Below are 72,089 nucleotides of genomic sequence, written 5' to 3' on the forward strand. Positions count from 1 at the left end.
CTTTCCTCTGAAAGCTTAGAATCTAAGCTTTCCCGCGAACCTAGAACCGACTTGCTACTCCTTATACTTTTGCCGCAATCACGATTCACGCACTCGCAATTTTTTCCGCGATTTGCGATTTGGCCTGATTTCTTTACCTGTAAAAAGATAGCAGCTTTTTGCTTTCCTCTGCTAAAAATGTGTTTGCCTCTTAATAACCATCCCTGAATCATTGCTAAAGTGAGCCTGAGCTCATCCCAAGTATCTCTCACTCACCCTGAACCTCCTAAAGGGAATTAAAAGCATTTTCAGCATATTTCTCACTTCATTGCCACCACATTCAAAGCACTTGGGCCTGTGTTTTAAAACTCATACCGGTTTTCTATAAGCTTGCTGGGGTGGGTGTTAATTTCTTGGGGCTTGAGATAAGGCCATGCCCGACCTGGGTGCGAGGGGTAACCTGGCTTATGTAGATGATGTCCTCATCAAAAGTTCATCTGTGGAGGAACACATAACGGAGATCCGTTATGTTCTGACACAGTTGAGAGCCGCCGGAGCAAAACTTTCCTTTCAGAAAGCACAGTGGTGTAGAACCCGTGTTAATTTCTTTGGGCATGAGATTACTCCTCAGGGTCTCTGTCCCCAAGAAAAGAAAGTGGAAGCACTCCTTGGACTGACTAATTACAGCAGAAAGTGTGCTGGTCCGACCCCTTTTTCCTCTCGTGGGCCACTCCAAACTGCAAACATCTGAAGCTGTTCACCCAGGCTGGACCAATCTCCTTCATCTCCAATGGGCCACTTCCAATGGAGCATGCGCTCTCCATCTCTGTCGTCGAGTCTGGCCGGTCCCCACCATCCATCTCCAAAACGTGTCCTCTGTGGACTTCTCTCAACACACAGCACGCCGGTGCTGGACTGGCCATCTTTATCTCTGCTCGTACACTTCCAATGGAGTGCTCACTCTTCTTAAGAGCTTCACTGGCCATCTCAATGCCCGGATCACTGGGAGAATGTCAGCACCAGGAACAAAAAGCTTGCTCCGACCCTCTGGTTGTGGGCGTTCAGATCTTGTTGGGGCAGTGTTCACCTCTTGCTGCACCCCCATCAGCAACTCCTGACCTTCACTGTCCCATCCTCGCCGCCAGTCAAATAACGGATGACTACTTGTAAGGTAAGCACTGTCATGCTTTAATGTCCATCGGTCTGCTACTCACTCCAGCTTCGCAGGTATACAGATTGGAAGGTAGGAACACAAGACAAGAACATAAGTATGGTGAACACTGGTCCCCCACACCCATCCAGTCAGCTACACTCATCAACTGCCCCAACAGTAACATTCAGAACCCGAGCACACTAACATTCTACACACTAGAACCTATGATGTCACCCACTGCACCCAGACACATTACCACACTGTACCAATGGACAATACATGGTTTATGCTGCAACAAATCAATTTTCCTTCCTACCGTGCTATGCAGACAGCATAACTTGGAACATGAGATCCATTAACTCTTAACATGAAATCCACGCCCCTCCAAATGTCCAGCAACTTCACAATGACTGGGACAGACACTGTTGAGGCATATTAACCAAATTCCCTCTAAAAAGAAAATCATTTCGCGTGATCACTTGCCACAACCATTAATGTGGTTGGACCTCAGGGTTACGGAAACTAAATCCAACCGATTTGGGGTTTGATAGGTCCCTAATACAAGGGTCACATGTTAGGATAGTTTATAATATTTTGGGAAAGTTGCAAAGAGCAAAATTGATTGATTCCTCCAGTCTATTTCCTCATTGCGTGAGTGAACGCTACCCGTCCCCTCCAACTAGACCTAATAATACCCCTCATTTGTACACTTGAGACCCTCTCTTGTACATTGCTCTGTTTCTTGTGAACTGTGTTTGCTCTCTGTACATATTTACAATTATATACTGTCAGCGTTAGTCCGTGAAGAATGTGTAGTCGGTGGGGGCTAAAGTCAGTTTACCAACATTAATCTGATCTGTAGTTAATGAGGATGAGGCAAAGGTCAAGGTTTAATGGGGTATTTGAAGCCTTATAATTTGCAAAGCCTGATCTGTAGCAAAGAGATCTTCTGTAAGGAGATACCTGCTACTCACTTATCTAAGAGAGCGTTCACATGTGGCTGAGTCGGAAGTGAGGCACTAAAAATGGTTGAAAAGAAAGGTAGGTACCAGGATATTTAGAAGGAAATAATGATCATGGCTTAGGCATTCGTAGACAAGGATGCTATTTTGGAAAATGCATTCCATTGGAACAGGGCTATTGCAAAGGGCGCTGGATATTCACATCTCAGAGATTCATTGTGCTATGCTTCTCAAAGATCCATAAAGCGAGAATGAGTCTTAGATTTCGAGGCATAGATAGGTTTTTGCCAATTCTTTTTTGTTAAATCTGTTTTTACTGATTTTATGACACATTCAAAAAACACAGAAGCATACACAATATGCAAGTTTCTAGGAACACATTATAATGATACAATCAACAATTTATCAGTTGTACTATAAGGAAAAGAAGGAAAAGGGAAAGAAAAGAGGAGAAGAAAAGGAAGAAGAAGAAAAAAGGTGTGGAAGGCTGAAGGGTCAGACATACAGCTCATTAAAGGTGTCCTGAACGTCAGAGTGTTTGTCTTTCTTCTTTTTAATCTGAAAGGACCCCTTCTCTCTGCTGGATAAAATTGATAAATCATGCAACCAGTCATCAACAGTAGGCTTGAGATCACTCTTCCAAAATTTTAAGATGAGTTTTTTGGCCACTTAAAGGACCCTATAAACCCAAAAGGCATGACAACAGGCACTTTGAATTGTGCCAATTCCGTATGCTAGAGTATGTCCAGATCAAAGGCCTTGATAAAATGATCCTTTCTATTAAGGTTAGTTGTTCACCGGTCCACGTGCCATACTAAGTGTCTTCATTAAAAGGTTTCCCTCTTTACAACAGTAGGATCTCCACTTTCTCGGCATGTGTCAAGTATTGCGCTCATCTATGAAAGACGACCTGCAGTCTACCCAGCCTCTTTCACTTGATCTCTCTGTTGGGTGCCTCAGAGAAGATCTTTACAAAGGTAATCTTGGATCGCTTGACATCCCTTGTTCAAGTAAATATAACCCTTCGGTAAACCAGATGAGTACATACCAAGTGTTTTCATTCTAAGCCAGTGTTGAAGGCCAGGCCTGAGGGTCAAAGAAAAGCTCTTCTGCTGCTTTGTTGTCGACTGGTCAGTATTTCATATGGTGTAAGGTGCTCCCATCTAAGTTGGCATCAATAAGCATACAACTAGGATTGCTATCACTCGGAGCTGCCCTTAATTCATCGATCTGGGGTTGGTTTTGGAAGAGGGAATAAAAACTCAGCATCTGAACATCTCGAATTCACTGAAACAAGGCTGTGCCAAAGTCCCACACCGATTCCACCTCTATTTGAAGGACCTACCCTGGCATTTAATACAGGAAAAATATTTGCTAACAAGAATTATAGATATCCCACTTTTATTTCTTGCACCCCGATGATAACATCATCCATTATCAGTCTAGGGTGGGCCTACAGTGGAAGCTGCCTGGGAAAGATTGGAAATCAATATGCCTAGGGTCAAAATAATATCTCTGTCACAAAGACACAGATCAAAGTATATAAATGGATCTGCCTTGAAACAGGGGAGCTCTTTTGTGCCTACCTAGGAGTTTACTTTATATGCTGATATTCTTATCATCTGTCCATGTTTATTCATTCCAAGCCACTATGTTCTATCAAATGTTGATTGCGTGCATCATATGGCAGGCACTGTCATAAAATCCCAAGGTACTCACATCATAGGTCATGTATTCCTACATATGCCAGGCACTTGCCTCATATGGCATATAATGCTATTAAAAGCCATGTACGCACATCCCAGTATTGCTATCAAATGTCAGTTACCCACATCATCTGCCAGTTATTGCCACAAAATATCAATGGACTCGCATACATTGAAAGGCATTGGCTTCAAATGCTAGACCCCCACATCGTATGCCGGATATCACCATCAAACACCAGGGACTCACATGCACAATGTGTTGCCATGAAATATGCAGCTATTGTCATCTTTTACATGCATGTTTTACATGAAATAACACATATTTATAGTACTTCTTTTGCTTTTGGATGACGTGTATAGCACCTCAGATAAACAGGCCACTTTCACGTATGTAAGGAAGGATGGATAAAGAGGAGGGGTAGAGAAGAAGACAAGTGTGGGGTATGTGGAGGGATGCGAGCGATTAACAGAGCTATAACCATTCTCAGCAATATGAGTTGCATTCCAGATTACATTAAGCAATTTCACAAAATAACTGCAATCAAATGGGATGAAATCCATTAGGGTAATGAGGGTTTTTCCGAATGTTTTAGTGTCAAAATGTTTTTAAAAGAAATGGCTAGGTTCTAAGTGTTTTTTCTGAATTTTTGATATGAAGGAGGAATGTGACCCAGTGTTTATTGCTTCATTATTCATAGCAAATACCCACGAGGTAACGCTCTGCTCCTGTTACTGTGAAGTCATGGCATGTGCTGGTTCGGTACTTAAGAACACTGGGCACCAGATGAAAAGCACAAGGTTTCTCTTAAGCACTTTTGGATGTGAGCTTTATCTGGGGGGGGGGGGGGGGGTTAGATAGTAAGAAAGGAGTGGAAGGAGCACAAGGCTGTCCAGTGAAGCCTGCTATGGGCTCCCAAGAAGTATAGTACCAAATGTCGCCAAGTATTTGAGAGCCTGTCTACTAAGAAGGAACACGGTTTAAATAGCCTGTGCTGTGGGAAGGTGTCCGCCCAAGGGGGTTTACAATCACATGTTAGCCCACCATGCCTTACAAGAGTAGAAATAACTATTTTCATATTAGTGTGTGTAGAGAGGCACGGCTTCACCTCACTGATGAAGCCAAATAAGGCTGAAACATGTATATGAGGTTGCTGTTGGTACCCCTATTGAGAAGAGAGTTGCCTTGCATGTTGGTTCTGCACAGCCTAGGAGAGGGGACCAGAAAGACAGGAAAATTGATATTTCTTCTCTGTGAAAGGTACAGTGAGCTAAAACTTGGTTGTTGAACCTCCTGAGTGGTAACCATACATAGAACAGGGTATTTGGCTTTGTTCCTTCCCGGTATAGGGGCTCCACATTTTTGCACAAAAATAGTACCTACTGTTGCCAGAACGCTTTAAGAACACATGCCACGTTGTCTTCAATACTTTAATGGTTGCCAGATAATAGGAATTGTAACGCTATATCGGGAGACCACCCTCAACATATGGAATTCCTTCCCCCCAATCAAAATGGCTCACAATAGATCATTTATTTGTTTGGATTTGATAAGCCCTATCTATATGTGCCAGAAATGAGCCAAGAACCGAGCTGGGGCATAGACAGAATATATACTTATTTTAAATGTATGTTGAATGAATCTTTAATGTTTACACACGCCACCTTCTCTGTGGTGCAAAACAAAGTATCAACACACAAAGGTAAATATTACTGGATTAAAATATTAGATTGAAAACAAAGCACAGTTTTGATTTTAAAATAAGTCATACATTACTCATGCAGTCCTTTGTTCGATTTCCTGTGCACTTAAAATTGTTAGCAGTTTCGGAATCACACAGATTTACATGTGGCAAATAGAACCCTGTTTCATTTTCACCCAAAATCAATGCAAAGTCGTTTTGCTTTGTTAGGGACAATTCTCAGAAATGTGCTTATTCCCTTCACCTTAGAGACGCCCAGCAACTTTGCTGGATTTTGAGGACTTTTTTCCTGGAGAGAGTGTGAGCCCTTTTCCCCACTCTCTCATGTATTTTGATGGGTTTTACTCTTGTGTTCTTTGATTATGGAGTTTTAGATAACTCAAACGCATCATCCTTTCATTGTTGTGTCACACAACGCCTTTAGTGCAGTGGTACAGGGATGTCCTTTGGACTTCCCAAGGTTTAAATACCTTCTCTGGGATGAACTACTGTTCCCCGGAGAATGTAATTGACTTTACTAGTCTTTTTAAATTCATAGACCCAGCACACACTATCTTCCTATAGAGTGCTTAGTATCCCCTGCGTCTAAGCACTCTTGTAGCTGTCAAAAGCTACCGTTTCCTATTGAAATGGCTGGTGGCAGTGGTTTTATAACAAACTACCATGATTTTTCCCCACCACGAACACCGGTAGCTAAAAATCGGGTCTGCCATCTTTTTTCGCTGTTTCTTTGTGGACAGGTCCTTCTGGTGTTTAACTCTGCGCGCCAAACCAGGTTTGGTCCCTTTGTTCGTGAGCCTTTGGCGGGCTTCAAGACTGAAGTCTGCCCTTGGTGTCTGAGTGTCTGGGGTGGGCAGGAAGTGAGGGAGGTGCCCAAAACTCCCTGTGCTCGGTCTCCTTGGAGACCCAAATGCACTCTGGTGTGATTGGCTGGCTGACTGTCCGGCAAGGATAGCCACCCTGCTGGGTGAGTGGCAGCTAGGCTGGAATGAATGGGGGAAAACTGTTTAAAAGGCGAGTCTCCAGGACTGGAAGGCAGAGTCGACCACTGGAACGAAAGAACCGAAGACGAGCTGGAAGAGGACAGCTGCTGCAACCACTGGACCATTGGTTTGCCCGATGAAGCCCTGCTGCAAATCCGAATTGCCAGAACTCCATTTGACAGAGAAGCTCCTTCAAGGACGGCTTCTTCCTTTGAGTTGGTGGGACCAATCAGCTCAGAAGACACCTGGATACCATTCTCAATGCTGCTTAAGGTTTAGCCAGGGAGAGGGAAACCAGTTTGTGTCTTGAAGCAACGGCTACTTGAACCGAAGTGACTCCATTTGTTTGCTCCGACGAAGATCCCGTGCAGTGCAGGAGTCCTCACTCTTGTCCCCACGACTGAGGCTGAGGAACAGCGTTATCTGCAGGAACTGCCAGGAACCAACATCTTCAGCTGCATCTTTTTGCTTCACATTAAGGTACTGTGCCATCCGGTTGAGGGAACCTAACTCTTGCGCTGAAGGTTTGTGAAACTTTCCCAACTTGCAAGCCTAATCAGCTTGTGACCCGGCATATCATTCTTTTTTGTCTAAACTACTTCTGAGAACTTTTACAAAGACTTCTCCATTTGTTACCAGAACTGATCTGTCCTATCCAAGAACACTAGACTATTGACTCTGGCCTGGCCTATTGAATTGAACTGACCCTGAACCTTTGCATTGCCTAACAGAAGTGTTTTCTAATCCATTGTACAAACGTATATCTTTCTATTCCCATTGAAAGTAATTGAAGTGCCATTTGGCTCCTTTTTTTTTCAGGCGAGCACAAACTGTCCCTACAACTTAGAGTTTGTTACTGTAGTGTATTGGTATTTCATATTATGTTGATTTCTACTAGTGAATGTTTTCTAAATGATTGTGTAAATAAATGTATAAGTATTTTTTTACCAAGAAACCTTGAGTGTAAGTGTCTACTTGAACCACTGTGATTGTGATACTTCTGTGTAACTTCAACTACTGCTCACATTCCCTCTTGGGATAAGCCTGGCTGCTCAGCTCGCTACCAAAAAGTGTGTGGTAAAGACTTATACCAAAGGTTGGTTTTTGCTTACACCTGTAGTCCTAATTGTATGTGGTGTTCCCAGAGGGTACTGCCTGCAATTCTGCCTAACATGCTATCAGGGCCACTTACTCTCAGGAGAGAGTTTATGTTGTCCAATGGAAATTCCACTAGTTTCACTTTGCAAAGCACTTCTCCCCAGCACCCAAAACCCAGGCATCAATTACATGCAGCACCCCTCTGTTTAAATGGCAAGTCTAGGGAGGGGGGACAGTGTAGCAATTTCGTTTTAGGCCAAGGGCACACCTTTGTTTAAATACAATGTTTAAGGAGTGGTGACAATTGGGATTTCCTTTTTGGGACAAAAACACCCTTTTGTTTTAAAGGCAAGGTTTGGGAATGGTGACAATTATACATTTCGTTTTTGTGGCTAGGACACTTTTCGGTTTTAAAGGCAAGGTCTGGGAATGGTGACCGCTGGGAATTTCATTTTGTGGCTAGGACACCCCTGTTAATTAGAGAAATCTGAGGTAGACAGGAAAAATAAAGGCACCCAGATGGGTGGAAGTTTCAAACTCTTCCAAGCTCCCCCTGCATCAATCGATTTGGGAGTTAATTAAATTAATATACCGTCCAATATGCTAAAGGTCTGCACAATTTTCCCCCCAGCCCGCTATGAAGGGAAGATATTAAGGCAGGCAGATTCCCCCATACACTCGATTTCAAATATAATCAATTATACTTACATTGGACCTCTGTTTTGGTGCTGAAAGGGAAGACATCCACACTCCCATGGAGAAACAGCTTGGGTGTGGTCACAGGTTGCAGTGAAAGATAGTCCCAGTATCCATCCCTCCGGTGGCTTACCTTATGAATCAGGGCCCAGTCAGCTGTTGGCGTCCTCAGTTTCCCTCTCCCATGCAAAGTTTAAGGCCTCTCAACTGTAGGCCTCTCCAGCCAAGTACGGTCAGGCAGCTGTCTCAGTATACCCCCCAGGTGGATTAAGAGCAGTTCTCCTTCAAGATGTTTAGCAGCTCTACTTTTTCTCCTACTCTGTCTTCCATTGGACCTCTGCAGTTCTCTCCCACTCCCACGGTTCAACCCCTTCCTGCGGATAGGCTAGGGGAATTCTATGATTGAATGAAATGAAGAGGTACACACCTTCTATCATTTACAAAGTCCCTACATGGCAAAAGTTTTGATTTACCAATCAATGGCATGATATATGTTCCCCTCACCGTGACGCATAGGTGGAGCTTACTTTCATTTCAGCATGTTATTTCATTAGCGCGCTATGGTCTTTTGCCCTTTTTGCAAAAACGAACATAGTTGGGAATATGAAACTTCTTAATCAGATATCCAATTTAACCAGCCAGTAGCTCCCTAAGCTTTAGATTTTGAATATTTTTGGGCAGCTAGAAAACACCTTTGATGTTGTCCCAGGGTTATAAAAAATCAGATTCAGATACAAATGACATCAGCACCATTGCCTTGACACCAGTATAATGCTGGAGGTAAATCCTCCACTTTTTCTCAGACATTCAGTGGAATTACCACTCAGTTATTCCACCAGTGGCAATTCCACCAACATTAAATGTGGACTAACACTGATCTACCACCATTTGCAATCCTGTGGTAAACCCACGAAACCAAGTGGCGGGAACGGTATCTGATATTGGCAGTAATTCAGCAGAATCACCCCAGAATTACTGTGAAACTCGGAATGAGGCCTATTGCAATATTTCTTTCCAATTGTGTGTCATTGCAATGTTGGAAGGCAGATAAATACGTCGTCCATAGCTTCTGCCCCGCCCCCAATCCAACACCGCTCAGGTGAGAAGCGTTACTTACTCAGACAACCATACCACCCTTATCCCATACAGGTACAGCAAGACATAGAGACAATCAAAGCTGAATATTGCAAAAGCAGTCAAGCCTACATTGTAACATCAACAGGCGCTGTAAGGAACGCATGGTGGCAATAGTAAGACAGACACAAGTGACCGCAGTTCAAGGGTGTTTATTGAACTCTCACAAGGGTGTCATAAACACCTATCTAAATCTAAATATGAAGATGGGAGCAAGAGATGACCATCTAATAATAAAGAAGGCAGTCCTGGTGGAGTTTTATCAACATAAAAGGGACTATACTAAAAACCCCATTGTGAATCCTTCCTACTAATTTACAAATAATGTGGGGGGAAGTTCATGAAAATGAAAGAAGTGTTCACAAAATGATAAGACAGGATAATTGGGCTGTTGGCTTCCCTTTTCCACATTTTCAGCATGGGACAAGGCAGTTCACTCAAGCAAAGCACACACTCTGGCTTCTGTGGCACGAGGATACAGTTCTATTTTCCAAATTTAGGACCTCCTGTTTCCAAGTCTCTCTATTTCTTGAAAGCCTCTTGACTCAGAGGGCGTGGTGTACACAAAACAACATATACATGTTCTTTTCCTTTTCAAACATTCAATTTGGGTGTTCACTCTAGATCCCCCTCAGCTGGTTTCAGATCCTTTTCAAAACAAAAAGTTCAATGTTGAATCTCCCTCTTCCTGGCTCAGATCCCTTTCAAACTATCTTCAGATAACTCTTTCTCGGGTGACTCGTGGATCACCCCGGATCCCCCCAGCTGGGCTCATATCCCTTTCTTTCATTCAATTAGTCTCCCTCAGCTGGGCTCGGACCAATTGTGTTGTACTTTAAACTATCGAAGACATTCAAATGTGAACAGGATTTGGCAAGACCCGTTGCATGATCACCTCAATATCAGTATTCCTTTTTCTCACACTCAGTATCAGTTGGATACCTAACAGAGACCGTCAAATGAGTGTCCACGTGGCACCGGACCACTCTGTGTATGGTATCTTTTCTCCCAAAGTTCAATTATAAAGTTCAACTATTCCTTTCGGTTCCCAGTTATCGCTGCATCACTCTTTGCAGACGCCTCACACACTGTTCTCTTTGCCGCTTGCAACCTAGGTTCAAAATGCAAGCTGGTTTGGTATCAGTCTCTCTGACTCACCAGCTGTGCTATCTTTTCTGATGGCACTTTATTGTAGGAGCCAAGGGCAGTACCACCGCAGCAATCACTCCTCCCCGCTCTGGTTATCGATGCGGGAGAGCCCCGGGTACCTCAGAAACACTGTGCAGGTTTGATCAGCCTTTGTTCCTGGTCTTCGATTTCTTACTATTCAAAGCTCATGAAAGTAACAGTCTTTAAAGGTCACTCCTTATGACACTCTCTGGTCTCGCCGTATTTCTCCTTGTACTAAACTGCCATCTTGGAACTGCTGTTTGTTTGTGTGGTTTGCCTCGCTCAGAGTGTGCTTTTGTGCTCAGCCTTTAATCCCTGTGGGGAAGTGTGATTGAAGTCAGGTGTGTGTAATGAGCTGCAGTTGCCTGACTTTGCCTGTTCATGGTGTTGGGACATATCAGGTACATGGCTCTGGTGTTAGTCCATTGTTGCTCACAGTGAATTTTCTGTGAGAAAGTGTTTGTGTCAGAAAAAAGGGCAGGGGTTAGATGGGGAAAAGATGTTATTGGGAAGGGGATACAGCGTCTCACACTCCGGCGTCCTAATTCCACTCTCCAAAGATCCCTCATCCAGGTGATACTCCTGAACTTTCACACCCCCAGAAACTGGGTCCAAAAGTGATGGCCATGTCCAGGCCAACTGGATGACAGATCCCCGGGGACTAGCGGGTGAGACACCTTCTGGTTTCTTACAGCTCCCGCACTAGACACGAAGTAGATATGCACTCCACACGAAGAACATGTACACTAGGTCAAATGTGCAGTTATAAATAAAAAATATTAACATAGCAACCACAAGACATGAAGAACACTAACATAACCAATATATAAGCTGAATGCAACATGAATGACATATGAGAATAGCTCTTTCATTTAGAAATACCAGTGTAACAGGGTAAGGATTTCAGAGAACTCAAAAGGCTGAATCCGCAGAAATACAGAGCTGTGCAGAGCTCAGGTAGTAGTTAGCAGTTAGTGCCAAGGTGAAAAGGAGATAGCTTCCATGGGAATGGCGGATGATAGTGATTCCCAGGACATAAGCAGGATACTACTCAATTAATTCAAGCTTAAAAGAGCACAACTGACCTTTGTTAGTCGACAATGAGCCAAAAGACCCCATGGAGAATAACTCAAGAGTATCCCTAGAGGCAACAGAAAACATGGCTAACACATTAATAATAGTGAAAATCTCAGAAAATAGAAGGTAATTACACTTCATACTTGGTCCTTTAGCAGGTGACCTGTAATTGGAAAACACTGGCTATTCATGTGATACCAGCAGAAGATAGGACACCTGTGGTTCTCCCTAAAAGCACACAGACCCAAGGTTGAGAACATAGAGATTTCCCGAGCTCATGGTCTAAGGAATGAGGGATGGTAATTTCTTTAATGAATAGAAGACCGTTCATGGGCCTCCCTCCCCCTACTACCTGTCTGGCACATATCTTGATGACCTGTTAAAATGTCCAAGGTTGGTTAGAAAGAAGCCAACCAATCAAATCCCATAGTGTAATGCCACCCACCATGTAGTATGCCAGCCAATTTGTTTTCTTAGAAGTGATGTATTTTTACTTTTATCAATATTGGGATGGTCTCAGGAGGAACCATCAGATATCATTTACCCAAATAATTGGTAACCCTTATGTGATCCATATGTAGCCACATCCCTTAACCAATTCCCATTCCCAGTAGGTTTTATTAAATTGTGATGATGTATGTCATGAGATATGGCACATTAGAGGACCTTAAAGTGTTGTTGTTAATTTGGTGAGAGAGAATGGACCAGGAGATTGGGAATGGCAAGAAAAAATATTTACATGAAACAATTTCAATTTATTTCAGATACAAAACCATCAATGTATAGCATCAAATCAGCACAAAATTCAACATATTCACTTTTCTAATAAAATACACCTCCTATTAAATTCTCTCCCACACTCATGCACTCAATCATTCCTACTCAATTTATATTTCTCAGTTTCAACAAGGGTTTCCACACATGAAGCCCAATAGTACATATTGTTCACAATATATTTATACACCCCTTTCGTGTAATGATGTGTCAATCTATAATACAATAGATCAGGTTTTAGTCGACACATGTTTCACTTGGCTGTGTGGGCTACAAACTTGGGCCCTTTCTTATCCCAACCTTCATCAGGATGGAAGCTGAGTACAAGGTTACGTCCACTTCGTGATACAAGGAGTAGGAAACATCATCTCTAAAATCAATGAAAAGCAATTGCAGCCTACGACCACCATGTTGGGTTTTTGCTATTTTTATTTCTTCAACATTAGCACAATCAATGTGTGCATATAACTTTTTTAATTGTCGTATAAATTGCACTGACCTCCACTTTTTATCTTGGAGGGACTCCAAAATGGTGGACTAAATCCCAAATGCTCAGGCGTATGGAAATCTTCCCTTCTCAGCCTGTAGGGAGAAACAGGAGGATGAGGACTGAATGTCGACAATCCTATTTATTCCTCTCTTATCCGCTGTACCTGAGTACTCCCCCTCTGTAAATGCACTACTCACTGTAATGCACACCTGAAGTGCTCTATGATTTTCAGTAATCAGTTGCTTGAGGCGACCTAGAGCCAATCACCAAATCATCTCTCACGGCACTATATCTGTGGGAGTATCATGCCGGCACTCGTTTCCTCTTGTGCGTTATCTTAATCTGCATACACCTTAAATACAAAGATATCAGGCTTGCCCTACATGATGGACATCATGCAGCATATTAATACAATCCACACATTAGCTGATATAAAGAAACATGCCTCAGACAATTGCAGTGTTCCATTTACCTAGTCTCCTCCAGCTTATTAGTTGGAGACAGACGTGCCTGTGGTCAGACAACCACGATGTTCACAGTTGCACACAAACTCAGGGTGCCTAAAAGTAAAACTTTCATATGCGGCCCGCTCAGCTCTAACACAAATGCCAGTTACAGCCAATTTTATGGTCTGCATTTCCTCCCCAATAGAGCAGCACGCAGCTGTCCCTCAATTCCTTACCACAAAGCATCCTCACACGCTGCAGTGCAATCCTGTAAAGGGCATCTCGCTTTCTGCCCTTTCGACGTGGTGCTGTAGTCCAACACTATAGTCATAAAAATGGGACTAGGGTCTCTTCTGTGTAAATCAATCCTCCTCTCTCCCACGGAAATTGCATTGTATGCCAATATCTGACAATGATATCTTGACAGGCTCTGCATCTGGGAGCCATATTCCAATGACATAAATGGTAATAATGATCCATTGATTTTAAAATTTGTCAGAATTGAAACAAGGCGCCAGTCTCAGGAGCTGATGGGACATGTAATCCCTCATCATATCTCCACATCAGACAAAAAATGACTCGACGCAGCAACCCATCTCTAGAACCCTATTCCAATGACATCAATTGGAAAAATAATCCAATATTTTAAAAATTTGTCCGAATTGCAACAAAGCGCCAGTCCCAGGTGCTGATGGGACATGTAGCCTCTCATCATGTTTCCACATCAGACAAAAAATAACTTGACACAGCAACCCATCTCTAGACGCTAATGGGTAAATAGATGTCATAAATCCATCAGATTAAAAAAATAGGTCCAATATAGTCCCTGGGGTGCTCTCCTCCTACAGGTCTTTAGTAAACGGAGTGACCACCATGTGATTGGTGACTGGCTAATCATGTGGATGTCGCCCACATGGGGGTCCTCATGCCAGGTCCCCATTACTCATATGGGACCACCACATACATCTATAATGGATTCATCTGGGGTATATCAACAAGCCCAAAGATGGAGGGAACCCATTACACTTGAGTCTACTGTATCCCCTTTACTTGCTGTTAATCAGATTGTTCCATTCAACCACGACATTCAAACCATGTCGTACTGTGACCAATGAATAGAGCCATTGCTGCTCAATTCTGTGAAGGATCATAGCCATGTCACCTCCCCGGGCCTGTGGTCCTAAAATCTGTAGTACGAACCACCTCACATCTTTGTCTGTGTGTCCTAATTTCGTGAAGTGTTCCACCAGAGGTTTATCTGCTATTTTATTTCTGATACATGATCTATGTTCAGATATCCTCGGCTGTATTTGCCTAGTGGTCTTGTCTACATAGATAAGGTTACATGGGCACAGTATCACGTAGATGGCATTTTTTGTAAGGCAATTTGAGTGTCGTTTCAATTGCCACTCGATGTGTCCATGTTTCAACTGGTGTCTGGTTTCTGTATATGGGCCTGCAGCACAATTGCCGTATTTATAGTGTCCTGTCAATGGGGGCACCCCACATTGCTTAAGGACTGTCTGAACTCTATCGATATCCTTAAACATGTGTACAAGTCTTTGTTTTAGATTTTAGCTTGAACGCAAACATTGGTTTGCAGGATAGATTCCCTAGTTGTCTCACAAGGTGTGTCTCACAAGGTGTCTCACAAGGTGCCAGTTCTTGTTGATAATCTTTTTTATCTGGTTACTAATAGGGTAAAACGTGGTTACGGAAATCAGTCTGTCATTGATAGGTTTCTCATGCGGGGTAAGACAGACATCCCTGTGAGTGTTGGCAGCTCTTTTGAGATGGTCCATCACCATTTTTGGGGGGTAACCCCTCTCGATCAATCTATCTTTCAATTGGTCGGCATGTAGATCAAAGTCTTGTTTTTCTGTGCAGTTGCGACTGATCCTTAAGAATTGGCCATATGGGAGGTTCTGTTTTATGCCTGCCGGATGGAAACTTGAAAAATGAAGCAGTGCATTTCTGTCTGTTGGTTTCCTATATAAAGTTGTGGTCAACCTGTCTCCTGATTTTTGGATGATAAGGTCTAGGAAACTCACTGTTCACTGGTTTCACTTGGGGAGGGGATATTCACCCCTCTCTCCCCCTCTTCTGGGTGCTGACCCTTGTTCCTATCGATATCAGGGCCTCAGTGGTTGTGTCTCCTGGTTCCGTGAGCCTGATGGGTTCCCAAATAACAAAACAACAAATAAACTCACATTTCCATTTAGGTGTATTTCTGGAGAACTTCTTGGGTGATGGCTTCACCCCTGGAGCTCCCTCAATTGGGCTTGAATCCCTCTCGACTTCTGGCCTCCCTCCACCAGGTTCACTGTGGCTTTCAACAATCTTCCTCTATCATTCTCATACAAAGTCTTTTGAACAGTTTGCTGTAAACCTCCCTTCTTTGGGTTCACTTGCTCAGGGTGGTACTGGCTCATCCCTGGGTTCACTTTTGTGAACACACTGTTTTTTGGGGCTTTAGACTTGCCCCCTTCTCGTCAGCATCCATTTTTTGGGTTCACTCTTACCAACTTCACATTCACATTTTAATGTTCATGGGGTTCACTTCCCTTGCTTTCTCACAAGAAGGGATTCACTTCTCTTACTTTCTCTGCAGTTAATAAGGTCAAAGGCTTTTGACTGTACAGGGACTTTGCTTGACCACCTGTATTACCACTTTGACCTAAGTTGACGGCTCTCCTATGACTTTCTGGTATGTGTAGTTTCACTCAGACAGGGATCGACCAGAGACTTGCGGGTTAACACCCACATGCCGCCAGTTCCCTCTGCAGCTGGTCTCCCCTCAACACCTTTACAGTTCATTGACTTAGATCAACTTGCCACTTTGCATCTTTCACTCATCTGAGCCCGGTTCTAATTGGCTCTCCCCTCAAATCACCGACTGTGTGAACCGCTGGGCTTTCCTTGTAACTGGCGTCAAGGCCGATACCACGGAAGCAGGAGTCTCATTCGCTCCCGCGCATCAGTGTTGACATACTCTGTGTACCATTGACATGTGTTGCTGCACACTTGGGCTATTGTCCTCGGTCTTAGGCTTCGCTCTGCAGAGGTTTTGTGGGTCTGCGCCGAAAAGGACAAGGTTATGTCTCTCCTTGTCAGCCTCTCAATATTCACTGCCTTTCTCCTCCTCTTGAACTACTGGGCCTCGGTAGATGCCTTGTCGTGCTGTCTGCCTTGCTCGTACTGTGCTCTCTTGCTCCACCTTTTATCCCTGTGGGGAAAGTAAAAGGCCATCAAGTGTGTGTGATTCTGATTAATTGCCTGACTCTGCCTGGCCCTTTCATTGGGACATGTCAGGTAAATAGCTTTATGAATCGGTCTCCTTTCGTGGGGCAAAAAGATGTTTGGGTCGGAAAGGGGGGTTAAACTGTCAGATTGTTCTATGGGTAGGATGGTTTGTGAGCCAAATGGGAATAGTGTGGATCATGAAATAAGCAAGAGGGATTGTGGGAACAGTAGTATTTTGCCTGAGCAGGTTGGGAGTGCGGAAAATAATAATCAGAGGGATGGGACAGGAAATAACTAGGAGTATTCGGGTAGGGCATAGGGAAATAGGGAGTCTGAGAGGTATAATCTTTGGGTGAAAGCAGGTTGGAGATTTTAGGGGATTGGCTCTGGACAATGTGGTCTTTTGAACTGGAAACAGAGAGATTTAATGGGAGGAGACAAGCAAGAGGTGTTGTGTCCTAGAAAAGCCTTAGAGATTTTGCTCTCCTCTCCTTTCCCTCGGTAAAATACCACATCTCCTTTGGGTTGTTAATCGGAGTACAACCTTGGGTTTCCCCATCCTGGTCAGCCTTTCTACTTCTCTCACCCCTATAGTTGGGATCTGAGCGGATCAGCCCTTCATTGGCCACCTGAATAAGGGGTTCGCAAGGTTTGTTATGTGAGATACCCTCATGTATTTCACACTACTTCGTCAGTGAAGTTGGCTTCGAGTAATTCCCATACCTTTGCCATACCAGCAACGTCTGGGCCCACTCAACATGTGATAGCAGAGGATAGGGTTGGCTAAGAGTCATTGGAAGTGTCAGGAAAGTCCCTGCTGTGTCCGGCGAAGGCTATGGAGGCAACCTCTGGAGAATGAGAAAACATGCAGCAGAGGAGGGTCGACCGGAGCCCCCTTGGAGAAAGCCCTGTACGGTCCCCTCAGGCCACATGTAGGACATGGAGAGTTGCAGGCTGATAGGGGAGACCCGATGTAATTAGGACATTGGCACAGCAAAACCACCTCATGTTGTAAGATAAATAAGGCTTTGTAGATGTGGATTTCTGTGTATTTGTGGATATAGAGTGGTGAAGCGAGTGTGGTGGGGCTGCGCTGAGCATGAGTGGCATTGCGGGGCCACTTAGAAGGCTTGAAAGGTAGCGAGGTGGGGCTGCTAGAAGGTAGAGTAGCATTTTGTGGTACTGGTCAGAACGATTGGATGACAGAGGAGGCGTGGCCTTTGAGAAAGCCACAGGAAGTATTAAATTTTTGGAAACGCATTATGGGGAAGGAGCTTGAAAAGGAGAAAAGGGTAAATGAGAATTAAAGTAAGGTTTGGTGATTATTGTTAAGTTGTGTGTAAAAGTATTAAAATGCGGGATACCCCAATAATGAATCTATGTAAGGCATTACCCCATTACAAGGACAAAATCCTTAAGTCCCACACCGAGTGGGTTTGGGATACGGCAGGCAAGATGTTTATGCCCTGGCCACAAGAAGGCACTCATTTGAAGACAGTACTGCAAAACATCTTTACCTACTTACATGCCGCACATAAGGGAATACAGTTAAAGAAAAGGTTAGGTATACTGGAATTATGAACAATTTATTCAGAAGACATAGTAGAATCAAATGCCAAGGAATGGATGCTTAATCAGCATGATGAAGGATGCACGCTACCCACAGCTACTCCTCCTCCTCCTCAGCCCCAGAGCAAAGAACAGTCTTCCATCACATTGCATGTATTAAAAGCAGCATCAGGATATACTAACCCCACATATGTGCCTACAGCCTATAGCAACAAAGACATTGTAAGCAGAGAAAACATAAATAAACAACGGCCAGTGTCCGCACATGTACAGTATGACGAGTGCCACGAGTTACAAGCCATGCTCACAGAAGCAGAGGAAGAGGTTCAGAAAGAGAGAGGCAGGCATAAACATTATTTGGAGACAGCCATAGTATCAAATGAATGGATGGGAGGACAAATAATGCTCAAGCTGGAAGGAAAGTTCATTGACAAATCCAAGAATAGGCAAAGGAAGTTAGAGACAGGCAAGAGAAACATGAAGAGAAAAGAATGGAGAAAGCAAGGGACAGGGAGAAAGAATGAGAGGCAGGAAGAGAGAAGGAAAGGAGACTTGAGGAACAACAGGGAAGAGAAAGAGAAAAACAGGAAGGGAGAGAAAGCAAGATGCAGAAAGAAGCAGGGAGAGGCCCCAAAAGGAAGTGGATGAGATTATTACGGGACATACCATCTCAGACCAGAGAAGAGAAAGGAGATGGGAAGAAAAGGAAGAAACAAAGAAAAGAGAGAAGCAGCAAGATGAAGACAGAGAACGAGAAAGGAGCTTAGAGAAACGATGCAAGGAAGTTGATGCCATTATCTGCAAGCATACAAGGTTAGCTCAGGAGGAAGAAGGCATTTTGAGAAGAAGAAATTACAATTTAGACAGGAACCGAAAGGAGGATATAGGGGCAATAGAAAGGTGGAGAATGCAACAATCAGAGGAAGACAGGAATATCATGATGAGCAGAATGTACAGCACTGATCACCCTAATAGATTAGATTTTGAGGACAGGGAAGATGCAGAAAGTGAAGACACGACATCTGAAGATGAAGAAGAGGAAGAAAGTGAGGGGGAGTGGCATGAGCCCCATCCACATGTACCCAGTTAGGGAGAGGGATAGCAGGGCTGAAATGGAGGAGCAGGCAATAAGGCCTAAACCAGTTGAGTGTCCTTGGTGACCCCAAGGGTGCTCAGACAATTTAGAAGGGAGGACACCATATGTAACTAGAGAAACGTACACAGATGGAGCAGAATTAGCATGACACATGTGGTGACAAAGACAAGAGGTGCAGCTGCGCGGGGACAGGGCACAGGGCTGAGCCAATTCCCCCTGCTAGGTAAGTGGGGGAGAACTAGCAAAATACATACCATGGCCACAGACAGACAGAAATAACTTAATTAATAAACTGCCATCACTCACAGCAGGGGCAGGAAAATGGATCTATGAATTAGAGGGAATGACAGCTGGAATGATTCTAGCAGTAGAAGACATACAATGTTTGTTTGCTGCCATTTTGGGTGAACAATCGGAAGACAATTGGCAAATTGGCTTGGTATCCTGCAATGACCGTTCAAAATACACAACATGATGGGACACCTTTTAACAATTGCAGAGCAGAGGTTTGGAGGGTGTTGGGAATATAGTATCCAGACACATCAGACATGGGGCTATTATGACACAGAAAATGGGGGTAGAGGAAGACCCTATGGACATTCAAGAGAAGTGGAGATTAGAGACACAGGAACAATGGGACAAAAATATCACCATCTTTTACTACATTTTGAGTTGGGGATAGCCCAAAGAAGTGTAGAGGCAAATAAAGAAAATGGTGGTTATAGAGGCAAAACCGTGGCCAGAGACACAGTAAATAGTGTTCATCACTGTGAATTAAAACAAGAGAAAGCTCCCTGCTGTGTCGAAGAAAGTTGACATAAGGAATATAGAAAAAGCAAATCCTAGGCAAAGGAAATGATCGAAACTGAGGCCATGTTAACAAACCTGAGGGAGAAAACAATGCTGTTGTTACACCTCGCCCTTGGCCGTGCCACGTTTCCCGGGTTCTGCCTCGTTGCTCTCGTATGAGCAAGAACAATTGGGGAAATCCAGGTAACACCAAAATAAGGGACAGGAAAGTGATCGCCCTTCATAAAGGGTTACGGCGCCGGCATGCGCCCTTCTTATCGCGCTGGCAGCTGCCATGGCAAATTTCTACACGAACTACAGTATCCAGAAAACCTGTTACGTTGTAGTTCTCGGCGTTGAGAGGGGAGCCTCATTTTCAAACGATACGCCCCTTGTTGTTATTTATTCCACAGCGGCATACAGAACGCTGCTTCTGTTTAAAGTTACAACCGGCATACTTTCCGAAGTGCTCTCCCTGTGTCTTGAATTGTGAAGCCCTTGTTTTTCCCGTGTACCGACCCTGCCTGCACACAGACTCCTTCTTCTGAATCCTCGATTGAACTGTTTTCTGACCACCCATGTACCAGACCCCTTGCCTGCTTCCGGAACTTTTGGACACTGATTCTGCTGTGCTTCGTGACCGCCTGTGTACCAGACCCCTGCCTGCTTCCTGGACTCTGAGATAGTAACTACTCCGGTAAGAAAGACTCTAATTGGAATCCCATCTTCTGTGGAATTCGACTTCATTCCTAAGTGCGTCTTTTGAACGCTTTGCTGTGGTGCACCATCCCGAAACCAGTGCGACCCTCGTTCCGTTCGGGGATAGCTACCTTACTAACCTCCCTATTTTTTATTTTATACTTTCGTTGTTTCCCAGGACTCTTTACGTCAATCCTATTCCCATCACGGGTAAAGTATAGTTTTTCTTGGTTTTTCCATACTGCAGAATTATACATTATCCACATACTAAGGCCTCTCTACTTTATAGGTTACTCCGGTTCCTTTGGCTTAAGGGGAGATTAAACCAGGTACTACTAAAGGGGAATAGTCTTGGGAAAAAACCAGTTTCATTATTGGCAGATTGTTTAACTTGTTATCCTTTCCTTTACAGCCTGGGTTTTGAGACGGTCTGTTCTCCCCGCTTTTTTGATCGATCGGTCCCCTTGTCTGTACAGTTCAGCAGGTGGTCATATCGGTTTAAAGAGTTCATTCCCTCACAGAGAGGAGGCTTGGGTGGAGGCTCCAACCCTAGCTCCTTCAAGCAACTCCCCAGCAATAGAGGTCCGGCCTGTTTACGTACTCTCCATTCCGGTGAGTAACAGAAACAGAAGCCATGGAAGAAGTTGATCCTTTAAACACCTTGGTTCGCTTGGTATCTGAACTTCGTTCTGATATGACAGCCGCACATAGTGCTACCCATCAAAGGATCGACACTTTGCAGAGTTTTCCAAGCCCCCACACCCTGGGGGTGGATACGTCTGCTGCTACGGCATCAGGTTCAACCGGGCCCATACCCTCTGCCTCTGGCTTTACGACTACCCCGGTGCTTATGGCTTCTCAATTCCCACTGGCCCCCCAGAACGATTCTCTGGGGATCCTAAACATTATCGCACGTTTATCAACCAGTGCAAATTACATTTTCTCTGTCGGCCCACTGCTTTCCCTAATTCTACAACGAAGGCAGCCTTTGTTCTCTCTCATCTTGGGGGTACCGCAGCCGCTTGGGCTAATCCGTTACTGGAATCTAATAGTTACGTCCTTTATGACTGTGATGCTCTCATCACGGCCATGAAAAGAGTATTTGACACCCGCTATAAATCCCAGGCTACTGACCTGGCGTTCCTCAATCTGCGTCAAGGCACATCCTCTTTGTTTACATACCTTACTAAATTCAATCAGTTGGCAGCTGAAACTGATTGGCGGAGGAGAAAAAATCAGCCGTGTTTTACAAAGGGTTGTCAGATGAGTTAAAGGACGTTTTGGCCACAGTACCAGTGGTTCCAACCACTTTTGGTGAACTGTTAGACTTGGTATTACAAATAGATGCTAGAAGAACCGAAAGAAGGGGTGAACGCAAGTCACCAGCCCCTGTTACTCTGCAGGTGGAACAGTCTTCTCCTTCTACTTCGCTTCCAGAACCTATGCAGATCGGGGCAGTAAGAGGTCCTTTGACTTCTGCACAACGGGATTATCGCAGAACGCATAATTTATGCATGTATTGCGGATCTGCTGAACACCTCTTGAAGGATTGCCCTAAGAGACTTGTCAAAAAGCCGGGAAACGCCAGAACCCGGCGATAGACAGGGTCCCTACGCTGGGGGTGCTTTCCTTGGACTCTCATGGTGCTGTTTCTGTTCCTGTTAGCCTTCCTGTGGTATTTACCACTGAAGATAGTACCTTTTCTTCATTGGCGATCATTGATTCCGGGGCCACCGGGAATTATATAGATTACGATTACGCCACAAGTAAGAACGTTTCGGTTGTCTCTAAAGCCCAACCCGAGGCTGTTCACGCTGTGGACGGTACATCCTTGGTCTCTGGCCTAGTCACACAAAATACCTCCTTAATTCATATGCAAACCAGGGAAGGACATGCTGAGTCGATCTCCTTCGATCTCATTAAAGCCCCTCAATTCCAGGTCATCTTGGGCATCTCTTGGTTGCAACATCATAATCCAGCCATCGACTGGACAAGAAAAACGGTGCAGTTTCCTTCCACTGAGTGTAACGAAAAGTGTTTCCTAGACACTAGTGTGTCCTCTGAGTCTTCTTGTCAAGCCTTGGTAGCATCTATGTCCATGATTGGAGCCATCACTAAATCTCCCGAACCGAAATCCCTCCTGAATACAAGTCTTTCTGTGATGTGTTTGACAAGGGAGGGGCAGACCAATTGCCACCTCATAGGCCTTACGACTGCCCAATCGATTTACTGCCAGGTGCTAAGGTCCCGGCGGGTAGGGTCTATTCCCTTACGGTTCCAGAAGATAAGGTATTAAAGGAGTATATTGACAAGGCATTGGCCACTGGGTTCATTAGACCTTCCAGGTCCCCTGCGGCTTCTCCGCTCTTTTTTGTTCCAAAAAAGGGGGGCGACCTCCGCCCCTGTATTGATTATCGGGCATTAAACGCGGTGACGGTAAAAAATCAATATCCCCTCCCGCTCATTTCAGTGCTCTTAGACCAGCTCGGTTCTTCTGTAGTCTTTACTAAGCTGGATCTTAGGGGTGCATATAATCTTGTTCGAATCCGAAAAGGGGACGAGTGGAAGACCGCATTCAAAACACGCTACGGACTGTATGAATATTTGGTGATGCCGTTTGGTCTCTGTAATGCCCCGGCCACCTTCCAGGCATTCATGAATGATATTTTCCATGACTGTTTGGATCAGTTTGTTGTAGTATATTTGGACGATATCCTCATATATTCACCCTCCAGCGAGGAGCACACGAGGCACGTGCAAATTGTCTTGCAACGGTTGAGGGAAAACCACCTATTTGTCAAAGCTGAAAAATGTGTCTTCAACTCCACTGAAGTGGAGTTTCTTGGTTACGATCTGACTAGTAGGGGTATAAGAATGAGTCGCTCTAAAGTTAGGGCTGTCTTGGATTGGCCCGTTCCTACATCGATTAAAGCCTTGCAATCCTTTTTGGGGTTCTCGAACTTCTATAGGCGCTTCATCCGTTCTTTTTCTTCTATATCAGCGCCGTTGACGGCTTTGCCCAGCTCTAAGAAATCCTATCAATGGAACCAGGAGGCACAAAGAGCCTTTGACACCCTTAAGGCAGCCTTCACTTCCGCCCCAGTGTTACAGCACCCTAATCCGTTACTCCCATTTTTGGTGGAGACCGACGCCTCTGGCTCGGCTATTGGGGCGGTTCTAGCTCAAAAGTGTCCAGATTCAGGGGAAGCCCAGCCGATTGCATTCTTCTCAAGAAAATTGACGCCCTATGAGCGCAACTATCCAATCACAGAAAGGGAACTCCTAGCCATAAAAGACGCTTTTTCCGAATGACGGCACCATCTTTTGGGGGCTCGACATCAGGTCACAGTTTTTTTGGATCATCGGAACCTTTTGGCATTTAAATCAATGAAATGTCTTACTGCACGACAGGCTCGTTGGCATCTTTTCTTTTCCCAGTTTTATTTCACAATCACATATCGACCGGCCCGATTGAATACCTGTGCAGATGCTTTGTCACGCATTGCCTTCCATTCTGACAACAAAACCTCTGACAAACCGCTCTTGTTACCTGGTAACGTTGTTTGTGCCTGCACTCCTCAACCTAGCCTGCGGACTTTGATTTCGGATTGGGTCTCCGCGCATAAAGATGAATGTGAGACTCTCAATCTTGATGTGGTTCAAGGCCTACCCTACATCCAAGGACGCTTGTTTGTGCCTCCAGGACAGGCACGATTACGTGCTCTAGCCTGGTCTCATGATTCCCTATGTGCGGCTCATCCGGGTCAGCAAAAGACGCTGGAGGCATTACGCCGTTGGTCCTGGTGGCCTACCATGTCAAGGGATGTGATTGACTATCTGGCATCCTGTTCTGTATGTTCCCAATGCAAGGTCTCCCGTTCTAAACCTGTGGGTCTGTTACGCCCTCTCCCTGTGCCTCACAAACCATGGTACATGGTTTCCATGGACTTTATTGTGGATCTACCTCCTGTGAAAGATCTTGACACTATCTGGGTAGTAATTGATTATTTCACCAAGATGGCGTTGTTCATTCCCTGTACAGGTCTGCCTTCTGCCCCTGTTTTGGCTTCCCTTTTTCTCCAGAACGTTTTTCGGTTCTTTGGATTGCCTGCCATTCTGGTTTCGGATCGTGGCTCTCAATTTACATCACGTTTCTGGAGGGCTTTGACTGCTTCATTGGGTATTGACGATCGGTTCAGTTCTGCTTATCATCCTCAGACGGACTGGCAAACCGAAAGGGTAAATGCCACCCTTGAACAATTTCTCCGGTGTCTCTGCATCCTGGTTGACGATGCTTCCCTCTTCTGAATTCGCTTACAATAATTCCATGCATACCGCCTCAGGGGTTTCCCCGTTTTTTGCCCTATATGGTTGCCATCCACGATCATTACCGTTTGATCCTACGCTTCCCATTGATAACCCGGCGGCTCGGGACTGTGTAAGGGAATTGGTGACAATCCTATTTCCATCAGGGGTAAAGTATAGTTTTTCTTGGTTTTTCCATACTGCAGAATTATACATTAGCCACATACTAAGGCCTCTCTACTTTATAGGTTACTCCGGTTCCTTTGGCTTAAGGGGAGATTAAACCAGGTACTACTAAAGGGGAATAGACTTGGGAAAAAACCAGTTTCATTATTGGCAGATTGTTTAACTTGTTATCCTTTCCTTTACAGCCTGGGTTTTGAGACGGTCTGTTCTCCCCGCTTTTTTGATCGATCGGTCCCCTTGTCTGTACAGTTCAGCAGGTGGTCATATCGGTTTAAAGAGTTCATTCCCTCACAGAGAGGAGGCTTGGGTGGAGGCTCCAACCCTAGCTCCTTCAAGCAACTCCCCAGCAATAGAGGTCCGGCCTGTTTACGTACTCTCCATTCCGGTGAGTAACAGCTGTAAATAAAGCACAGAAAATGCAGCCAGGGAACAAAGGAAATTTTGCAGGGAGGGGAGAATGTAACTATTACCCACAGGGATGAGGGGGTGCACTTCAAGGTGGAGGATTTGGGATTCCAGTTCAGCAAGGAAGAGGATTTAATGGAGAGCCATAACAATTCAGAAGAGAGCATCAACAGTGTTTGGCATGTGAGAAAATGGGGCATATTTCACATCAATGCAGAGGCAGGGTACGGAAGCAACAGAACTTGCAGCAGGCAGACTCAAGAGAGGGGCCAGCGTATCCCCCACCATGCAGTTCAGAGCCACCAATGTATTATGCCCAAGCTCACATGCAGGATCAGGCACAAGCACCACAAATTCAGCAAACACAGAAGGGAATGCAACTCCAAACACAGTAAGCTCCAATGCAGACCCTGTAGGCACTGATACTAACACAGCAAGCACACTGCAGACACAGGCACCTACACAGAAAAACACAATGACATCATGGACGGCAAACGTATTAACACAGGCATCTACACCTAGGATACGGGGGGTGAAAGTAGTGGGAGGGAACCCTTTTACATGCACAGGACTGAATATGTACCCATAATATGACAGCCCACATGAGAACTTGATATGTCCCATCCTATCTGTTACGCAAATCCCACAAGAAGATCCATGGATCAGAGTGGCCATAGGTGACAAAAGGTTTTCCTTCCATAGTAGATATGGGAGCTACATGGTATTGTGTCAGAGTGGGAAAGTTCCCAATGTTAGGTATATCCTTGGGCACACAGGGTTTTTCTGGGGTGATGACCAAGGTTCCTTCTACAAATAGCTAACCCGTTACGATTGGAGAACATGACTTAGCCATGCCATTGTTATATTCCCACCAGACACCTGTAGATATATTAGGGAGAGATTTGATGAGTAAATTAAACATGACAATATCATTTACTGTCAAAGGGATAATATATTCCCCTCCAGGTATTCAGAAATAAGGTTTGTATAACTCGCACCACCTCACAGACACGGCTCCACATCCATACACTCTAGAATGTAGCTATGGCTATGCAAATCCTGTATAGCATCTCGCATAGCCATTCACACTGATACCTGTACCTCAACACCTCTGCATTAAAGCGACAACCTGTTAAATCAATTTGGTCTAGCTGGGCACACATCAAATCTCCTGCACTAGCACTCTATCCTTATTCACCGACAGCACCCACCCATGTGCCTGACCTCAGGGCGACTTACTTGGGCGCAGCCAACCCTCCTAAATCCTAACCCGGCAGAATTCACATATGCATCCTAAACTTAACTCTTAGAATCTCCCTTACATTGATATCGGTCCCCGCGAGCGTTCCGACCACAAACCGTATTGAGGCCATACAAATGGGGAAAGGGCACTATATAAATGATGATTACAATTACAAGTGTTTCTAAAAACATTTGATTTATTATGTATTTATTTATTGGACATTTGTATGACATGTATAAAGCAGAAAGTGTTTCCTGGCACCACAAAACAAAAGGGAAGGAGGGACAGAGGAGGATAAACATCAAAAAGGGGTCCTACTAGGCCTTGTGACATTTGGATCGTGCAAGTGCAGCAAATAAAGTGAAGGGGGGTGGAGGAGGCCCGTGGGCTGAGGCAGGGGAAGTGCTAGGGAGCCAATGGAGGGAAAATGCGCAGGGGGACAGGGGAAGGGTAAAGTGCGAGGAACAAGTGGAGTAGACTCAATGGACTAGTCAGGGAAAGGAGCCCGAAGGCAGTGCTAGTAATGGGGTTCTGTGGAAGACTGGTGGGAGGGGGGGCCTGACCCCAGTAAAACTCTGAAGGGACCTGTTAGCCAGTCACAGCAGCAGGGTTGGTTTCAGCAGGGGAGGGGGAGAGGGAAGGAGGAGGAGAAGAGGAACGTCTTGATGAGCTTCTGGAACTTAAAGAGATCCGGCTCAAATCTTAGAGGGGCAGGTGGCCATTGCAGAGGGAGGCTTCTGTCAAGGAAAGAGATCTACCCCCTCTCTCTGCTTGGAGAAACATTTGAAATGCAGAGAGTTAGAGCTGGAGGACCGAAGGACTCAAGCAGGGAGGTATTTGTGGAGGGAGAGTTGAATATAGTGTGGTCGCAGTCCCCGGAAAGCCTTATGGATGATGTAGAGGGCCTTGAATTTGATACTTTCAGCCACCAGGGAGCGAGTGGAGAGATTTTAGGGCTTTAGAGATGTGATCCCTGGGCTTGAGGACAAGGATACGTCTTGTAGTCCTATTCTGGATTAGCTGAAGAGGACAGAGGGCGGAAAGAGGCAGATTGAGGAATAGGCTGTTGTAGTAGTCCAGCCTGGAGAGAACCAGAGCTCTGAAGACATTGAGTTTCTGGGGGAAAGGGAGAATGCTTATGAGGAGGTAGAGCTGAAAGTGGGCCTTTTTGACAAGGTCTGTAATATGAGGTAAGAAGGAGAGAGAGAAGTCAAAGATGACTCCCAGGTTTTTTGCCTCACAAGAGAGTGAGGGGAGGGGGCCCAAGGAGGCTGGCCAGAGATTAGGGGGGGAAGTAAGGGGCAGGTGTTCCATTTATGGTCAGAAGGCAGGGCGGGGGGTGCCACTCATCCCAAAAGTGTTCCTTTTTGGGGAACACATACTGCTAGCATGGTTTAAGAATCCAGCATAAAATATTGAGGTTAGCAGCAGAATTTATATTTTGCCCAGTGGTACCTACAGACGGCGAGGAAGGGCAGATACTTGCTCGTGAACTAGAAATAGCTATAGTAAGGGAAGACAGTGTGATTTTGTATGGGGCATATGGTGATGGAATACATTGGTGCACAGTGATAGTGCTTGTTGAGGCACACAGGTTGACTTATTTGACAGATGAAAAGTTGTTTGCAGACAAAGACTCAGATGATGAAGTAAAGTTCAACATTTGTCTTACATAATAGCTGTGAGGTGTGAACAGGGAGATTCCCCAGAGAATGACATTAGTGAAGAAGGTCCCATCCTGTTTACAGGAAGATTTGGCGTATGTAACAAGCTCACTATGGACCAGTAGTCCACATGATGTTGGGCTATTAAAAGGGGTAGGGGCAGTACAAATTAAACTGAAGATAGGGGCTATTTTACCACAAGACAGTAGCCCATGTCAAAGGAAGCTGACAAGGGTGTCTATGAAACCATCACCGCCTTAGTGCAACAGGGGTCTCCAGGTGAGGGAAAGCGATAGAGAACTTTGATATGCTGTAAGTAGTTCAGCTCAGAAAAACCGGTCACTGTGTGCTGTGTTTATTTTTAGTTGATATGGGTCAGGTGGTGTTCGTTGTGTATGCATGTGCGTGGGATGATTTGTATGTAATTGGTTTAGTTTGCTGTAGTGTGTTGTGTTTAGTTGGGTGCTGCTGAGTGTGTACATTTTGTGGTGGTTTCAGGTTTCTGCTGCAGTAGAGATATGTGTGTTATGTTTCATGTTTGAAAGTGACTATACAGGATATTGGAAAGTTTTTAGTAGGGTTAGTTAGTGATGTTAGTAGTCTGTGCCCTTCTAAGTGTTAAAATAGGCCCAAATACCAATAAAAATACAAACTCAATAACAGAGCAACTCCAAGTGCACGAAGAAACCCAGCTCATTCGAATACAAACAGCTGCTGGGAGAACGTACAAAAGACAATCTCAAAATGGCGTTAGGAACAACAAGGAAATTGTCATAACTGATCTAATTTGTTAGGAATTATAATAAAAACATCTACTCTCTAACGTGATTTGTTGATAAAGACCAGAACACATAGTTATCTGTTAGCAAACCTTGCACAGATGATACATTTCAATCTATTGTGAGGTAGGTGAGGGGCACTAGAATTAGCTGATCGCTACGCTTGATCTTTAGTTAAAGATAAATAGCCTGCTGCTGGTGATAGGGTTCCCATGAGAAAGTGCCCTTCTTTCTCTATGCAGTTTGCTTGAAAGAGAGAGAGTTTGGGCCCTGTTCAACTGAGCGCTGGGTTTCTGAATAAATCAGTTTGTGGATATTTATGAAATAAATTGATTATTCCATTTATTTCATAAATACCTACAAACTGATGTAATAAATTGATTAATCAATTTATATCATTAATATCTGCAATCTGATGTAATCAGCAAACCAGCGCTCAGGTGAACAGGCCCCAGACTCTCTCTCTCTTGCATACATTTCAATCTGTCTTGCTATTGGTTGGCACTCTACTACAATAGTTGATAGGAGAACATAATGTGATTGTCCAGTTGTTTGGTCCTCAGACATTGGACACTTGTATGTGGTGCCTAGGTACATGGTGGGGAAGGAGAAGTAGGTGAACCCCTATGATCTAGTTGAAGTAATACTCCCATTTTGTTCCCAGGCTTGAGGCTCATCTACCATCCTGTTCATCGCCTTGGGCATGGGGTCTCGGTGTCTGGACATACTAGGGAATTGGCAAGCGCACTGTCAAATTGGGCAAGGAATAAATTACCATTGTTTAATCACGTGGAGAGGTACAGCTGTGCTAAAATCATTTCAACCATTTGTTGGGATTTCCTACTGTTCTGCGTGTGTTATGCTCCCCTTCGATGACCATTTGAAATGCTGTGTGTTTATTCACCATGGGATCAATAGGCAGGGTGGCTACCTGCACCTGGTATTCAAAGATGTGCGTATTTCTCACTGCTACCAAATGAAACTAATTAACCGTATAATTGTCTGCTGTGTGCTCTGGGAAACATTATCTGGTGCAATTTCAGCTTCTCAAGCAAACCTCCCTTCAGCGCACTGACCTTGGTGCTGGACTACTGTCTGAGCTTCGTTAGGCCCTGAAAATCAGTGTTAAGCAATTTTATGTCTAAATGCAGTATTTCAGAATTGAGGCCTTGCAGATTTTGGTCAAAATAAGACCAGCAGTTCTGTTCCTTCTTTGTTATGTTAGTGTTCTTTGTGTCTGGTGTATATTCTTCGTGTCTATTGCATGTGTACCCTATCTGGGAATTCTGGACCCTCCTACATCTACAGGTGTAACCTACCTCATGCCCTACTTGTATCACACAACATTTCTACTCTTAATGATAGCTACATGATACTTAGTGTTCCACTGGCAGCTCACTGACCATTTCTTAGTTTGCATCTTCATTCATGATTGAGAACTCTCATCTCCATTACCACACTCCCACTCTGGTCAATGTATTGACCACACGTCCATTTGCCTCCATATTCTCCCATCCATATTTGGGTATCCATATTTTCCACCCCCCACCACCCAAGCTGCCTCCTTGTTCTACATGTTCCTCTGGCCCACATGTCATGAAGCAACAATCCCCATCTTCTTCTCAATCGGCCCAGTGCTGAGTTTAATTCTCAGGGTCAAAAGGGGGCTAAAAGACAGTGCCGGAGGGACATATTGGTCTATGGATTCAATGCATTTGACATGGCTCATCTGTTTGGGTGTGTAAATGTACCACATTGTCTTTTCCCAATATCACTGTCATCATGTGTTGCTCTACATCCATACCAGTCTTTCTGCACTGTGATAATAATATTATTTGCAAGATGCAGAGACCTGTTAATACCAATACCAGGACTGCTAGTAATAGTTTGAATGTGGTACTTAGCCAGGAAGTCACCCATGAGAACATAGCTGCAAACCAGTCCTCATCTTCAGCTCCACTAGTTTCTTGGACCATTTTTGCATGACAATATTGCAGAGACCTTATTTTTCCATCAAACTCCCATTCTGCTCATCATGTGAAGGTATGAATGTGCAGCAACTTGAGCCAATTATTGTGCACACTACTCCCTCCATAGCAGTGATGAGGTCATGGACATACCTGTTCTGGAGAGTCATTAATCTGATAGCTCTTAGCTTCTCTTTAATTGCATTGAGCCCCTTCCTGTGGCATTAATGGCTTGCAGTAAGTGCTATCTACAACCACTTTCCATTTGCTGCTGCTTGCAAGCCAGGCACGAGGAGCGGTGAAGAACATAGATGCCCTGCTAAATAGCCCACGTTCGGATGGAATCTAGTGCATCGTCAGATTCCTTTGAAATTTAATTCTCTCTCAGGGGTGTGGCCTGCAGCCCACAAAATGGCAGCTTAACTGCAGAGCTCATAATCCCTGGAACACCCCCGACACATTTACCCCATCAAATCCTTCCATGATGCCAGCAAAAGGAGCTTATGACCCCTGGAATGCCTGGTGAGCAAGGTGGTGCTGTCTGTGGGGCTTGAGGAGGGCTAACTCATCCCGAACAAAAAGCAGCAAAGACGTGTGTGGGCCGTGGCACAGAAAATGGTGGCCAGCTTGAGCATGAGAGCAGAGCGAGCGGTGGAGCTCCAAAAGATCTAGTGCGGTGCCGGTACAGACTGTTGGAGCTCTGGCGGCAGCTGGGGGAGCCGCTGTGATGCCATCCCGATAGTCATGCTGAGAGGCGCCTGGTGCAGAGGACATATGAGCAGGTGGTGGGAAGAGGCTGCAACAGTGCAGCAGAGATACCCGGGAGAGCAGGAGCTGAGCACCGCGTGTGGTGGCTGAATCGCTGCTCCACACCTGCCTGAGGGAAGGAGTGAGGAAGACCTGCCCCCCCAGCGAGAAAGGAGAGGTAGTAGCGGTGGGGCTGGGCTCCCCACCGAGCACTCCATAGACGTGGAGGAGAAGAAATCCAGTATCTGTCCGCTTACTGCTGTGCGGCCCACTTTGATCGTGGGGAAGAGAGTAGTGGTGCATGGAGAGGGAGCGGGGATACAGCATTACCAGTATTTCTCTCATGGTGCAGAGATGCTATGTGGGAGGCTGGTCTGGACGGGAGAGAATATGGGACGAAGAGGAGACTTTGGCCCCACCAGGAAAGGCAACATTGGCAGTGAACTCTGCAGTTAATTGGAGGACAAAACACACAATGGCCCAATTTAAACTGGGGCAAAGCAACAGAAACGTGCAAACACCATCAGGTCCTGAGGACCTCTCTGTCTGGATAGGGGCACGGCCCAGCATCGTGGTACATGCACGCACAAAAAGGGAGAAGGAAGGGGCAAGCTTGCTGCATGAAAGGGCAGCAGAACTTCTCATGTGAAGAGCAGCAGCAGGTGCTGCGGAGGAATGGCAGTTGGAAGGTAGGAAGACACCTGTGAGGTGTTCCATATGAGGTACGCTGCCGGTGTGAAAGGACTGCATTGAAGTGTGGTGAGGCTGGAAGCACTAACAATGGAGTGACAGAAGGTAGCGTGGGAGAGGTGGTGGACTGCGCTCCTGGTGGGCCAGGGGCACTGTCAGCCAAGTGAATTCACCTTGGCCGCTTCATCCCAAGGGGAGAGACATCTATGGAAGGCATTGCTTATCACAGCCCTTCTACCGGAATTGCCATTGGGGAGAGTGGAGGGGGGGCTCCTCCTGCAGTGCCTGAGCACTTTGGGCGAGCTAAACTGGAGTCATTGAACCCTTGAGGTCAGAGCTATGATAAGGGAGACCTTCGGGGCCCCTGAAGAAAGAAAAGACGATGGCTAATCCGGTGACAGAGCAAAAAGGGACTGCCTCGAGGAACTTTAAAGCCCTAATGCAACTGTCAGAAACACCAAGACGTTGCCAGCAGCAAACAATAGCGCAGATGCACTCACCCCCTAACCAGCACCTCCAGGAAGAGGAGGATCCGCCTATAAAATGATCGAACCTTCAGCGATGCTAACGGAGCTAAAAAAGGACATCAAAGAGAGCGCCTCAGACCTGGCCAAATCACTATCGGATCTCAATAGAAATGTCCTGACAATAGAAAGAAGAGTAGATGAGGTGGAAGCAACAGTGGCAGAACAGGGGCATGAGCATGATGAACTCGCTACTAGAGTATATCAGCTGGAGTAACAGATGGAACTGGTTCAGAATAGACAGGAGGATGCAGAAAATACGTCAAGGCATAATAATATACTCATCAGGGGGATCCCCGAATCTATACCAGACGCAGGCCTACAACAATATGTGATGTACTTTTTTTGCCATATACTGGGACCGGAGGGGGACAAGGAAATTGTCCTGCATCGCACTCACAGAGTATACTCCTCCTATCAGAAAAGCAGCGACCTGATTCCAGACGTGCTGACTAGGGTGCACTTATTTCAACTAAAGGAAGAGATTATGCGGGCAGCTCAGAATCCAGGAACGATTAGCTTTCAAACGGGATTGATATCACTGTAGCAGGATCTGGCCCAAGCAACCGTGCTAAAAAGAAAATGCTTAAGGGTGATCATGGATTTGATTCGAGCCAAAGAGGTGCAATATCGGTGGATTTTCCCAAGTGGTCTCCGCTTCGAATGGAATGGTCAACACTACACGATTTCTATGGAGGAGGAAATTACGGAGCTGATGAGAGAGGGTGAGACTACACACACCAGTGACCAAGAAAAGAACCCAGGGAATGGCCCTCCACCAGCGACAAAGACAGGGAAGGAGAAATGGAGGCCAGGGCGCCCTCGCCTGAAGGGAAGAAGCAAGGAAGTGAAAACCTCAGATTCCACCTGAGCAGACTGAAGGGGAGCATGGGGCGAAGCAAAGTTTGCCCTTCACAATCATAAAGATTCTCTGGGTACAGAAGAACATTGAAGTAAGATGGGGTACTGGGGTGAATTGGGGCTCACTCCTGGCAAAAAAGAGTCTTGTGTAAAATTCTGGCAGTTAAAGTTAAAGGAAAGGGGTAAAAGGGGGGGAATGGGGATGGGTGAAGGCGAGAATAGGTCTTTACATTTGCCGGGTAGTAATCAAGCGCGGTGAGTTTGGTTGTACAATAATAGTACACATTTATTAGAATGGGGAGCTAAGAGGCGGGGAAAGGGGAGGGAGTTGCGGAAAGAAGGTTGAAGGGACGCTCCATGGATGTCCACAGCATAAAAGCAGGGAGGTGGTCAGAGTCTTAATACATGGTAATGCAAGTAAGTCAGACTACGGCTGACCTGACCTTTATTACCTTGAATGCACAGGGGTTAAACTCTCCAATGAAGAGGAAGTCTCTCCTGAGGAGATTGTTAGAGTTGCAGGCCTCTGTGGTGTGGGTACAAGAGACACATCTGCTTCCAGGCGATGAACATTATCGAAGACATAGGGCCTTTGCCATGCAGTATCTGGTCTCCAGCAGTTCTAAGAAGAGGGGAGTGGATATACTGTTTGCAAAAGGGGTGTGTTTTGAGAAACAATTAATAAGCTGAGACCCGGAGGGACGCTACTTAGTGTTGGGGGGGACTTGATGGGCCAACTGGTAACTCTGATAGCGGTATATGTGCCCAATGAAAAACAGCATCACTTTCTATTGAGCTTGCTAGCTAAGGTGGCAGGGAGGTGTGTGGGACAGGTTCTAATCAGGGGAGATGTTAACTGTGTGGTGGACACCTCAATGGACAAGACCCTTCCCACTACATCTATTGATAATAAATGTAGGCAGGCACTAGCTCACTTCCTTAGGGAGCAGCAACTTATAGAGTCCTGGCTGTTCTTTTACCCACAGGATAAAGCATATACCCACTACTCGGCAGCACACAGAGGATTTTCACAGATAGATGATCCTGATCTCAGAAACACTCGTTCCACAGGTCACCGGGTTGGAGATAGGGTTGACATACTTATCGGGTCATGCACCGGTTCTGCTCTGGGTGGATACGAGAGACCCACTCACAAGTTCTCAGAAACCATGGTGACTAAATGAGCTGATACTGAGGGACCAGGCCCTTAGGACGCATGTAGAAACTGCCCTGTGGAATTACTTTAGAGAAAATGCTTCATCAGGTCTAGACTGGGGGACAATATGGGATGCCAGCAAGACTGTAATGCAGGGAGAATTTATCTCCCAAACCACAAAATCTTTGAGGGAAAAAGGAATTGTATGACAAAGATTGGAGGGAGAGACTAGAAACACTGAGGCACAACAGAAGGCAAAGGGATCACAAAAGGCTTGGCACAAGCTCATTTAAGCAAGGGCAAAATTAGGTGCACATTTGGTGGACAAATCTGCACAGCTCCTCCTACAAACGAAACATATTACATAAAGGAGGATAAAGCCAATCGGTTCCTAGTAGCCAAACTACGTAAAGAAAAGTCCAAAAACTATATTATCGAACTTAAAGGTCCAGGGAGGAATTGAAAAGGGGGGAAGCTGAAGTTGCAGAGATCATGCATGCCTTTTTTGTGCAGACCCTAGCGGGTGAGAACCTGGAGGATGTAAGTGGTTTCAACCCAGCACTCTACCTAAGTCAATGCCTAGTATGGGATGCCCAATGGAAACCCTTATTTATATATTTTTATGTCAAAAGTTATTTTATTTCTGGATGATGTACCCTTATATAATGCTCCTCTCTTTGAATCCCCCCTGTCTCACTTAACCAAGAAGTAGGTTTGTTTTGCAAAGTTAAAAGATTTATTTGAAGAATTGAACAATATATTATGAATATGAATAATATCTGAATGTCACACTTATGAATATTTCTACAATGATCAGCAATGGGTAGTATTACAATATCAACAATCTCTTTAATCAATTAGGAGTAGGAATAGGAAGAATAAGGTAGCAGAGAATAACTTTGTATGGGTTCAGGGAAATGCAATGATGGAAAAGAATGCAACACAGAAATAAAACTTGATATGAATTCAATCAAAGACAATGGAATCACTCTTTCCCTCTGTTACTACTCACTCCCCCCAATATGCAATATGAAGAGATGGAATGAGGGCACACAGGTTTCAGGAATATACAATCAACAATGCAATTTCAAACCCACTTCCCCCAGCAAGCTTAGGGAAAAACAGGAATGATTTTAAACAGGTCAAAATGCTTTTAATTGGGATTTGAAATGAATGGGAAAAATGCTAAAAATGACTTTAATTAGCTAAATTGATTCAAAACTAATGAGAGCCGCTTTGAATAGGTTCAGGTAGACACTAGCAATGATGTTTGAATGATTATCAGATTGAAAACGAAATTCAGAAGTTGAATGCAAGAAATAGCTATTTTTATATGGAGTGAAATTGAGCCAAGTGCAAATTCGTGGTAACTTTTCCGCACGAGAAATGCGATTACGGAAAAACGATAGCTATAAAGAGTTGGAAGGCTGAGGATGTTAGCTCCAAATTGACATTAAAATTTCGTTCCTAGCATGTGTGGTTCAAAAGTTACAGAGGTTTTAATAAAGGTAGATTTTTCTCAAAAGAGTCAAGATTTCAAAAGGAAAGATGCGCTTTGGAAGATTAGGAACAAAGATTTCTTAACACTAGAGAGTCTATGGAGCCACAAGGTACGACAGCACAGCCACCGATCCAAAGGCACATCCGGATGGTCGCTATCTGCACGAGACGCTTGCCTTTCTCCAGCAAATATATTAGCGCCAAGATGATTATCACTACGATTAACACAGAATTATATGGATTAGAGAAGGATTCAGGATGGATGAAAGAGACTCTATAATGCAGTTCTGGATATGTTGGAATGGGTTGGATAGGATTACTTAAGACTAAAAGATTTGCTACGGACAGTTCTATGCTAAATACTCACAACTATGGTTTGGAATGGAATAGGCCTGTCAAAGATCTGGTCAAAGGTTTTGGCTGGAATTCGCTCACCATCGGACAGGATTGCGGACGCCTTGACTGCTCTTAGCAAGGCACTGTGGTCTGCACGGCCTCTTGGACTGGATCTGACGGGTTCTGGGTTACAGTCCTGCTGGACTGATCTGGATCTTGGGTTCTAGCTAGGATTCCTGGCCAGAGGTAGCCGACACAGCACAGCCAGGCTGTTTAATTGGTTTGGCCCTGTGGAAGTTTAGTGGTTGAAATCAGGTTGCAAGATTTTAAAAGCCTGCTGAAAAGGGTTCAGCTTTTTGGGTTGGGACTCTGCTTCAGGGTTCTGGAGTCTGGATATGGGTTCTGGAGTCTGGATCTTCCTTCAGAGTGCTTCGCCAGTCGATCAGTGATGGGTGAATGTGTGTCTGTTGCCTGTCCTCAGCAGTCCCTATTTATCCATTTTCCAAAGGGGAGGGGAGGCTGATTATACTATGCCCAACCCTCTAAGAATCTGATAGGTCAGAGAATTCCATCTCCCCTGATTTGAGAAGGAACAGAGTGTCATGATGTGTCATAGTGATGCTGTCATTTACAATCTAGGGAAGAACCTCCCCTTTGTTCCTAACCAGAAAATCTATTTTCCATAAAAAACATATTTCCAATATCCCCAACTTGTTAATATTACATATACACATCACAGGTTAATTAAGGCACATCACTGTTCAAGTCCCATCTTCATAAGAGTTGTGGTTCCCAAATGACAAATTTTTTGCGCTTTTGGTTGGTTTCTCAATGTTAAATGTATACATATGTTTCCCCATACATGCACATACCCTCTTGACATATTCCTGTAAATGTTCATATTTTTAACATAATCACAAATGCTACAAAAGTCCACATTTTGATAGTTCAGTCTCTGAACATCGCAAAAATTCCAGAGTAGTTTTTACTTGTGAGCAATCTTTTCATTTTAATAATCTCTAAATTCCATATTTTTGCCAGTTCGGTACAATTTCTTTTAAGTCTTTTCCAAAACAATATTTTCTGTGCTCTCTGAATACACACAATGGTGTGTCGCCGCCTCCAAGGTCTTGTCTGGGCTATAGAGTCACATGGGCTTGTCTTCCTGCCAGGGCTGGTTTCTGTTCACACCCGAATTAGCATTTCCATTCAGTTCAAGGGAGTCCTTTGTCTGCTAGCAGAACAACAGGCCAAAGCCCCCTCCCAGTTCCTTTCACACCAGCCTGCCAGTTTCTTAGCAGAGAACAGGGGGAAATATTTTTTGAAGCCCAGTGTAGTTGGCTGCAACTCACTTTGAACCCAAGTTTAACAGTTTTGTCCTAAAACACAAATGACATTTTTAACACATATCTCTTAATTTCAGCCTTCTTAAAATCTAGTTTTGCATTGTAGCAACCCATCTTTCTTTTGATAGGAAGTCTCTTCTTTGGCATATTTTGATTCAATGTACAACTTTAAAATTACAGGTTTCGAGATCGCCAGCTTCTGACAGAGGCGAGTAAAGGTATTGCGCCAATTTTTGACATATTTCTTTCAAGCAAGCATCTTTAAATGTGGATTTTGTTCTGATAAAATATGTTTCTGCTAACATTGTGCTCAGGTGAATTCTTTATATATAGTGATGTTTAACACCCAACAAGAAAGTTTGATCTCTTGAGATGTTTCAGAACCATGATTTTTGCACTTTTCACAGCCAAGGAAAAACTGATTTTTAAAGCAGCTCTGTGTTTCCCTTTCAATGATTTTGCTCTGTGGGCAGCCAAATGATGAGTTTTGGCAGTGGTCTTCTGTGTTATCACTGACATGGGCAAAAGTGGATTGGGCCTATTTTTCAGGTTCTCCTATTCACTTCTGGGTGATTTTTAGCAAACACCATGCTTTCCGGTGGCCATTCTGATGTTCCTGATGCAAGCAGTGCACAGGAATGTTGCAGGGCCTGGACTAGTGGGGGAAAACATCCCACAAGCCCCCCCCTTGCGATTTGGCGTTGAGCATCCATCAATGGGAATTTGTGAGACTGGGATGTCGGTTTCATATCTTCTGATTCCATAAATGACAAAGTTCATCCTCTTTTCCTCAATCAGGGGTGGATCAATCGGTTCTCCTCGCCAGTCCTGATGTTAGTATTGAGCGATACTCCGGGCCCCTCGGATATTTCCTCCCGGTCCCCGGGTAGTCCTCCTTGGTTAGTCTCCATGGTTTCCAATCAAAACTATGATGACAAAACAAAAACATATTTGTAGACATTTCCGCACCACTATTAATGTAGTGGGGCGGACACATACATTTTGATAAATCAGGACACATTTTTAGATGGTAATGTTGCCCCCTGTGGGGTTCCAGACAACTCCTCCAGTTGCTGCAGAGTGTGCCTATGATGACAACACTTTAGTTGATTAATATGGACCCACTTATCTTCCCCTTCTACCAAACTGCCTTTGGGGATGTGGATTTTGTAGGCGACTGGTGAGATTGTGTCTACAATTTCAAAAGGACCCCTCCAGGTAGGCAAAAATGTGCGCTGTTGGGCCTGGTTCCTTTGGAAATTGTATAAGTAGACCCGGTCTCCTACATTGTATTCTTTTCTACTAGTCTTTAAGTCATAGTGGGTCTTTATGCTGTCTGCAGATCTCTCTAAATTTCGCTGAGCATAGGCAAAAGCATGTTGAAGGTGTTTTCTTAGATTTTCAACATACTCATGAGTTGTGGAGGAATTGATCAATGTCTGCTCTTGGGTTCTGTAGAGCAGATGCTGGGGAAGCACCATCCTGCGTCCAGTCATCAGCTGAAACGGTAACATTTTATTTGCAGACGAAGGGGTAGATCTGATGGGCATTAGGACAAGAGGTAATCAGATATCCCAACTTGGCCCAGAATCTGCCACAAACCTTTTTAATCTGCTCACAATTGTTTTGTTGTATCTCTCCACTGCACCACTAGAGGCTTTCCGGTAAGCTATGTGTAGCTTCCTTTTGACCTCAAGTATCTCCCACATCTTTGTCATTATTTCACTGGTGAAATGGCTACCTCTGTCTGACTCGATCCTTTGGGGTAGTCCAAAACACGAAAAGATGTGGTTGATCATCAGGGCAGCCGCTGTTTCTGCCTTGCAGTTTGGGGCTGGGAGACATTCCACCCATTTAGTAAACAAGCATGTCACGGTCAACATGTACTTGTTTCCCTTAGAGGAGCGAATCACGGGCCCAATGAAATCGGCTTGCAAATCTGACCATGGCAGTGTCATCCCCCTCTTTTGGAGAGGTGCACGGTGTGTGAGGGATGTTGGCTGAAATTGTGCACACACAAGACACCCCTTCAAGTATTGGTCGAGGTCCTGCCCCATGTGTGGCCAGTATGAAACCTCTCTTAAGATTTCAAGTGTCGTATGAAACCTCCTATGACCGGCTGTGGCCGCATCATGGGCGTGACTTAACATCAGGCTTCGGAATGAGGTAGGGACCACCCACTGATCATGGTCAGCTAGGGATCTCCTTACCAACAAACTGTCTTGGATTCTGAACATTTTTGGACATTTCATCAACACTCTGAGGTCCTCTTTCCCTATGTAATCGGTATCCATCAGGGGAAAGTTCTCAGGGTCCTCAATGTGTTGATAAAACTTACCAATTATTGGATCCCCTTTTTGAGCCGTAATCAAATCAGCATCTGAGGTCTCCTTACTCCATTGTGCAGTTTAGAGTTCATTGGGAGCATTTGTCTGGGACCTAGTGATAGCAGTGACCTGGATTTCCCCCAACAGGGACTCGATCTCAATGAGGTCCCCTTGGATGGCCCCGGTTTTGGCCAGCTGATCATCTAAGTAATTTCCAGTTTTGTCTGGTCCCTCTAATTTAGAATGACCCTTGATCTTTTTCCAGTAGATGGTCATCCCATTTGAGGTGACCAGATCATCAATGTTTTGCATTAACTTCCCGTGTTTCAAGGGTTTGATATTAGCACATAGCATGCCTCTGGTTTTCCAGCTAACCAGGTGCTCCACGAACCCGTTCCGTACATAATCTGATTCTCTGATTATGACCAGTTTGTGGAGTTGATGTTGGACAGCAGTGAGGATGGCTTGATGCACAGCCATCAACTCTGCCACTTGACTACTTCGAGGACCAATCTTGTACCCGGCAGACGGTTCTCGGGTCTCATTCACCCATGCATTGCCTACGCCGGCCACAAGATCTTTTTCCCCGTTGGTGTCAACATGGTACGAGCATCCATTCACATAGACAGTGAGCATTCCCTCACACTTGTCTTCTTCAAAGACTTTGTGTGGGGAATTGAGGTATGCCTCCATGTTGTCCTTGATTTTTAGACTCTTGTCCTCGAGACAGTTTTCTCTGGGACAATCATGCAAGTCAGCCAGACCTGCGCGAGGGGACTCTTCTTGTTTTGGCCATATCTGACCTCCACAGGAACGCCTTGCATTGACAGAATCCAGGAAGTAATTTGGGAATTACTCTCATTTCCGGCCCGGATTCTGTTACTTTGGAGATATTGCAGAGGCTGGTGTGGAGTCTCCACTATGATGTGTTCCCTCTGGATAAACTGGCAGTAATTCTTCAATGCCCGCACCGTTGCCAGAAGTGCCTTTTCACAATCGTTGAATTTTTCCTTCCGCAGAGGATAAAGTTTTGCTCGCAGAGGAGATTACTTTATTGACCTTGTCATGCTTTTGGTATAATACTGCAGTCAAGCATGTATTAGAGAACCCTGTCTCCAAGAAGAACTCCTTGTTTCTGACAGGGTAAGCTAGGCAAGGCACTTGTGAGAGGCTTCTTTTGAGTTGTCTTACTGCCTCTGCTTTTTCTGGACCCCACTCCCACTTGACCCCCCCCTTCAAAAGATGAATCAGGGTCTTGTGATCTCTGTGTAGCCCTCAATGAACTTTCTACTGTAATTAGTCAGTCCAAGGAGGCTCCTTAGTTCCTGCAGAGTTGTGGGGACTTTCCATTTCTGGAGTGCATCCACTTTCTTTTCCTGGGGACAGAGACCCTGAGGAGTAATCTCATGCCCCAAGAAATTGACACGGGTTCTACACCACTGTGCCTTTTGAAAGGAAAGTTTTGCTCCGGGGGCCCTCAACTGCATCAGAACATAACAGATCTCCACTATGTGTTCCTCCACAGTTGAGCTTTTGATGAGGACATCATCTACATAAGCCAGGTTACACCTTTCACCCAAGTCGGGCATGGCCTTATGTAGAAAAATGTTGCACTCATTGCCAGAGTTGATGTATCCGAAGGGAGTCCGGGCCCATGTGTACTGCTGCCCCCCAAAGGTAAAGGCCAGCTTGTACTGGTCCTCCCTACTGACATGTACAGTTCAGTATCCATTGGTCAGGTATATTTCAGTGAATACCTGTGACCCCTGGATCTGGGCCAGCCCTTGTTCAATGTAGTGAAGAGCCATCGGGAAGTATGGACCCGTTTGTTGAGCTCCCTAAGGTCGGCGCAGTGTCTCCACTGGCCGTTCGGCTTCAATATCCCCAGCACCGGATTATTGAAGGTGCTGTGGACTGGACGGATTATCCCACGGGACACAAGGTTCTTCATTATTTCAGTAAGGGACTCCATTGATGAGAGGCAAGCGATATTGCTTCACAAACACTGCAGTCATGCCAGGGTCTGTGGGAATTGTTGTTGTGTGGATGTCGGTGCGACCACAGTCTTATGAGTCCACCGCAAAGAGATCTTGAAAATCCAAGAAAACTTGTTTCAACTTTTGCTTCTGCTCCAGAGTCTCATAGGCATCAGCTAGGTTGACTCTCTCTACAACCATCTGCCTGAAGCCTGGAAAGACTTCTGGTTTCACTTTCTCAGCGGCCTTCTCCAGCTGGGTGGAGAAGTCCCTGGTCAAAGTGCTGATTTGGACTGGTGGCTTCAGGTGGGAAAGGCAGCCCTCATGGACCTGGAAAATCACCTCATCCCTCCTGAAGTCACAGGTCACATCTTCCTTCCCATAAGGGCAGGAAGTGTACACCAGGACGTTCCCCCCATGCGGGGTAAAGATCCTGTCTGGTGTCATGTTGTCATCACTGTCACTGTCAAAACAGTCCTTGGGGATTGGTCCTAACAGTTCATTGCCTAAATCAATGGAAAAATGTCGGTCATCAACCGCCATTCCAATAATGGTGCCTGTGGCTAGAGTGATACTCTTTAAGTCACTGTCATCCACCTCTATTGGAATGGTGTCATGTTCTATACTGACTATTGGTGTTGGGTTTACCCCCAACCCTTGCTGTTGGAGAGAGGCATTCAGATGAATATAAGCATCAGGGTTTGTCAATTTCTGTTCTCTTTTTAACTTTCACTTCCAGGGAGAATTGTCGGATCCTTTCTGAGATGGTGACTTCTTCTCCAATCTGAATTTCAACTGCATAAGGCAGCAAATGAGCTGACCTAAAAGCTTTCTCTGTATCATCAAAGCCCATGGGATTATCTGCTAATCTAGACCAAGCTTTGAAGTTTATTAGGTCCAAACTAATGGCAAAGCGATTGAGAATGTCACTGGAGATTTTGAGCATACACCTGCTTGGCAGGAGATGTTTGGAATTGGGTGTTTCCAGATCCATTTCCCATTTGTCTATTAGTTTGAATGTGGGAATGGTTGGATCTTTTTGGGATTGGCGAACATGGCTTCTCTGATGAAGCTCTTACCGTTGTTCACACACACTCGGGCGAGAACAGAGTCCTTCCCTTCATTTAACTGAATTGGGATGAACAACTGTTCTCCAATTTGGTGAATATCAGCCAGGCTCTGAGCTGATTTCACGTCTTTCTGGACTATAGGAGTGGGAATGTCTGATTGTGGATTGGTAAAGAATTTCAGAGTGTTTCCTTCCAGTGTGGAATGCCACCTTAAACTGGAATTAAGGTTGATTTTCAGAAATAGAGAGGACCCCCCATCACCAGTTTGTTGTCCTACTGCTATTACTGTCACGTCTGGAATTTTGTTGTTCTTGAAGTGAAATTCTACTTGGTCAGATTTTTGTTCAACCACGTGGCAGGTGCCGTTTAAACTAACATGGTTGACACTCTGTTTTAACTTTATTGGTCGGCTAGTCTGGGTCCAGAGGACATTGTTTACGCAATCTATTAGGGGTGACAACCTTCGCAGGAGGTCATTCCCTAGTAAACAAGGGGTGCCCTCTGGAGTCACAACTATGACCGGGTGCTTCACCTTGTGACCCCCAATTTTAATGTCCAAATCTGCAGTCCCCTCGACAGGAATTTCCTTCCCGTCGAAGTTCTGAAGTTGTCCAGGAAGAAGGGTGAGAGGAATTTGGTAATTCTCCCCCCTTCCTGAATTCAGTTCATCAAAGGCCCTTTTTGACAGAAGGGTAGCTTGGGATCCAGTGTCCACCAAAAAATTATACCCTGCCGCTGTATTTGTGCCGGGCCATAGAATCTTCCCTCCTTCTCCAAAACGGGGGCACAGATAATGCACATTTTTGGACAACTGGTGAGCTAATCTTCTGGTTTTGGACATTGAGAGAGAAGAGATTTGGGCAGAATTCTGTGGGGAGTCTAGGTAATCTGCAAAGAAAAGGTGGCAACTAGAGATGGGAGAAGTTTTGAGTTCCCCTGGTTCTGGTTCTGTGCCGCCCCCTCCTTTTTGGAGGCAGTCACCAGGATGGGTTTGAACCAGGGGTTTTTCATGTTGTTGGTTCTGGGATTGGATGATGGGCGGCGCTAGCTCAGTCCCACATCTACCCAGTCTGGATTTGAATCCTTTGGGACCCATTTTTATTTGGGAGGAGTTCCCCCGTCTCTAAAGGAGAAGATCCTTTTCCCAGGATCCTCTGAGGATCCCTCTCCTTCAAAGTGGAAGACTTGTACCTCCTCCACAAAATGGGTCTTTCTGGGTTCTTTGTTTCTCCTACCCCCCCTCTGCTCCTTGGATGGCAGACTTTCAGGGGCAGGAGATTTTGTTTCCGGTTCCTGGGTTTCCAGGGGCTTTTTACGAGTGGGGCAGGAAGCTTCCTCCAAGGCTTTACACCCCCCTTCCCCTTGTACCTCCTCCCTGGCAACCGGTGGGTTGTCAGGGTGCTGTCCCTGCCATTGTTCTGGAGCACCAGGTGCAGAGTTTGGGGCATTCTGCGCCGGCATGCTCGTCTGAGGGTTCTGTTGAGCCATCAGCATGCAACCCAGATCCTGTGCCATGTTTTGGACCTGGCGCTCTAGCTGTGATACCCGCTCAGGCTGATACGGGGATCTCATTTCTCCCCTGGGTTGATCCCGGGAAGGGTAGCTATCCCTTCTCTGGTAATACCTCTGGTAATACCCCAGGTTGGGAAGATTTGGGTACCCTTCCACCCTTGGCCTCCCCTCTCCTGGATTAGGTTGTCTGGGATCAGAAAAATGGCGAAAGAAGGATGGATTGTTCTGGGGTTGAAAGTTCTGTGGGTACCTGGGGAAAAAGTTCTGCCCAAGATTTGGGGAATTTCTGCCCTCCTGGGGGAAGTGAGGAGGGAAGTTCCCTGGGTTAGGTGCTGCTTGGTTGGATCCCCCCCCTTGGGCTTGAGGAGTCCACACATAACCCAGGATGGGTCGGTTCCCCTTGTAGCGGGGACTTACATAGTCAGGGGAGTGAGGGACCCCATTTGTGGGACTACCTCCTTGGTTCCCTGTCTGTGACTGGCCCGAGGGCCTTGTGGGTTTGGAATTATTCTGCTGTGCAGGTGGGTTTTTTACGCCCCCATCTCCAAATCCAAAATGGTGGTAACATTTACCTCTGCCACCTTGGCAGCAGCAGGGGTGTTGGTTGGTTTGGGGCTTTTAGCATTATTTTTGTTTTCTATGGGCTTCTGCACCTCATAGATCCGGGTGGCCTGTTCAATGACCCAGTCTAGTGATCTTTTCTCATGAAAATCTCTCTCTAGCTGGGTCATGATGTACTTTGGTAGGGCATGGAAAAAAGTATTAACACATTCTTTGCTGTCCGTGCGCACCCTTCTGGTTGTCTGCGCAAAGGCACGCTTTAATTCCTCAACAAATTCTTGTGGGGCCTGATCCTCCCCACATTGTAAATTGTAGGCTGCCTTGGGAGCCTCTTGGGGATTTCTGTGAACAGAAAAATGCTTCAAGATGGCCACCCTATATGTGGACCATCTAAAATGATTTTGGTCCTCCAGCCCCGCAAAGAAACTGGAGTATTCTTGTGAGAAGGTCCATTTCACATACTGAATGCAGCTACTGCTGTCTTTCAAATGGAAAGTTTGCATCATCTGTTCAAAGAGCTCTAAGTGCTCCCAAACAGAATATTTGGCGTTCTTATGATAAGACGTGATGACGCTCCTTATTGCCTTGATCTGTTTTAAGGGGTCCTTAAGCAAGGCTCTTTTACCTTATTGGCCTTCTTGGTTCGGGTAACCCTGGTCCAATCCTCCTCTGACTCAGAGGCACTGCTCCCAGAGGTGCCCGTCTGGTCTTCTAGGTTCTCCAGGAGTCTGCCAGCCCCGGAATGGCTGGCAGAATGTGGGGACCTAGTCTCCTGTGTCCTGGGGTGTTCAGAGGAGTCTTCTGATTCCTCCTTGCTCCCAGGATTTAATGGGTACCCCCCCATTGTCCTAACTGGGCAGAGGTGTTCAGGAAGCCCTTAGTAGGCCTACCCTCATGGAGTTCCCCACTAAATTTCACAGTGCTTGGGTACCCATACCCAGATGCCCGCCCATCCATTCCTGGGAGGTTCTGGTCTATCAGTCCCATACTTCTGACTGGATAGTAATCTGCCATCCCCATGGCCCTGGGCTCATGTGCGCCAGTGGACATGGGGGTGACAGAGTCCAGGGACTGGGAGAGATGAAGGCCTCTGGTACTAGGGTTCCTGAGGTTATGCTCAGGTGTTTCCCTTTCCCAGCGAACCTCATCTCTATCAGCCCCTGCTCCCTGTTGGCATGTAAGAACCTGAGCTTTCTGTTCGTCAATAAAGGCCTTACTAGTCTCTATCAGTCTCTCTTGCATGGCTACCTGCCTGTGGAGCCTATCATTGTTCTGACAGAGAGCCTCATTTTCTCTCTGTGCTTCCTGGTTTGTCTTTGAGTACTGGGCCAGTCTTTGCTGCAGGAGGGTTACTTCCTGAGTCCTATCCATACTGGCCTGCTCCTTCCTTGCCAGAGCATCTTCCGCCCTCCTGGTGTGCTCTAACAATATATCATGCTCTTTATGGAGATCACCCAGTCCCTTGAGGGCCAGGTGATTTTCTTCCAGTTTCCCTTTTAAGTGACAGATTTCCTGGCCTGAGGTGTCCCTTTCCTGAGCAAGAGCCTGCCTCTGTGCCGCCCGGTTGTCCCTCTGTCTTTGAAGGGCACCAGCATTCTGGCACTCTTCCTCAAACTCTGCTTGGGTATTTAGGTATTTCAGAATTAATTTGTTGCTCTCTGCCTTCTCTCTATCTAGGTGGCTTTGCAGGGTGACTATCTTCTCTTTGCATGCCCTGTTGAAATCCAGTTGTTGCTCCAGCTTTTTCTGGTTCTGCAGTAGGGAGTCCAAACTTTCTTGGTACTCCTTCTGCAAGACCAGAATTCTGGTATCCTGTCCTGCCTTTTCCTGTTGCAGGATACCCATGTCCTCTTTTATTTTAATTATATACTGCCTGCTTTCATTTTCTGACTCCTGGCTCCTCTGCAGCCTCTGCTCAGAAGAGTCCAGATCAGATTGGGCCTTTTCGAATGCCATCGGTTGCCTACGTGCCAGATCTTGGCCTTCAATATATTTATCCTGTATGGCTCCGATAGATAAATATAGATATGCTGCTATCTTGGCAATCTTATTTTGCTCATCCTTCGCCTTAGGGGCCATACATAGTTCACCCAGGGCCACATGTAAGGGACCCTGGTCTTTTCAGTTATCTAACCCTGTTGCAGTGATCTGTTGTGTGATTGCCTGCAACCACACATTCTGGTCCTGCTCAGTCCATTCACCTCTCACAAATAACTTATGTAAAAGGTGTTCTCTTGCCATCTTGATGTCTACCAATGTCGTCATTTTGGAAATATTGATTTCCTTCCTGATTTACAGCGGTTTTTTAAAATATATTTTTATGTCAGAATTTCTTTTATTTCTGGATGATGTACCCTTATTTAACACCCCTCTCTTTGAATCCACCCGGTCTCACTGAACCAAGAAGTAGGTTTGTTTTGCAAAGTTAAAAGATTTATTTGAAGAATTGAACAATATATATATGTCACACTTTTATGAATATGAATAATATCTGAATATCACACTTATTAATATTTCTACAATGATCAGCAATGGGTAGTATTACAATATCAACAATCTCTTTAATCAATTAGGAGTAAGAATAGGAAGAATAAGGTAGCAGAGAATAACTTTGTATGGGTTCAAGGAAATGCAATGATGGAAAAGAGTGCAACACAGAAATAAAACATTGATATGAATTCAATCAAAGACAATGGAATCACTCTTTCCCTCTGTTACTACTCACTCCCCCCAATATGCAATATGAAGAGATGGAATGAGGGCACACAGGTTTCAGGAAAATACAATCAACAATGCAATTTCAATCCCACTTCCCCCAGCAAGCTTACGGGAAAACAGGAATGATTTTAAACAGGTCAAAATGCTTTTAATTGGTATTTGAAATGAATGGGGAAAATGCTAAAAATGACTTTAATTAGCTAAATTGATTCAAAACTAGTGAGAGCCACTTTGAATAGGTTCAGGTAGACACTAGCAATGATGTTTGAATGATTATCAGATTGAAAATGAAATTCAGAAGTTGAATGCAAGAAATAGCTATTTTTTTATGGAGTGAAATTGAGCCAAGTGCAAATTCACGGCAACTTTTCCGCGCATGAGAAATGCGATTACAGAAAGGTGAGGATGTTAGCTTCAAAATGAAATTTCGTTCCTAGCATGTACAGTTCAAAAGTTACAGAGGTTTTAATAAATGTAGATTTTTCTCAAACGAGTCAAGATTTCAAAAGGAAAGATGCGCTTTGGAAGATTAGGAACAAAGATTTCTTAACACTAGAGAGTCTATGGAACCACAAGCTACACGACAGCACAGCCACCGATCCAGAGGCACCTCCGGATGGTTTCTATCTGCACGAGACGCTTGCCTTTCTCCAGCAAATATATTAGCGCCAAGATGATTATCACTACGATTAACACAGAATTATATGGATTAGAGAAGGATTCAGGATGGACAAAAGAGATTCTATAATGCAGTTCTGGATATGTTGGAATGGGTTGGATAGGATTACTTAAGACTAAGAGATTTGCTATGGACAGTTCTATGGTAAATACTCACAACTATGGTTTGGAATGGAATAGGCCTGTCAAAGATCTGGTCAAAGGTTTTGGCTGGAATTCGCTCACCATCGGACAGGATTGCGGACACCTGGACTGCTCTCTGCAAGGCAATGTGGTCTGCATGGCCTCTTGGACTGGATCTGACGGGTTCTGGGTTACAGCCCTGCTGGACTGATCTGGATCTTGGTTTCTAGCTAGGATTCTTGGCCAGAGGTAGCCGACACAGCACAGCCAGGCTGTTTAATTGGTTAGGCCCCGTGGAAGTTTGGGGTGAAAATCAGGTTGCAAGATTTTAAAAGCCTGCTGAAAAAGGTTCAGCTTTTTTGGTTGGGCTTCTGCTTCAGGGTTCTGGAATCTGGATATGGGTTCTGGAGTCTGGATCTTCCTTCAGAGTGCTTCACCAGTCAATCAGTGATGGGTGAATGTGTGTCTGTTGCCTGTCCTCAGCAGTCCCTATTTATCCATTTCCCAAAGGGGTGGGGAGCCTGATTATACTATGCCCAACCCTCTAAGAATCTGATAGGTCAGAGAATTCCATCTCCCCTGATTATAGAAGGAACAGAGTGTCATGATGTGTCCTAGTGATGCTGCCATTTACAATCTAGGGAAGAACCTCCTCTTTGTTCCTAACTATAAAATCTATTTTTCCATAAAAAACATATTTCCAATATCCCCAACTTGTTAATATTACATATACACACCACAGATTAATTAAGGCACGTCTCTGTTCAAGTCCCATCTTCATAAGAGTTTTGGTTCCCAAATGCCAATATTTCGCACTTTTGGTTGGTTTCTCAGTGTTAAATCTATACAAATCTTTCCCCATACATGCACATACCCTCTGGACATATTCCTGTAGATATTCATATTTTTAACATAATCACAACTGCTACAAAGTCCACATTTTGATAGTTCAGTCTCTGAACATCGCAAAAATTCAAGAGTAGGTTCTACTTGTGAGCAATCTTTTCATTTTAATAATCTCTAAATTCCATATTTTTGCCAGTTCGGAAAAAATTTTTATAAGTCTTTTCCAAAACAATATTTTCTGTCCTCTCTGAATACACACAATGCTTTGTCTCACCTCCAACTTGGCTGGGATAGAGAGTCACATAGGCTTGTCTTCCTGCCAGGGCTAGTTTCTGTTCACACCCGAATTAGCATTTCCATTCAGTTCAAGGGAGTCCTTTGTCTGCTAGCAGAACAACAGACCAAAGCCCCCCTCCCAGTTCCTTTCACACCAGCCTGCCAGTTTCTTAGCAGAGAGCATGGGGAAAGATTCCTTTGTTGGGTAAAAGGGTGTGGAATGTCTTTGAAGCCCAGTGTAGTTGGCTGTAACTCACTTTGAACCCAAGTTTAACAGTTTGTCCTGAAATACAAATTACATTTTTAACAAATATCCACAAATCTCTTAATTTCAGCCTTCTTAAAATCTAGTTTTGAATTGTAGCAACCCATCTTGCTTTTGATAGGAAGTCTCTTCTTTGGCATATTTTGATTCAATGTACAACTTTAAAATGACAGGTTTAGAGATTGCCAGCTTCTGACAGAGGCGAGTAAAGGTATTGCACCCATTTTTGACATATTTCTTTCAAGTAAGCATCTTTAAATGTGGATTTTGTTCTGATAAAATATGTTCTTGCTAACATTTTTGCTTGGGTGAATTCTTTATATACAGTGATGTTTCATACCCAACAAGAAAGTTGGATCTCTTGTGATGTTTCAGAACCATGATTTTTGCACTTTTCACATCCAAGGAAAAACTGATTTTTAAAGCAGCTCTGTGTTTCCCTTGCAATGACTTTGCTCTGTGGTCAGCCAAATGATGAGTTATGGCAGTGGTCTCTGTGTTACCACTGACATGGGCAAAAGTGGATTGGCGGCCTATTTTTCAGTTTCTCCTGTGCACTTCTGGGTGATTTTTATCAAACACCATGCTTTCCAGCGGCCATTCTGATGTTCCTGATGCAAGCAGCGCACAGGAATGTTGCAGGGCCTGGACTAGTGGGGGAAAACATCCCACAAGGAGGAGGTGCAACGGGAATTTTTGAGGAAAGTATATGTTATGACATGATATGATAGGTTATTTATAACACGCTTAATACTCAGATGTTTCTAAGCACAGACCCGGGGATTTCACATTAATTATGCTAAATTTAAAGCGCTTAACATCACAGAGGACCCTGCGTGGGTAGAGGATTGGGGTGCATGCCATCTGCTAAAATGGGAACAGAAGACAATAGAATATCTGGGGGTGACCTTAACACCTAAAAACAAAAGGCTATATGGGCTAATATTCCAGGGCTGTTAAAAAACCTGATTGGGGAGCTCAGGAGGTGGGACTTGCAGGAGCCGTCATGGTTTGCACGAATAACGGCTATAAAAATGTCTATACTGCCAAGATTCCTGTATGTAGGAGGCTCTCTCCCGATACTGATTCCAAATTTAGCAATTAAAAATCTGCAAAAAGAAATTGTGTGATTTATCTGAAAAGGGAAGAAGCCAAGCATACCAAGAAGGGTCCTATTTTGCCCTCCAGCTTTGCGGGTCCTGGGATTGCCAGACTTTAGCTGATACTTAATTCTAGCCCAGGTAGCCCTGATTCTTCAGTGGGCCCCAAGGGAACACTCAAACGAGTGGTCACCATAGAAAGAGGAGCGACCAGCTTACCACTTGAGAATCTTGGTCTTCTGGTGCCAAAACATAGGGGTTTGTGGGGCACACTGCTAGACTCCACTAAGGCCACCTTTTGGTACTGGGATAAAGTGGTGCGGGGAAAGAAACTGCAAGTAGGGGGAGATGCACTCACAGCAATGGTTCATAACCTTGACTTCACACCTGGGATGCAAGCCAGGTTTTAGTCTCAATGGGGGGGCGGAACATTGTCTGACACTGGTAGAGTTTTATTCGGGTGGGTACCCATTGACGTTCAAAGATTGTAAAAATACATTTCAGATCCCAGAAATTGAATGGTTTCATTATGCACAAATAAGACATGGATTTTGAATACAATAGTGAAAGAGAGAGCCACTAGAAATCCACTAGCGCTGGAACTCACAATAAAAGACAGGATGACTGCAACATGGGTTTCGAGGCTATACCAGTTGCTAGATAGGTCAAGTCTCAGAGAGGTCCTCCGTACATGTTAAACTGGGAACAAGATGTCAGGGAACCAATCACAGAAGAAATGTAGGATCAGATTTGGCGCTGGGCACTGAAAGGTTCCAAAGGTATGCCAATCAAGGAAGCAGCCTACAAGATATGTTTTAGGTGGTACATGATGCTGAAGCAACTACATGCTATGAACCAAGACTATCCTTCAACATGATGGTGGGGTTGTTGACTGACCGGGGACCTGATACACATGTGGTGGACATGCCCTTTGGCAGAGGTGTACTGGGAACAAATCCTGAGCCATATTAGAGATATTACAAAGGTACACTTCCCTTTAAACCTGCATTGATACCATTGGGAGCCACCGCAGAGGTCAGTTATGCCACCACAGGAAGTAATGCTGCACTTATTACCCATATTTTTAGCGTGGCCAGGATCACGCTAGCGCATGCTTGGATGAAAGAGCGGGGGCCCATGCTAGCCATGTGGTGGGCGAGGTTATGGGGAGTGATGGCTGTGGAGAAGGTAATGGCTTTGGCCCATGTGCACAGGTATAGGAGTGTGTTCTCTTCCACCTATGTTAAGAATTTACAGGGTTGGAGGGTGGAGGGTGGAGAGGGGAATTGATGGGAGTTACACAAAGTTAGGGGCACCAAGGTTGGACATTGCAAGAATGGAAGAATGGAACTGAAATATATCAATGCATATGAGACAATCAGCGTTCTGAATTGTAATAGCGCCTTATTTCTAAAAAGAATCTCTCTTTGTGCAGTGTCTTTTCTCCTTCTTCTCACTTTTTACCAATGGGTAATGTGCTATTTACACCACATAACTTTGAGGCACCTTTCTGACCTTTTTTTTCAGTCCGATCGTACAATTCCTCAGCCACAGGCCAATTACATTGTAAAACGTCTCAACGGCCTCTCCAAGGATTACATTGCTAAATTGAAAGAGATGTTAAACAAAAATTGGCTGCACTGCCTTCCCCAGGCTCGTTTTGCCTTACACAATCAGCCAGGCTTGGACCTCTACCTCATGCCCCATGAAATAGTGACGGGCAGACAGAGGCATGTTCCCATTGCTCCTCCAGCATGTGCTCAATCAGATGCAGAGAGTTCTGCAACAGTGCTAGGAGAAGATATACATGATTGACCACCATGACTAAATGTTTGAAATGTATTTCTCGACAGATAAAGGAGCGGCACTGGGGCCAAGAAACAACCAACAACAATAGAGAAGACATTGTAGATGTAAAGGCTGTGATACCCCTCTTGCTATTGTTCCCATGTGACTTGGTTTATGTGTAGAACATCATCTGCACATGGCACAAGCCACGATTTGAGGGCCCATTTTCTGTCCAGTATGCAACCCCACCCTAGTAAAGATACTGATGTGAAATGATACCTAGGACAGCCCCGCTGTCGGCCAAAGGTGAGCAAGAAGAAGACAAAGAAGGAGAGGTAACCAGAGGAGTGAAAAGAGGGAGGACAAAAGCTGACCTGCAACGCGAGACGTGATGACATACTAAAGACATGTATTGGCTGAGGAATTGTACGATCGGACTGAAAAAAAAGGTCAGACCGTACAAAAAGTCCAAAAAATGTTACTACCAAAGGTTTGAACTTCAAAAGTTCAAACCTTTGGTAGTAGCATTGTAGGTAAGTATAAAAAAAGAAAAAAGACTGTGGGGCTGCGTGGGTGTCCCCTGCAACACCCCACTCACTATACTTTGTGGTGAGCGGGGTGTTGTGTGGGAAAAACCCCGCAGCACACCTAAAAAAAAAGAAAAAAGGACCCTGCAGCGCCAGTTCCCGATCACAGAAGTGAAAGGGAACTGGCACTGCAGGGATTCAGCGTGTCTTCAAAGGTAAGTAGGGTTTGTTTATGTTGGGGTGTGGGTGGGGTGTGGACATATAGGGGGTTGCATGGGAAATGTGCAAACCTTTTGTGGTTTGCACATTTCTCATGCAAACTTTTCCGTCGCAGACTTTTCATGGGAGAGGGGAGACAGAAGCACCGGCACTGCTTCCGTGTAAACTCTGCCTGTAAGGGATGTTGTGCCCTGCATGTCAGACCCTGTCAGGCACAACGGCCCCTGGCAGCAGACCTGTGGTGTGGCAGTCCGGAATCAAGGGTGCCACTTGTGTTGAGGTCCATTATGTTGAAATGCATTATCTTGAAAAGACCAACAGAACCAGTTTGCACAGCTTGTCCTGTTTTTCTGTTTTGCGGAAATGAAAAACATTAGTTGCTCTGGAACCTAGTCTCGGTCAAAAGCCCAGTATCGACTAGGGAAGAAACCACGGGGTGAGCAGAGGGTGTGGTTTAAACATCTACAAACAATTTTTTCATGAGTTGAGAATACCTCAATAAATGCGGAATGAGGAAGGTGCCGAGGGAATAGAACTAGAAGGTATTGAATTTGCATGAAATACAAACGTAGTTCTCATTCCCAATGGCTGTATTTTAGGCATATAAAAATATATTTTAAATCTTTTTGCAATCCTTTTATATGTTTACCTAGTAATTCATACATTTTCAAAATGGCATTTTTACCTTAAACGTCCTCATTAGATATGTCAGTAATGATATTAGATCTCTTTCCCATAGAACCGCTCACCTGGTACCTATGATCCAAATAATATGCAGATCTATGTTGGTGGAAAGTGTGGGCTGGCTCCTATGTGCCCTTTATGTCTTATGTTTAATTGGGTAAATGTTTAGGCTTAATCTTTGGTTGTGAAAGTTTGCCCATTTTTAGGCACTAAAACAGAGTTGATATTCCAATTATTTGTAGGGCTGTGTGATGCTCTACCTGCAATCTGACCTGCAAACTTGATATCATCTATGGTTAGACTAGACAGACAGTGGTCCATAGTTGGAATTACTTTCTGCATAGTCTCAACTTATTGATAGAGAATTCAAATTAGTGTTCTAATATACAGTGAGTCTACCAACATTTCATTTTTTGATTCTACATGTTATTCTTTGTTGTTGTATTACTCGTGTTGCTGTTTTGCTATGTTTATTCCCACATTTATGTGTTATTAGTTTGTTATGTCACGCACAGATGTACAAAAAAAATAATGAATACATTAATATATTTTTTTAGATGTATTCTAGCCCAGAAGGATATATATCTCCTCAGGAACACTGTCCACGGGAGGGAATGCTACACATAGACATCCCCCCAATGGCTGTGGGTTCTTCACATGCATGTGTTAATGTCACTTTTCTGTCCACATATTCAATCATTTGAGAATATATCAACAAATGTTGGGAGCCCACTTTTTTAAATTGCTACCTGCAATTTGAAGACATTTGGGGTAGGTTCTTGGCTAAACTTCTACCATTTCGCCTGGTTCTCTATATAGGGGAATGCCGTGCCATGCCCTGGAGGAAGGAAAGGAGCACCAGAGGTCCATGCGTATCCTGTTCCGGGCCTTGGAGGAGTACCTTGGGGGAATAGGGACATTTACCCAACAGATCAGCTGACCATTGTTTGCCCCACCCCGAACACTAACCGTGATTCCTCCTTGAAGCGGGTGTTGCTTTCAGTCATGCCCATTTGTGTACTAATGTTGCAATGTGATGTGGTGGCCACAACCAAGGCAGAGCAATGTTGTGGGATCTGCATTGAGCTGTAAAACAGGCACATAAGTCACTGGAATGCCAAGTAGGTCTTATGCTTGGCAGAAGAGGTGCCAGAGTCAGGCACACGATGTTGATACCTTTTCACTGTGATTATTTAAGTCTGTAAGACCTTTACCTATTTTTTATTAACAATCAAGGAGTGATCTTGCTTGAGGAGATGCTGAATTGGGGAGCTTTTAGGTGAAAAAATATACTTTCCTATGAAACATTAATTTAAGATTCATCAATCATCAGGACACAGCTGATCCTCCTCTTTCTCAGAAGACGAGGCGTAGTGGCAAGTGTTTCCGTCTGCAGTCCCATGCATTCCCTGGTGTTATGCCTTCTCCTACTGGAGCTGCTCCACTGATGCCAGTTGCAGTTGTTATCTCAATGCCTTGCATCTAATTCAGTACCATGTCCCAAAACGCCTGCAAACATTGCTCCATTGACAGTTTTTTCTGATCAACTTCTGGACTTTGTAGTAGAAACATTTAACACTGTTGTTGACACATGATTTCCTGCTGAGCTCATCTTGACATTTTCCAGAAAAGAGGACAACCCCTCCTTTGGAGGTGGAAAGTCCTTGACTATTATAGAGGGGGAGGAAGAGATTATGGAGATTAAGGACAAGGAGGTCCTTGTTAAGGTGGTTGCCATTTTCATACTACCTTGAATTTCTGGGGTGCAATCATGCATTCGACATCTGCATATGCTCAGGTGGAAGAGGACATGTTGTGACTTGTCTACTATTTCACCAGGAATTAGGATACTACGATGGTTATCATTCATAAGTGGAATTATCCTGAGTAGGCTTGTCTTCCGTTATAATGACCCTATGTATACCTTCTCCAGGGTTACAAATCTGAATTTCCTGCTACCCCACAGAATGACATGCACTCTAACTCCTGCTGTTGACTCTGAGGAGGTTTCTGGTGAGTGGGACCAGACGTTCCTGGCATGTCAGAGGTATTGGAATTACTGCAAGCCAAACTCAATGACAAAGTAGACAAAGTGCAAGCCAAAGTTCAGCTTTAATATCATTCAAGGAAAGCAGGGACAGCATACAAGCATCAACATCTTGAGTCTCTCAAAGAGGTCATACAAAACAACACTTTAAGTACCTCTCATGCATCATCTAGCAAGTCATACATCATCACAATTTTACAAAACTTACAGGGAATGGGGATTGGTTAAGGGATGTGGCTATATATGGATCATATAAGGGTTACACGGTTAATTGGGTAGATGATATCTGATGGCTCCTCCTGAGACTGTCCCAATATTGATAAGAGTAAAAATAAATCACTTCTGAGAAAACAAATTGGTTTGGCATACTACATGGTGGACGACATGACACTAAGGGATTCAATTGGTTGGCTTCTTGCTAACCAACCATGGACATTTTGACAGGTTATCAATATATGCGCCATACAGGTAATATGGGGAGGGAGTCCCATGAACTGCCTTCTTTTCATTAAAGAAATTACCATCCCTCATTCCATAGAGCATGAGCTTGGGTAATTGCTATGTTCTTGACCTTGGGTCTGTGCGTGCTTTTAAGGAGTACCACAAGTTTCCTATCTTTTGCCTGCACCTAATGACTAGCCATTGTTTTCCAATTACAGGTCACATGCTAGAGGACTGTGTATGAAGTGGAATTATGTCTTATTTATTGAGATTTGAGCTATTATTAATGTTTTTGTCATGCTTTCTGTTGCCTCTGGGGACACTATTGAGTTATTCTTCATGTGGTCCTTTTGGCTCATCCTGCTGTTGCCATTGGCTAACAAAGGTCAGTTGTGCTATTGTAAGTTTGAATTAATTGGGGAGTATCCTGCCTATGTCGTGGGAATCACTATCTCGTGCCTTTGTTCTGCCGATCCAATCCAACCTATCTCCTCTTGATCATGGCACTAACTGCCATCTACTGCCTGAGCTCTGAACAGCTCTGTATTTCTGCAGCTTTAGCCTTTTGACTTCTCTGAAAGATTCAAGGCTTTTGTCTATTTAAAAACATGCTGCAGTGTACATTTTAAAGAAAATGGCTGCACTTTTACACTCTTATTTCTATTTTAAAGCAAATACTTGCATGCCATTTGTGTTGCATTCAGCTTATATTTTGGTTATGTTAGTGTTCTTCATGTCTTGTGGTTGCTATGTTAATATTTTTTCATGTATAAATGCAAATTTGACCTAGTGTATATGGTCTTCTTGTCTAGTGCATATCTACTTCATGACTAGTGTGTGCGTCTATTGATGTTACAACACCAGCTTGACTGCTTTTGCCATCTTCAGTTTAGAGTGTCCCTATGTCTTGTACCTTACTCGGATAAGGGCAGTATGGTTATCGGAGTGAATAATGCTTCTCACATGCGTGGTATTGGATTGGGTGTGGGGCAGTAACCATATTTTACTCACCCCCTTAGGCCGCCTCCACATCTCGCATAGTCATTGATGCTACATGGCATGTATTTACACACCCAAGAGATGTAACTACTCACCCAGTGCTCAGTATAAATCTGGCCATCTGGGACATGCCTACATTTTGACCCAGGTGGGGCTATATGGCTCTCTACTTCCGGGTTACGGAAGAAGTCACCTGTTTGTGTGCAGTCACGCACCTGAGTATCCAAGTTTATCACTACTTTAATTCCCACCATTTTATTAGGCAGTCTTCTTGCATTGGCTTTTGGCTATTCTTAAGATGCAGAATCCTAGTAGTTCTAGTACCAGTATACCCACTAGTATTTTGAATGTGTTAGCCAGCCAGGTGGGTATCCAGGAGAACAGGTAACTGAACCAGTCATCATTCGCAATGTCATCCACATCTTTCTCCATTTGTATGTGCAGCAAGAAGGTCCAGTTTCTGAGCACACCCCCCCCTCATGGATGTTATTAAACTGAGGACATACCTATTTTGAAGGGCCATAAACCGTATTGCTCTCAGCTCTTCCCTTACAGCATTAAAGCCTTTTACAGTCCTGTTTATTGTCTTTAACAACTCCCAGCAGGTTATTTGCAGTCACTTTGTATTTGCGTTGGCTTCAAAACAGGCAGTAAAGAGGGATACAAAGAACATTTCTGTTTTGATGAACAATGTATGCTCATCAGGTATTTTCTCATATGCCTTCTCCATTTTGTCTGAGAAATAGTTACTCCTTTTTGTTCGTTCGAGGGGGAGGGACCTCTTATTTCTTCGGTGTGTGTTCATCTGGGGAAAATCACCAATCTGCACCTCACTCTGGGGCTACTAAGGCTGGAGAGCTTATCACCACCAGGAAGCACAGGCCTACCCAATTTTGGGGTAACTTCATGAAGGCTTTTGAACCGCAGGCCCAATAGTGTTCCATTAATACAGATGTGCCTATTTTCATACCAGGCAAATCAAAGACGTGTTTGCACCCTTGGTTTTCCCCTACTTGTATTGGGCCCCCATTTCTGAAGAATAAGGTGGCATTCTTTAGAGGTTTTATGGATAGGGGTCCTGCTTCATCTTCTACGCATCTAAGCAATTTGGAACGTCCAGTCCATTCTTTGAGGCACACATCGTTTGCATTCTGTACAACCTCTACAGTTACTGTTAGGAGTGCTTGCTGCTTACAACCCATCATCCTTTTGACTCATCCTTCTTAAGTGAACACTTGTCTATATATAAGTAACTGAGGTCTTTCCCAGCACCCAGATATTTTTTTCCCTGCTGCATTTGTGCATTGCAGTAACCTATGGTCTGCTATCATGACCTCTCCTCTATCCGGGCCTTCTAGTTTATATTGCATCACTTTATGTTTTTTTTTGTATCATCCACCATTGCTTTCATTTTCATATAACTATCCTCATAAGGGAACATCTTTTTTGTCATCAATCGCACAGTGGCCCAGCTTTCTTGAAATTGCCCCTGAGTGGTGCAAAGTACTAAGTGTGTTAGGCTATGGGCTCTGTTTGCAGGTATTTCTGTGGCTATGAATACCATGAAAGCACTCCTGGTGTAGGGTATGAGATAGCAGACGCCTCTCTCCACACTTTGTGCATACTGCAGGTTATTGATGACATGGGCAGAATTATACATATATTTACTCAGGTACATTCAGTCATCTAGCACACTTCTTTTTATCCTTATAATCTGTGTGCTCACTTCAGGGAATTGCTTGGGATTATTTCCAGTGTCGTTACCACCAGGGTTATGCTCATGTTCACTGGTTTAGATGTATTATAAATGATCAGTTGTCTAGTTTTCTTAATGGAACAAAAATGAGGAAATAAAGACCACAAAAGGTGAAGAACATTGCTACAACCATAAATAACTAGGCACATAGTTCTGCCTGTGTGCTAAAAGAGAATATCTAATCATGTGTAGTGCATACATGGTTTTACCAAAGAAAATGTGTACGCTCTACTTACCAGGCAAACCTTGTTAGTCATATGAAAAAATGTTATACAAATTGGCTAATGTTTTTCTATTTTTAAACAATATAGCAGATTGTTCAAAGTTCCTAAAAGAAAATAATTTTTCACTAGGAATGAGAGGATCCGAACAACAAATGTGTGATGCCTCTTTTAACAGATGTCAGATAGGAAAAAGGTTCTTGTGCTAAAATGTTTTTAATTCTATTTCTGTTATTCTTGCTGTCACTGTTGATTGGCTCTTGTCACTGCTTGCGTTTGAGGCCACCAGACTTCTTTTTCACCTTTCGGTTTAATATCCGCAGATAGGCGGTACCTCCTTCGTACAGCTTGATGTTGTGGAGGTAGATCCAAGTACAGCGTCCCTCTATTTTCACTGCAGATGGGGTTACAGCTTCTACGACAAATGATCTCTCAAAGCTGTTGGTGTAGGGGTGTAGCTCTTATAGCCACAAAGTCCCTGTCCCTCACACTAACAAACTCATTGCTGGAAGGTAACACTGGGCCTCATTACAAGTTTGCCAGTCTGGGAACTACGGTACTGGTAAGCTTGCCGGTACTGTAGTTCCCGGACCGGCAAACTACGAGTTGTGCTTGCGGGTGCCGATCTGCACACCAGGTTGGACCTGGCGGGCAGAGCGGCACCCGCAAGCACAGCATAATGGATGCACCGGCACCGTTAATAACGTGCCGGTGCATCCTGCTTCCCCATTCCCATTTGAGCCCTATGAGGTTCAAATGGGAATGGGGAAGAATTTTTCCCAGCGTCCAGGAATGGGCAAATACTGGGTCTGGCACTACTGTAATGACCCGGTAATTGCCCATTTTATGGGCACCGGAAAAAATAAAATACTGGCGGCAGCCGTGCCTCTATTACAGGCACGGCTGCCGCCAGCCTCATAATGAGGCCCACTGACTCCATTGCCCTCAAACTCTCATTGTCGCCCAATTGCACCATCTCAATTCACATCATCTTCCGACTTCCAGGAAAACCTCTCCCCCTCCTTGGAGACAACTTAAAAACGACTACCAAAACCATCCTACTTGGCGGCTTTAACCTAGGTCTCAATGCAACAAAAGACAACTCTCTCGCCAAAGCCCTAAACAACATGGGTTTCCTACAACACGTCACAAACCCGACTCACTCTAAAGGACACATCCTCAACTGGAATGCAGACCACAATTGCTCTGCTTCAGTCAGCGCCAACACCCCGTGCTCCTGGACCCGACCACCCAGCTAGCCACTTCTCCATCTCAATAATCACCAAATCCAAAAGTCTCACGGCGCCTCTACCACCGGCCCTTGATATGATATGATATGGCATTTATAATGCTCCTATACACAAGTGTTTCAAGCTGCGATAAGGCAAGAGAGGGGGAACAGAGGGAAAACAGAGACAACGCTCTTACTAGGCCAGGTGTGAGTCAGATTGTGCAAGTGAAGGGGAAGTGGAAAAGTGCAGGGGGAAGGGGGAGGGGACAGTGCAGTACATGAGATAAATAGAATAAATAAAAGCAATGAATAAAGTGCAGCCAGCTGGTGGTAAGTGCAAGGGTAAGTGCAGACTCCATGCTAGGAGCTCCCACAAATTAACTAAAGGGAACCTCCTACCCTACCTACAGTCTACCGCCCTCAGACCTCCATTTTCTAAAGACCCTATAGTACTAGCCGAAATCTACATCACTCTCAAGAATGCATTTGACACCATAGCGCCACTAGCACAAAAAAAACCCAAAGCTGTTAGACATGCCAACTCATGGTTCACATCGGAACTTCTTGAACTACGCACCCTTAACCGCACCACGCTCACCAAATGGCAAGCGAACCCCCAAGATTCCACTAAAGAAGAATTCAGAAAGATAGCTACCCATTACAAAAAAGGCATTATCCTAGCCAAATCCACATCCCTCAACACCAGAATCACTAATGCAAAATAAGAATCCAAAAAAATGTTTGCCGTATTCAGGGAACTAATGACTCTGGCACCCAGCATGCAAGACATTGTGAAAGATGAACCCTGGTGCAAACAGCCATGCTCAACAAAATAAACCTCCTACAGGGCAACATCCAAACCAGCCAGAACCACCTTGACCACTCCAGACCGCCCCATCACTCCAACCCCTAACATCCCAACCCAAGGCAAGCCACTCTTCGCCTTCAGAGACGACTCAGACATCGAAGTCCTGACTCTCCTCAAACACATAAAACCCTTCAATTGTAAGGGTGATATCTGCTGAGCCAATATCATCAAAGATAGTGCAACCACCTTAGCCCCATTCCTCACTGTATTCATAAATGCTTATTTTGCCTCAGGAATTGTCCCCCCATGCCTTAAAGAGTCTTGGGTATGCCCACTCCGGAAAAGAACATCTCTAGAACCTTCTTCCACTAACAACTACCGGCCCATTACTACAGTCCCATTTTTGCTAATCATTCTCAACATGGCAGCCTACACCCAGGTCCAACAATTCCAAGAAACCAACTGCATCCTATGAAAGCATCAATCGGGATTCTGTCCTGGCCACGGGACCGAATCAGCACTATTGGACCTAAAAAATCAATTAGGTGAAATCATGGATGAAGGGAAACTAGCACTACTCCTCCTTCTTGATCTATCTGCAGTGTTTGACCTGGTGGACCATAAGACCCTATGCAGACATCTCACCACCTCAGCTCAGTTCACTCTCAGAGCCACTGCCTGGATCACTTCCTTGCTTGAAGGGAGAGCCATGAGAGTATTCTCTGAGCAGGCCTGTGCATCACCTACCACCATCCACTGCGTAGTCCCACAGTGCTCCTTTATTTCACCCACCTTTACAATATATTCACTAAACCCCTCTTTGACATACTGGACACGATCAGCATAGCATACACTAACTATGCCGATGACACTCAGGTCCTCCTCCCTCTCTTGGGCACCTATGAAAGGGATGCCAAAACACTTCACACTGCCTACGCCACCATCCAAACATGGATGGCGGCCAACGGACTTTGCCTAAACGGATATACAACCGAAATCCTCTTAGTCGGCCCCAAGGAATCCCTCAACAAATTCAACAATCAATACAGCTCTTTCACCAAACATAGACAACACACAGATTCTGGTCTCACCTTCCGTGAAGACACTGGGGGTTTACCTGGATGCCACACTCTCCATGTCATGCCAAGTAAGCACCATTGCCTCCTCAGTCTCATATACTACGAAACTGATGAACGCGGTCAAACCTTACTTATCTACCCAGAACTGACTTTCAATAGCTAGAGCCACTATAGGTGCAAAACTAGACTACTGCAACGTTCTCTTTTTGGGCACGGCTGCAAAAAATGTAAACAGACTGCAAATAATTCAAACAACGCTCTAAGCACAGGTCTGGACATACCCAAGAGGGAACACATCTCTAATGCTAGGAGCTCTGCACAATGGCTCCCTTTCAAAGAACACATCCTCTTCAAGATACTTGCCATCACCCACAAGTGCCTCACCCAAACAGCCCCCTCCTATCTTCCAGCAACACTAGTTAGAGCTGGCTTCTACAGGCCTACAAGATCACACTACTCCAACTAACTGAACATACCTACTGCCAAATGTGCCAAAGCTGGCAGTGCCAGCTTCCCTTTCATAGCCTCAAAACAATGGAATGCCCTCCCACCTAACCTAAGGAATGAGACCTCACACGTTGCCTTCTGCAAAGCCCTTAAAACAAGGTTCTTCAACTAGTCCACTCACCTCCCTCAGGCTCTCACCCGGGTACCTTTGTTCACGAATGTAAGGGATGTAGCTTGTTCAACTGTAACCCTCTGAACCTTAGAGGCTCCCTATCCTCTGTAACCAGTATACTATGTACCGCTTTCTGTTTTGTACTAGGTTCTCCTGTAACCCACGAACCACAGGCTTTCATTCATGTGCAACTAAGCATGCCTCCTTGTAACAACGCCATGATGCCCAAGGGCTTCTTTCTGTGCTTTATAAATGTAAAAAATAAAATAAAGCAGGGTTTATGCCATGTTCTGACAAAACTCCTGCATAATATTCTTTGGCCGGGGCAAAGCAGAGGTTGTCTTAGTAAGGTGTCAGAGTTAGATTTTTCGATGTTTTCATATGTGTTCCTCATACCCACCTGCCGTATCTGTACCTGTTGAGATGTATATTTAAGCGACGCGGTCATTGCTGTCAAATAATCATGCATTTATTTTCCTAAAGCAGGGGCTGCATTTTCTGCATCAGTGTGAGCATACTGCCTCCCATCACCAGCTCAAGTGGAGTCAGGTGATGACCAGAGCATGGATGATTACATAAGGCAAATAAGGCTAAGTGAAGGCAGTCTAACCATCCCTTTTTCAGAGTCTCTTTTATGTTGGCAATTATTTTTTCAAGAGGCCGTTGACATGCTCACAAAAACCATTTTCTTGTGGGTGATAGGTGGACGAGAGTGTGTGCTTTATTCCCAGTTGAAGAGTTATGTGCTTGAATACTTAATTTACTAAATGAAATCGGAACGCAATACATTGCACACTCCACACCTTGGAAATACCTCTCATACGGGGAACTTTGCTGCACATGTGGCATCTGGATGGGTGCATGAACCTGCTTCAATCCATCAAGAAAATAGACATATGACTATCCACAAAGTCGATAGGCAAATGTTAAAATGGTCCCGTAGGATGAGGTATTGCTCGCCTCAAAGTTGGAGTGTGGGCAGCGGTACATTTCTGACATACCAGACAATAAATCACAAAGTGGGCAACGCGCTCAGCCATATTAGGAACAATCACTCTTCCAAAATCAGTACTTTCTATTGTTGTGTGTGCTGGGTAATGCAGTTGCTCTAAGGCTACTGTAAGCAGCCCTCGGGGCTTAACAGGTTTTCCAGTGCTATCCTGCCGGCACATTGCATCTGTGTGGGACAATGAGCAACCTCTCCTTTTCCATAATTCTTGTCCTTCTAGTGGTCACCTTCCCTGTAATTCCACTATTTGTGCTATGGGCAGTGGGTATACAGTCTTTTCACCTCATTAATTTTCCTCGGGAGCTTTTTAACATAAAACTTTTAATTGAATGTATTTTTCACTAAAATCTCTTTCCTTGAACTTTTTAACATCGAAACATACATTCAATGAACATTTTTAGGTAAAAAAACTCTTAAGGAAAATTAATGGTTGGGTGTTTGTAAGGGTTCAAAATGGGGGTATGGAAAGTCCCAGAGGGAGCTTTCCAGTGCTGAACTAGATTGTTACTGTGTGCAATCGAGTTCAGCACTGGACAGCTCCCACTGACTTTATGCTTGTTTTGTCGATTGTTTTTTACATAAACTGCTTTTTCACATTCAAAAAATGAAGTGTTTATATACAGAAACTCTTTACGGTAAAAGTGTTTCGGTATACAAACTCTTTTCACTTTATGTATGTGAATTCGGTGAAACAGTTTTCGGTAAAAATCAATTGGTAAAACATGCCCTTGATGTATATTTTTTGAGGTAAAGACATGTAACCTGGGAAGTTTATTAAAGCCTTTCTTCAGCACCATGTTGCATGCACATGTGTATTTGTTTGGTGAAGTCGTAATGTCTGTTTTTTAAAAAAAATATGCTGCTCTTTTTGCTTCTGTATCAGCAGCCTCATTGCTGCGAGAAATCTTGTTTGCACCTCTAGTGGGTGCTGCGCATTTCACCACGGCGATAGCCGATGGAAGTTCAAGTGTACCTATGAACATATCTAGTATTGGCACATGGCATACTGGTGTGCCATCTGCACACAGAAGCCCCTGTGGATACTGTTGACATCACATAGGCGGAGTCAGAGTACACCGTTACTGCCTCATCTGCATGCGTTTCAAACACTAATATTAACACTAAAAACTCTGCTGCTTGTGTTGAGAAATGTGCTGGCAATCTCACACTTGTCAATGTCTCAAAGCTCAATTTTCCTTTTACCACTGCTGTCCCACTATGCCTCTCACTGGTGCTCTGATCTATCAGGGAGGACCCGTCAATGTACCCCTCCTAGAAAAAATGTTTTAACATGGGGTAACTCATCACGATATTCAGTGTAGTTTGTGCAATCATGCATGTAATCTCCCTCCTTGACTGGCTCTGTTATGAATCTAGCAGGGTTTACCAGTCAACACCTGACAATTCTGATTGAGGGGTTTGATATAAGCACATCATAACCGGATACTCTCTGTGTTTGTTAATATGCTTTTGGGTTTTTCAAGATGGCAAATAGGGCGTGCTTAACATATAATGTTACTGCACAGCCCATAGTTATGCTGGTGGACCTCTTGATTGTGAAAGCTGCTGCTGCTAATGCTTGTTCACATGTATGATGCCCTCACATTACTGGGTCTAAAATCTCACTATGAAATGCTAATTGTTTGTTTCCTATGGTAGTTTTCTTTGCAAGGACAGCTGTCATTACTATTCCATTTGAATTGGAAAACAAATAGAAATCTTCATTATAATCTGGGATCCCTAACACTGGAACTGTGCTGATTGCTAGCTTTAACTCACCAGAAGCATCTATAATTTCACCTGTCCATGTTATGTCAATGTTGTCTTTCTGTGCTTCTTTCAGTCCTGACATATGTATTATATTCAAAGATCCATGCTCTACAATAATTGCAAAGGTCCAAGAATTGCTTTAATTCTTTCACTGTCTCTAGGCTGCATGTTTCCATTATTGCTTCTGCTCTCTCAGGTGCTACCTTCCTTCTTTTGATATTAGCTGACCTATGTTTAGGACCTCCTCCTGACAAAACTGCATTTTCTCTTTGTCCACTTTATATCCTTTCTCTGCCAATACTGTCATAAGTTTAACTGAGTCTCTCCTGCACTCATCCTCTGCGGTGCTACACACCAATATGTCATCCACATACTAAATGACGGCACTGTCAAGTTGCATGTTTCCGAAGTCCATCTGTAACACTCGGTTGAAGACTGAGGGTGATTCACAATACCCATGTGGTAACCAAATGTGTTTCAGTTTATTTCTGCAGTGAGTGAACAATGTCAAGTATTGAGAAGCCTGGTGTTGAGGAATTGAAAAGGAAAACAGTTTTTAAAGCGATCACTGTAAAATATTTAGCTTTCAGTGGGATGTTAAATAATTTCATCGCTTAGTTTGGCACTAAGGGGAACTCTGCCTCAACAAAATTGTTCAGGGGATGTAAATCTTGTATGAATCTTCATGACACCCTGTCACTTCTTTTTACTGGATACTGTGAGGGGTATGTAATGTGAGGTGGACAACTGCCTGGAGTTTTCTCAAGAGTAGACATTTATAAATGAAAAAAGTTTGCAAATACAGCCTCACTTGCCCTACTCTATCAGGGATTTCCCTACTTAGTCTAAAGGCTAAGGGCACAACTCCTCACTTTGAACAAAAAAGTTCAATGAATAATTGAATAACAATAAAGCAACATAAGATAATAAACAAGAATCTAACAATATCTGGATGACATTCACCTGTCCTGGGAAGGTAAATTCCTTCCCCAGGGTTTTAAAGTCAACTTCAAAATGTTTAAAGGAAAAGAAAAGTCTTGAACCAGTTCTTGTCAGTTCCAAGTCAAAAAAAGTTCACCAAAAACAAATCTCTGGTTTTGGTTGAAAACATTCCCTTCCAATTACAGCCAAGAAAATAGCACCAATGGTACAAATGGTCATCCTGGATATCTTCTCTTTAATATTGGTTGCCACACTACAAAGAATATGTCTTCATCTACAACTTTAAAATTAGTTAGGACCTCTGCAATAAATTCGATAACATTGTCAGAATGCTTCTCTTGGGTTGCTACTTTCTTCTGAGCAACTCGGCTCACATGGGGAAAACTTCACTTCTAGCATGTCTTCCTCAGTGCAACCGCTGCAATACAGGCTTTGAGAACACAGGACCCCCTCAGAACATGAAGGTGAAATTTTCTGTAGCCACGTTCTGGCATCCCTTCTGTGCTTCCACTACCTCTTGAATTTCCAGCCTCGTACTGCTCCTCTACTACCAGCCTTCCAACTTCTGGTCCAGCTCCCTCTTCCTCTCCTTTCCTTCTGCAAAATGTTATGCCCCACAGGTTTTGCAATTGGCTTCAGGTGTGAGCCATCAGCCTCAATTACCTGACTTCTGAAATGGCTATTAGGCTTAATTGCCTGACTGCTATATCTACATGCCTCTTCAGCCCTATTCCACATATCAGTCCTACTAGGATTCTGGGACATGTAGTTTGTTTCATCAAAGTTATATTTTTCTAATGCTTGATTACTTTTAATTCTCTTAGTAATTGGGATGTGGGTTTTCACTTTTTTAGAGGAAGCCGGTTTAGAGAAGGCACCATTTCCACAATCCTTTGGAGTATACCCTTGGAATTGAGGAGGGCATTTCATTTTAGATCCCAAAGAGAGTCTTTCTTTTGGTATAGTACACTTTGTGGTTACAATCTTAGTGTTCACCTCCTTAGGTTTAATAGAGGTTGAGAGACATTTAAATGACAATAAGCCATAACCTCTTTTGGCACAGTGTTAAGAGTCTCCCCATCAGAGGAAAAATACTGTGTCTCGTCCCACGGAATCTTCTCACTTGCCAGGGCCCTGTCTCCACCTAGGTAATCCTCCCACAGTACACCACTCCCAGGGTTGGGATCAGGAAGTGTCTGCCTTCCCCTGGTCAACTTGCAGGAGACTTTAGGAAGGATTTCAGTGAGGGCTCCGCAGGCTCCATCACAGTTCACAGCTGTGTTGCATGTTGATTTGAAAATGGCAGCGATGCACAATATGAACCAAAATAACATTACATAACATACCATCTCTGTTACTTGTCTGCAAGGTTTGCGTTTTATAAATCCACATATACACAACTGGCAGGGATGATTTCCCAAAGGCAGAGATGAATATGCTTTCCTTATCAACAGTGCACATTTAGGGGTTACTGATTGCAGAATCAGACACACCTTTTGGTTAATGTTGTCCTCATGAAGGTTGAGCTGCAAGTTGTGCAGGGGGTAAGACTAAACCTACAAGTTTATTCTTCTAGTCTACAAAGCTATCCATGGTCTTGAACCTCAGTGCCTAGCCTTCTGTATCTCTGTCTACTGTGATGAATCCTGCAGATTCATCACTTATCCCCAGCCTAAAGAATCCTCCCATGTGGCCAGGGGAAGGCAGTCGCTGCCCGATCCTGACCATTGAGGTGGTATTCTGAGGGTGGATCACTTTAGAGGAGACGGTTGTCATGGGAGAGTGGTGACTCCACAAGGAGAGAAGCTGTATAATTTATTTTGTTGTGAATAAAATTCCTTAATTCCAGAGTTCTTGATGACATGCTGCCATTACTCAAAACCATCTGATAGTAAAACTATGAAAACCACTTTTAAACAGAACCCTATTCAATCTCCATATGTGCGTGATGAACATAAAGTGTATCATCAGATCATTTTGGTGATTGTAATTCAAACACAACTGTTCAACAATGTGATGCAAAATCATTTGAAATGTATTGGAATTCTAAGTCCGTGAAAGCTCTAAGTACTGTGTCGAGGCGGAGTCATAAGGAGTTCATGTGGAGGAAATGTGACTTTAAAAACAAAATGCAGCCTAGTTATTGTCAGCCTAGTCAATTACGCAGGACATTTAAATCCCCTGATCAGCTGTGGAAATGGAAACAAGGAGAATGTCAGGAATGAAGAAAGAGAGAGAAGGAAGACTGCAGAGTGTGCAGAGCGAGAAGCGTGTCTGGTGGCAGTGGAAGAACTATAAAATACTGTGGGGAGAATGAGAGATGTCGGGGCGAAACAGTTGACATTGCTCATCACCAGAGGAGAACAGCGGGAGAGAGTAGACAAAGCGCAGTGGAACTGTGAGAGACGTGGTCCTGGCCCCTTGCGAGCACATCTCAGCCGCCACACAGTGATCCGGTGAGTCAGCCTGGTATCGAAGGAGGCCCAGGACGTGCAAACATCCTAAAGAGTATTCTGAAAGTATTTTTGAATGCCAACCAAATATAATTGAGCGAAAAAGGTGAATATGGTGCAATTTTCCTGACATGAAATATCGTTTGGGGGGAACCTCTGACCAGCATTGTCTGAGCCAAAAGACATTGCCTAAAGAACAACAGCAGCAAATATGGTGCAATTCGCCTGACAGATGAGGTCAGTTGGGAGAAACCTGGAACCAACATTGTCAAGTGCCAAAAGAGATTCTAAGAGAAATAAAGAGACACAATTTGCACACTTCTCCTGACATGAAATTGGGGGAAACCTGGAACAAGCATTGCCAAAAGCCAAGAGATTTTATAAGAAAGGTTTACAGAAGGTTTACAGAAGGAACTTGAACAAACCCTCATATAAGGGATGCCAGTGTGAGGAAGATTGATGCAAGTGCAAACTGAAGTCAATAAGGGTTTTGCCATTGGAATGGTGCAACTGTCAGAATACCGGGCAGGAGAGTACACCATGGGATCTAAGTGAACCAAAAGGGAGATATTCCTGGAGCAGAGTAAACCAGAAAATCAAGAGGTTTTTTTCAGTTGATGTTGAGAGGTGTCCTGGCAAGAGAGTGGACCCGGAAATATAATGTGAGTTGGTGTTTTAAAAAGAGACTTGGTCACGTTAAGTTTTTGTTTCATTTGAACATTTTGTCAAACAGAAGCTTTGAAAAGTTGCCTTTGGCCATACTTGAATCACTGTTCTGAAAAAAGGCATTTGCTTTGCCATTCTGAAAAGTAGTTAAGACTTTTCCTTGCTTTATCTGAACCAGCGTTATGAAAACAAAATTTGTTTTGTCATCCTGAGGAACGTATTAGGTGAAGGAGGGATTTGTATTGCCTTTAAGAGACAGTTATTGATACAAAAACATTGTGAATGACTTACCTGAAGTAATCCATGGGAAGGGAGTCAACCCTGGACCCAAGAAGTATTTTTGTTTAAGTTATACTTTTGAGTTGTCACATTTTTCAATTAAGTTGAACTTTGAAACATCTACCTTGCACTATTTTCTTGCATATGTTAGTGTGAGGGTCAGATTGAGTTTGGACACAAGGTCATCCTGTTTTAATTTTAATTTCATAGGAAGGGACATTCACATTAGGTAAGGGAATGTTAGGCCTTCGTCCATACCCCCTTTTCTGTTAATAAAATGACTAATATTGAGAAAAGTATCTATTTGTGTCCGCCTCTCATTGCTGAGCCATCTGACTACTCACCATCTTCATCCCTACGTTCCTCCTCTGCACTCAACCTCACTGTCCCATCCCGCCCTTACGTCTTCTCGCTCTTTCTCCTTACTTGCTCCGGTGAAACTCATTGTCCTTCACAATCCAAGCTGGCCTCTTCAAAGCTCAGCTTAAACTTTACCTACAGGTCAAAGAGGGAGCTACTCCCACTTGCTCCCTGTAGAGGAGGTCCCAGACATGGCCTGCACCCCATCCCCTAATTTCGAGGTACCAGGAGCGTACTCGCCAAGGTATGTGTTGTATGAGGAGCAA

This window comes from Ambystoma mexicanum, chromosome 11 (assembly GCF_040938575.1).
Source record: "Ambystoma mexicanum isolate Mex_15411 chromosome 11, UKY_AmexF1_1, whole genome shotgun sequence".
Taxonomy (NCBI): domain Eukaryota; kingdom Metazoa; phylum Chordata; class Amphibia; order Caudata; family Ambystomatidae; genus Ambystoma; species Ambystoma mexicanum.